The 70,453-nt window shown below is 52.2% G+C and overlaps 1 protein-coding gene across 1 annotated transcript; it reads left to right on the top strand.

Moving 5' to 3' along the window:
- Positions 1-6,067: 6,067 nt before the first annotated feature.
- On the top strand, positions 6,068-58,143 carry ZNF516 (zinc finger protein 516). Its single transcript, XM_068994005.1, has 5 exons — positions 6,068-7,796; positions 37,005-38,369; positions 45,180-45,284; positions 46,000-46,067; positions 58,033-58,143. The coding sequence occupies exons 1-5, from the start codon at positions 6,068-6,070 to the stop codon at positions 58,090-58,092; spliced, it is 3,327 nt and encodes a 1,108-aa protein (XP_068850106.1). The 3' UTR covers positions 58,093-58,143.
- The last annotated feature ends 12,310 nt before the right edge of the window (positions 58,144-70,453 follow it).

Raw genomic sequence — 70,453 nt, forward strand, 5'->3', positions numbered from 1 at the left:
GTCTGGCTGCCGGGTGCAGGGGAGCGTCCCCCAGGCGCTGGGACGTCAGTGTCCTCCTCCGCTGGGGGAGGCCAGCGGGCTCCCCGGTGAATGCCCCGATTCTCGGGGTCGCCGCCTCCGCTTCGCCTTGTGCGAGTGGAGCTCGCTCATAATGGATCATTGATCGGCCTGAGCCAGGCGGCCCGAGGCCCTCGCGCCGGGCGGTGAATGCGCCGCTTCACGGGCTGCCCGGACCCGGGCTGGGGGCGATAAGCCCGGATTGTTCATCGGGCGCAGACGGGCGCGTGGGGAGAGGACCCCTCGTCGTGACGGAGCCCTCCGCGGTCGCTCAGAGAAGGGCCTTCTGTCTCCGCGGTAGAGGAGCCCGTGCGGGCGGTCAATGGTGCATGCTCACTCCCGGCTCTAACGCCCCAGGCTCGCGGGGAAGGCCCCCGCACTGTGCTGGAGGGCAGGTGGGCGTCTCTGAGACCCACGGGCCCAGCCGCTCTGAGACGCCCCGGAGGCCGCTCTGGGAGTTGGGTGACTGCCTTCCGGAGCCAGAATACCGTCAGTATCCTGAGCGGCCTGCCTGTCTGCCCCGAGCTGTCTCCTTCGTGAGGGCATCTTACCCTCAGCACCGACTCCTGTTTCCACTTTCTCCACCAGCGCCTCCCCCCCCCCGCCGTGAGCCCAGCCCTGTCCTTCCGCCTCCCGGAAGCCCCCCACCCCCAAGGTGACCCCCGGAGAGGAAGGGAAGGGAGACCACAGGGCGCCCGCAGCCGAGCTGGTTCTTAGCGTCACCACGTGGTTAACCCGGACTGAAGGGACCTAGTTCGCAGCAGCTGGAGTGGCAGCTTTGCCTCTGTCCAGAGAGCAGCCCAGACCCAGGACAGGAAGCGCCGTTCTTCCTGCAGCCCCAGGTCTGGAGTCTGGTTTGAGTCCCTTTAAAGAAACGCGCATCTTTTCCCCACCCCCACCCCCAAACTTGAAACTTTTTATTTTGCATGGGGTTAAAGCCTATTAGAAGCTTCCAAGATGGCGCTAGTGGTAAATAACCTGCTTGCCAGTGTAGGGGAATTAAGATTTGAGTTCGATCCCCGGGTCGGGAAGATCCCCTGGAGGAGGGCATGGCAGCCCACTCCAGTATTCTTGCCCGGAGAATCCACATGGTCTTGGGAACCTGGTGGGCTACAGTCCATAAGACTGCAGAGAGTCAAACACAACTGAAGCGATTTAGCATGCACGCGTGCGTAGCCAGTTAACAACGTTGTGGTAGTTTCAAGTGAACAGTGAAGGGACTCAGCCACACATATACATGTACCCATTCTCCCCCAAACCCCCCTCCCACCCAGGCTGGCACATAACATTGAACAGAGTTTTGTGTTGCATGGGTCTCTGATTCCTTTCTCAGGATGCGACTTTGATAGAACAGATTTTGATGGTTTTGGGAGAAATGAATATAAAGCTTTGTGTTGGTTAACTTCACAGAGCAGAACATGGCGAGATTTCCTGTTGAGTCAGGGCTGAGCTTACTGTGTGAGAATACAGGACAGTGCGTAGGACCCACACGCCTGAGGGCCCAGAGGTGGGAGTTAGCAGGTGTGCAGCGGGGTGTGGGGCAGGCACAGTCACCGGCTGAGAGCCCAGGGACCCCAGCAGTTGGGGTTCAGGCCCTTAGGAGCCCACTGGGGGGAGTCTGGGCCTCATCTTCCTGGTGTGAAAAGCCTGTGATGAGCTGAAGTCTGAGAGAGGCCCCCAGCTGGGAGGCCCACGTGGGTGTGAGAGGAAGGTAGGCGTGTGGGTTCAGGTGTGAAACAGAGGCCCAGTTTGCAGGATGTTGGGGTCACTCCTGGCTGGGGGCCAGGGGCTCGTTCTGAAGGCCCGTTGAGCCCACAGCCCCCTGCTCCCAGGCTGCCCAGACTTCCTGGGCAGGTCCTCGCTGCCTACCCTGCCCCGTGGCTGCCGTGTGGCTCCGTGTTCTTCCCGACATCTGGGACCTGCAGAGGCAAGCCTGTTGCTTGGTTACTTGTGCACATAGGTCCCCAACGTGGCCTGGCGCCCAGTCAGCCATCAGGGACTGTGATGAAACCCTCGCTAAGTCGCCCGCCAACCGCGCAGTGGGGCTTCCACTGGGGGACAGGTCCTTGGATGAGGGTGGGACGCGGACAGACCGTGGTCACGTGTTGGTTCCTACAGGTCTGACAGCTCGGTGGTCACAGGGCGTTTCCTCCTGGTGTGTGTCCCGGGTCCCTGCCCGCAGGGCTTGTTCAGAAAGGCCTTGCTGTTGGCAGGGGAGTGGGCGGGGTTCGCTGGGTCCCAGAGCCTATTCTCAGGGTCGCCGGGGGCCCTGCAGGAAGTGACTTCGCCGCATGGTGTCTGGTCCAAGACTCAGTTCCCAGAGTCCTCACTTACAGGAGTGATTTATTCGCTGAAACATCTACCCCCAGATTAAACGTATCCCAGCTCCAGTGTCCGCAGTCTTTAGAAAGTGGACGTATTTCGCTTGTGCCGAGCAGGTGTGAGAAGGCATGGCAGTGCCCCACATACATTCATTCCGACCAGCTGGCTTGTTTGTGCCTCCACAGGAACGTTTCTTAAAGTTTAGGGACGTATTTTATTTCCAAGATGTTGATATTTTGCCCTCTCTTAAAACCCTCCCCCATCCCCATGATATGCATTTTTATGTTATGAATACAGATTTATATTTTCTTTAATATTTTACTTTTTACTATTGTAGTTATCAAATAATATTGTTATTGTTGTTTTGTCCCTAAGTCGTGTCCAACTCTTTTACGACCCCGTGAACTGTAGCCCGCCAGCTCCTCTATCCATGGGATTTCCCCCGTAGAATACTGGATTGGGTTGCCAGTTCCTCCTCTAGGGGATCTTCCTGACCCAGAGATTGAACCCGAGTCTCCTGGCAGTTGGATTCTTTACCACTGAGCCACTTGGGAAGCCCATAAAATAATATAGGAGTATATAAATATAAATACTTACATGAATATAAAATTGCCTAACCTTTTCAAAAAGAAACTTACATAAAGTATTTTTAAAAAGTAGCTTCAAACTGTTTGTTACATTCCTTTGAGAAACACACACACACACCCACGTACACGGAATGATGCACTGGAAATCTATTTTAAAACCCTAATCAGCTAGCCATTTTCATGCCTAAACAATTAAATTACAGGCTTGTCTGGCAAGTTCCCAATTACAGCCTTGGAAAAACTTTGTAATACAACAACAAAAGTGGTTCTTTATGGGTAAAATGTGACTCCGATGGGGCTGTGCTTCATGTGTGTATGTACACAGGTCGTGTGTCAGCTAAAACACACGTAACATGCATTTTCTCTGCCGTCTTGCTTCCTAACGTTTGTGTTATTAGAAGTACGGAAGGTCTGAGTAAAAAGCTCACATTTATTGACACGCTTTGTAAGGCTAGTTATCTTAGGTTAATGTGTTTTAGGAAAAGTTGAAGCACCAAGTTGCATGTGGCGTGCGTTTGCCTGAGAGAGTGCAATTGCGGCTGTTTAGTACTTGGATGTATTTACTGAAACCTTTTCTCACAGGGTGGTGTTTGGAGGAGGACTGCTCACTACCAGAGACCCCAACCAGGGCTGAGAAACCATCTGAAACCCTCAGGCTCACGGAGGCTGGGGATGGTTCAGTCGCTCAGTGGTGTCTGACCCTTTGTGATCCCATAGACTACAGCCTGCCAGGCTGCTCTGTCCATGAGATTCTCCAGGCAAGAATACTGGAGTGGGCTGCCATTTCCTTCTCCAGGGGAACTTCCCGACTCAGGGATCAAACCTGAGTCTCTTACATCCCCTGCATTGGCAGGCAGGTTCCTTACCATTAGTGCCACCTGGGAAGCCCAGTGCTATGGTATATGGGGCCAATAAGGTCCTCCTAAATCTTCTAACTGGGGCTGCCGCCCATGTGCATTTTTACATTGAAAGTTCTGTCGACACCATTTTTTTGGGGGGAGGGGAAAGAAGTGATGACCCGTCTTAAGCATCGATTTTTGCTTGCAGCTAAAAAGAACGATCGTGAAGATTGTTGATTGGGCCACTGACAAAGGAAAGCCAGTTGTGGGAAATTCCATTTTGACTCTTTCTTTAAACGTTTGCAAGAAACTTTGTGAGTCAACGGTGGGCTTCAGGAAGGGGGTCACTTAGTGGTGGAGCCAGTTTTGTTAACATTATGATTTCCTTAACGATAATGGTATTCTGAGCTTAAGTGGTCATTACCCTTATGGTGTTTTTTTTCATTTTTCCATTTTCCCCCTCCAAATATTTTTAAGTTCTTTAAAAAGATATCCCGGCTCATTCTCAGAGGGATCGACAGCAGAGCTTAGTGTTGAATGATGGGGATGGGCAGAGAAGTGGAAAACAAAAGAGAAAGAAGAGCTTATTGTGCTGGTTGATGGGCGCCATGAACGCTCTGCTTAAGACTTTTCCTGTAAATTGCAGGACCCTGCTACCTTTCGCATGAAGCTTTTAAGCTAGTTTTTCAGGAAGCCCAGATAAGAAATGAAAAGTATATTCTCTAGCATTGGGTTTCTAGAGTGGAAGCATCTAGTCTTTGGCTGGGGGTCGGGGGTGCTGGGGAATCAGAAACTAAACATCAAAGCTGTAGTTAGGAAACAAAATGTGGATTTCTCTGGCAGCAAAGGTGGCAGCATTGCCTCCCTGCCCCCCTATGGAAAGGAGGACAGTCCAGCCGCATCCTTTGGACCCAGGTGAGCCTGGGTACTGGCTGGCTCTCCTGCCTGTGCTGGAGTGGATGGGGCTGCGCTTACAGTTGGTCCTCTTTGCTCTGTGGCCAGCTTGGAGGCTCCTGGTAGTAGAAGCGAGGCCCCAGTGGGCAGGTGTCTCACTGTCTGTGACCGTTCGCTCGGCCTGTGCCGGGGGGTCTGAGTGCTTTGCAGGGGGCTTCCTCATGTCCTTTCCCGATTCTCAGCACCTGACAGGTGAGGGCATGCCTAGATGGGAAGGCCATCTCCTGAAAAATTCACGCCCTGGAAACTGGAGTCAGCTCTGGGGTCAGCTCTGCCCACACCTGAACGGCAGGGTTGGGGTCTCTGTGCAGAATCCCCAGAGCAGCCTCTTGACTCTGAGAGCATTTCACTTTCTGTGGCCCCAAACTGCAGGGAGGAGCAGAGAAGGAAGGAACACTGGCTACAGAAGGACTGTTTGGAGATTGGAGCAATTCTTACTCCTCGAAATTTTCATTTAATTTCCAGATGCATTCACAGGTTGCTTTTTATGATCCCTAATCAGCTGAGTTTTTCTTGTTCCATGAGTCTTGTTTTCGTGGCTGGGTTTCAGATGTTTAATTCTCATGAATTGGAGGTTCTGATATTTAACATCCTTTATGGACCACCTTGGGGCTTCCCAGGTGGTGCTAGTGGTAAAGAACTTGCCTGCCAGTGTAGGAGATATGAGAGATGTGGGCTCCATCCTTGGATGGGGAAGATCCCCTGGAGGAGGGCATAGCAACCCACTGCAGTATTCTTGTCTGGAGAGTCCCATGGACAGAGGAGCCTGGCGGGGTACAGTCCGAGAGTAGCAAAGAGTCCGCCACTACTGAAGCGACTTAGCACCCACGCACGCACGCACGCATGGACGGATATCTATGACGATAAATGACTTTAGCACGCAGTCAACTACAATGATTTATTTTAATGATTTAGCACTCGGTTATTACCAGACATTAATTGTTTAGTGACTGATCTTTTAAAGGAAAGCAGCTGCTTGTTGGTCAGTTTAAACTTTGACGGATGCTTTTCTGTAAATAGGCCGGGAATGGGATTCTGAACGAGCAACGTGTGGACGTTATATATCCGCGGATGTTATGGGGCCGCTGTTCGCGCGGGAAGCCTGGTTCCTAAGGCCTTTGTCTTTTCTGTTCCAGGTGCTCGCCGCCAGCGCCATGCTCTCCAGGTAGGACACGCCCGCCCGCGGGGCAGGCGCACCTCTGCAGTGGGGCAGCGGGAAGCATCTTCTCGCCTGAACATGGAGAGATAAGGCGCCTTCCGGCAGGCAGGCCCGCGTGACCAGGAGCTGTGCCCGCCGCGGCCGTCGAAATGGAGCGCTCCCGGGAGGCCGAGGCGGAGCTGAGAGGGGGCCGCAGCCCGCCCAGGGCCAGCCGGAGCCCCGAGGCGGACGGGGACAGGGGGCTGAGCTACAGCTGCTGTATCTGCGGCAAGACCTTCCCCTTCCAGAGCTCACTGTCCCAGCACATGCGCAAGCACACGGGCGAGAAGCCCTACAAGTGCCCCTATTGCGACCACCGCGCCGCGCAGAAGGGAAACCTCAAGATCCACATCCGCGGGCACCGCGCAGGCACGCTCACCCAGGGCCGCGAGCCTGAGGCGGCCGAGACGCGCGTGTCCGAGGGGCTTGGCGGCTGCACCAGCCCCACCAAGAGCACGTCGGCCTGCAACCGCATCCTGAACGGCGCCACGCAGGCGGACACCGGCAAGATCCTGCTGCGCAGCACGCGGAAGGAGGCGGAGGGTGCGGCGGCGGGGCAGTGCGCCTTCTGCAAGAGCAGGTTCGAGCGCAAGAAGGACCTGGCGCAGCACGTGCAGCAGGCGCACAAGCCCTTCACGTGCCGCCTGTGCAGCTACGCCACCCTGCGTGAGGAGGCCCTGCTCAGTCACGTCGAGAAGGATCACATCGCGGCGCAGGGGCCTCGCGGAGACGCCTTCGCCGAAAACGGCAAGCCAGAGCTGCCGCCCGGCGAGTTCCCCTGCGAGGTGTGCGGCCAGGCCTTCAGCCAGACCTGGTTCCTGAAGGCGCACATGAAGAAGCACAGGGGCTCCTTCGACCACGGCTGCCACATCTGCGGCCGGAGATTCAAGGAGCCGTGGTTCCTGAAAAACCACATGAAGGCGCATGGCCCGAAGGCGGGGAGCAAAAACAGGCCCCGGAGCGAGCTGGAGCCCGTGGCCACCATCAACGACGTGGTGCAGGAAGAGGTGATCGTGGCTGGCCTGAGCCTCTACGAAGTCTGCACTAAGTGTGGAAACCTGTTTACGAACCTGGACAGCTTGAACGCACACAACGCCATCCACCGCCGGGTGGAGGCCGGCCAACCACGGGCCGCCGTTGGGGAGGGCTCAGCGACTGGCCCTGCCGATTCCCAGCAGCTCTTCCTTCAGTGCCTGAACCTGCGCCCGGCGGCCGGCACGCCCGCCCGCGGGCAGACTGGGCGGCGCGTGGCCGAGCTGGACCCGGTCAACAGCTACCAGGCCTGGCAGCTGGCCACCCGGGGCAAGGTGGCCGAGCCGGCCGAGTACCTCAAGTACGCGGCGTGGGACGAGGCGCTGGCCGGGGACGTGGCCTTCGATAAGGAGCGACGCGAGTTCATCCTGGTGAGCCAGGAGAAGCGCAAGCGCGAGCCTGAGCCGGGTGCACAGGGCCCTCCGCGCAAGAGGGTGGGCGCACCCGGGGACCCCGCGCCCGGGCCCCCAGATCCCCGGCCTGCCGCGCGCCCCAGCCGCCGCGCCGCCGTCCCCGCCGGTCACGGCAAGTCGTCCGAGTGCTTCGAGTGCGGCAAGATCTTCCGCACGTACCACCAGATGGTGCTGCACTCGCGGGTGCACCGCCGCGCGCGCCGCGACCGAGAGCGTGACGGCCCAGGGGACCGTGCGCCGCGCACCCGCTGCGGATCCCTCAGCGAGGGCGACTCGGCCTCGCAGCCCAGCAGCCCCGGGTCGGGCTGCGCCGCCGCCGACTCCCCGGGCTCGGGCCTCGCTGATGAGGCTGCTGATGAGAGCGGAGAGGAGGCCCCGGCCCATCCCGCAGCAGGTGAGCCCATGCGCCCGGGTGGTCCAGGAGCGGGTAGGGTGGACTCGGGTGGCCCAGGTCCCAGTAGCCCTGCGTCCGGGTTGCCCTTGCCCGGGTATCTCACGTCCAGGTGGTTTGGGCTCAGGTAGCCCTGTAGCTGGGTCGCCCCATATCCAAGTGGCCCGCGTGCAGGAAACCTTTGCCCGGGTTCTCACGCTCAGGGGATGCAGGCTCACTCAGGTTATCTTGGATGTGGATGGCCCTGTGCTTAGGTACTGTTGAGCTGGGGAAGTCCAGATCCAGTAGACTGCTGCTGTACGGCACAGGCATCATTAATGCCCAGGCGGTTAAGGCTCAGGTAGCCCTGCCCCCACGTGGCCCAGCATCCTTGGTGCTCAGGTAGCCTCATCCTTTGGTGGCCCTGCCCCCAGGTAACCCTGCACTTGCTGCCTTTTCCCAGGTGTTCCAGGCTCGGGTAGTCCTGACTCAGGTGCCTCTGCACTCAGAGAGTCTGTACCCAATGTGTACTTGGAGCATGGGCTGGTGGGTGCAGACCCAGGCCCCTGTCAGCTCCACTTGAGGCTCCTGTTTGCTGACTACCTATAGTGTTTGCATAAATCAACCCTAGCTGTTGAGGTCGTGGTCTCTTTGGAGCATCAGATATTTCTAAGCAAAGACCGGGTGATGGAGCTCCTCCGAGGTGTGCCCTTCTCTTCTCACCATCAGCTGGGGCACACACCCTTTCCTCTGCTTCTCTCCTTGCACCAGACAGCTGAGTGAAAGAGGACCTTCATATTGTGTGCAGTTATAATTAATCTCCTCGGATTCCAGTAACCCTTTGGGTTTAGAGATGGCTAATTGGAACCAGATTACTTTCCCAGTTGCAGCTATGTAAATATTTAAAGATGCTTGGCCAACTTTCTTCCCATCATGTTCTATTTTTTAATAAATTTTATACATTTTGGTATTTTCTTCATTAATTTTTGTCTTGGGTAATTCCTTTAAATGGAGGTGATGTTTCAGTTCCAAGCTTGTAACTTTCTCCCCGTAGCCAGGAATGTTTTCCTTTCTCCCTGAAAATTGGTTTGACTGGATGTTACTTTTAGGGAAAGATTGGCGATGATGGAAATCCCAGTGCTTCAGCTCAGCTTTTTGTATTCCGTAGTGAGGAAAACTGCCCCTGTGCAACTCTTTAAAACAACACGAGTGTATGTCGTTCTTCCCGTACTGAAAATGAAGCTAGTTCTCTTGAACAGAGTTTAACTATTACAGGCCTAGACAATGTATTGTATGAGCGTCTGGTACACTCAGGTATATGCAAAGTCAGTAGAAGTGCAGTAAAAAGTTTCTCTGATCCTGCAGAGCAGTCTCTACTGAATCTGCACACATGTACATGTCCGTTAGTGAAAAATAGCACATTATGCATCAGCTCATATTTTGCATTTCATTTCTTAGTCATTCACCCGTGGGAAGAAGCAAGATAATATTCCTTTCTCTGAAACTGTACTTTGCATTCTGGGAGATCGTCTGGATTTTAACAGCAGTTGGCCATGTATGACCTGGGGAACCCAACTGTGACCCTGGGTGGCATGTTTGAGGACTAGTTTTTGTTTTTCCTTTTTAAATATGTTGACAACTATAGATTTTACTGGTCACATACCAGTAACACCTTGTCTACTTTTTGGAGCACATTTGGATAAAATGCTAAGCTGGTAATAATTTTTTATAACTTTGAAGATGGATATTTTTAATATTTGGAAAAGCTGTCCTTCACCTCATCTATTATGATAGATGTGAGATGCCCAGTAATAAGCAAATTCAGCAGTGCCTTTAAAGTCAAGATGTGGGAAAGATCAAATTACATTCACTGTAAATTGAAATTTACTCTGTTTTTTCCCCTCAGGTTCATTAAATTTTAGAGATTATCATTTACTTCTTAATGAGATTATATGTATTTTCTCTATATGTAATCTACTTTTTGAGAAATTTGGTGCCTCTGATGATTCCATAGAAAGATTGTATACAGTAGTGAATTTTGCAAGTTGACAACAGAATATTATAGCTTGTTGAGAGACTAGGAAATTTTATGTTATGACAATGGTGAAAATGTTGAACATCGTAGGTCTGCACAGGTCATTTTTTGTAGCCCCGAAGGACAGTATCTTTACTCCTAAAGATACCAATTTTATATCATAGCAGGCCTTTAATATTCTTGTTGTTCAGTTGCTCAGTCATGTCTGACTCTTTGCAACCGCATGGACTGCAGCACACCAGGCTTCCCTGCCCTTCACTATTTCCTAGGTTGGTGATGCCATCCCACCATCTCATCCTCTGTTACCTCCTTCTACTCCTGCCCTCAATCTTTCCCAGCATCAGATAGCTTTTGCCAGTGAGTCAGTTCTTTGCATCAGGTGGCCAAAGTATTGGAGTTTGAGCTTCAGCATCATTCCTTCCAGTGAATATTCAGGGTTGATTTCCTTTAGGATTGACTGGTTTGATCTCCTTGTTGTCCAAGGGACTCTAAAGTGTCTTCTCCAGCGCCATAGTTGGAAAGCATCCGTTCTTAGGCGCTCAGCCTTCTTTATGGTTGAACTCTCATAGCTGTACATGACTACTGGAAAAACCATAGCTTTGGCTATATGGACCTTTGTTGAGAAAGTTATGTTTCTGCTTTTTAATACACTGCCTAGGTTTGTGATAGCTTTTCTTCCAAGGAGCAAGTGTGTTTAGCTGGCATTAGATCTCTGATGCCGCTTATGGAGAGAGGAGTTTTATATGGATTTAAGACACAAAACAGTTTTATTGGCAGGGATTGGCGAGAACTTGGAGACAACCATTAATACTTTGGAAAAGCAAATGGGTGCTTTGAATCCTCTATTTTGATCTGCAGTGAACCTTTTTTTTTTGTTTAAAAAAACGCATTCAACTTTGGAAAATACTTGCCTTTCTTATCACCGAAAGATGACTTAGATCTTCAAACATTGAAATGACTTTAAATTCTCATAGAACCTGGGTGGGATGACTGGTTAAAATTATGAGAGGAAACACATAGGAATTGAGTCATAGAAAGATCAGACTGGTTCTTATGAACCTGAGTTCACCTGTGGTGGCAGTTGACATCAGAATTCAGATTTTTGTGACCTTTCCAGTAATTCCCATCATGCCATAATTTCCTCCAAAGAGTTTTGACATCCAGGAGTAGGTTTGAACGCTGCTTCTGAATCTGGAGACAATTTGCTTGATCAGATTAATTGAAAGAAACTCTTCTTTTTCATGAAACATTCTTTGTTGAGTGTTGCCGCCTCCTGCTTTGGAAAGCTCTGATTGTCATTACCTCTATTTCCACGTAAGACTGAGTCACTGCAGCCCTCATTAAGGACTTAAAATAGTCTAAGAGCAAAGTTGTGAATAAAACTCAATAATTTAAAATGCGTTAGTGAGCTGGATTTAAGTTTCCATTGAGAAAGTGACTTGGCACCGGTGGAAAGTACACTTCTGGAGTTCACAAAAATTAGTCCTTTTAATTAGGGAAGAGGAGCCTTGAAAGGGCATAAAATTGAAATTAGAAAAATTAATATTTTCAACCACAGAGTAGAGTTAGGGTGCTCACAGGTCATCACTGTGGACAGGTGAACAGGCCAAAGAGGAATTCTTCTCAGAAAGCATTGGAGTAGGTGACTTCCTTGACAGTCCAGTGGTTAAAACCCGGCACTTTCACTGGTGGAGGTGCCGGTTCCATCCCTGGTTGGGGAACTAAGATCCCACATGCCTCGTGGTGCAGCTAGGAAAAAGAATTGAAATCACGAGAGTGCTGGGGTGACTTAGGAGTGATGGAAGCCCTCTGAGTGTGTCTTGAAGGACTCTCTTCGTGAGCTCACTGTCCTCTAAGACATGGTGCCCTTGGGGGAAGCCTGGCCTCATGCTGGGGGCCCTGACTTGATGCAAAACCCATTCCCACTGGGTATCTCCATACCGTTTCTGCTAACACTTAGGTGATTGATTACCCCAGGTATTTTTGTTGTTGTTGCTGTTGTTGAAGTATAATGGCTTTACAATATTATGTTAGTTTCAAGTGTATGACATAGTGATTCAGTATTTTTATAGGTATATTGCATTTAAAGTTATTACAAAGTAATGACTGTCCCTGTGTTAGACAATATATCCTTGGTTTTGACTATCTTCTGTTATTCTGACTTCTTCTATCACATCAAATCCATAATCCACTGAGCCCAGCCTCTTTCTGTATCTGTGGATGATGGCCGTAACGTAATTGATAGTAAAACCCCAAGTTTTGAAATTGCGGATAACGAAATTGCAAATATTTGACTGTTTCTAACTGACTCAACTTTCATAGAATGGAACAAGTGCCACAGTATTATATGTAGTTGGAAGAATTAAGGAGAGAGTTTTCAGGATTAAAAAGTACAGTCAAGGGAAGAAAAGACCTTTAGAAAGAAGAAGTTACTTATTTCAGAAAGCCTCCATTTTCTGATTTTTCTTCGTTGGCTTCCTCCAGTCTAACACTTTCAGATGTTACAGCTCATCTCTTCCCTGTTGTAACTACAAGAAGGACCACAGTGTCTTGGTTGTAAGATGTTGGTGGAGCACGTGCTCTGAGCCCGACTGCTCGTCCACATCAGTGTGTGGGTGGGTGAGGCCAGCCAGGCCGTGCTCACCCAGCTTCCAGAAGGGTTAAGCAGCTAGTCCCCTCTTTTTTTTCCCATAGAGCGTGGGTAGTCATTAGAGCAGTTTAGAGAGGAAACATTGCTACGTGTCCTCCCATTGTGCCGGGATTTGGGGGGACTCTAGAGGACAGCAGTCCCAGGGTGGAGTGTGGGGTGGGCCAGGGAGAGGTGTTTACCGGCAGCTGGGCCTGCTGGCGAGAATCCCAGGGACGGAGGAGCCTGGTGGGCTGCCGTCTGTGGGGTCACACAGAGTTGGACGCAACTGAAGTGATTTAGCAGCGGTGTTTACTTTGACAGAGCGGGAGGGGCTGTGGGCATGGATGCTTCCCAGGGTCCTGTCCGGATCCATGTCGAGGTGTGTTCTGAGCCAGGGAGCTGGGCCCCGCTTGCAGACCTGCCTGGTTCCCGTCTCCGATGCTCAGTGGCTGGGAAGGACTTCTGTCCTGATGCAAGGCTTCATCAGTGCCTCCCCGACTCAAGAAGCCAAAAATGACACCCCAGGAAAGGGGCTGGGGGCAAGGAGGAGAGACCATAGATAGAGTGGAGGATGGGAAGCAGGGTGTGTGAAACTGGCTTGCGTCGCTCAGCGGGTAAAGAATCTGCCTGCAGTGGAGAGACCCGGGTTCTATCCCTGGGTCGGGAAGATCCCCTGGAGAAGGAAATGGCAACCCATTCCAGTGTTCTTGCCTGGAGAATCCCATGGACGGAGGAGCCTGGCAGGTTATCGTCCCCAGGGTCATGAGAGTCGGACACGACCGAGTGACTAAACCACCACCACCAACTGTGGGGTGGCAGGCGCATCCAAGAACAGTCGTGTGCCTGAGACGAACCCCCACTCCCTGGGGCCCTGGCTGGGGCGGGAGTGAACCTGGGACCCCGGGCGGTGTCAGTCCCTCATGGTCCTGGGACCCCGTTAAACGGGAGCCCGTGGGATGGGTCCGAGTGAGACCAAGAGGCCAGCTCCCCTCGGCCACGACTCCCGCCGGTGCGCCGGGCCGTTTCCCATCCCTGGCAGCCTGGGCACCTTGGATGATGGGAACTTGATAACTGCACGTGCGGGTTGGTCGGCTGCTGCAGAAGTGCCCGGCCACGATGCTGGCCCTGGGCCGGGCCCCGGGCAGGGGTGCTCCCTGCCCCATGCCCGCAAGCGCTGGGCGCAGCCTTGAGGTGGGGGCCCGACGGGAGAGACTCGGGACAGCTGAGGGAGGAAGGGAGAGCAGGCTGATCCCAGACCACAAGGAGGGGCTGCGAACGCAGGCGGATGCCTCTGAGCTAGATGCGAGGGCGACCACCCCCCTTAGTCTCTCCTACTGGACGAAACACCAAGGAATTTACTTAGGTGGGAGTAAAGCGAGAGTTGTAAACCCTCCTATCAAATCCTTATTCAGTAGAAAGACGCACTGAAGTTCTTTAAGAAAAATACCCAGATGCACTTGACAACCGACCACAGAATACCCTGTGGTTTAGTCAGCATCTTAGCAACCAGGAGCAACGCACGGAGACACCGGCAATTATTCACCGGCCCTGCAGCCCCCTGGTAGGCCTCGGAATTATCACAGCAAGTGTGAGTTGCGATGGGAATAGAGCCTCAGAAGTGTGTTTTATTCTATTCTGATTCTTCAAACACTGATCATCTGTGCATGGCGTGCGTGCTCATATTTGCTTGATCACCATGCTGTGTCCTCTGACCTTCCAGAACGAACGAATTACGCTGTGGCTGTGAAACATCAGACTCTGGAGATGATGCTCTGAGCTTTTCTCTTGACGCTGAGACACACACGTGGGATGCATGGTCCTTGGGCTGTGAAGCGGACGCCGTGCAAACACTGTGGCTTCTTAGCAGGATCCAAATGCTTCTTTGTTGTCTGTCTCTGTCTCCATTTCTCTCTTTCACACAAGATGTGCTGTGCTCTGCCAGATCGTTTAGTCGTGTCCAGCTCTGTGCAACCCTGGGGACTGTAGCCCTCCAGGCTCTTCTGTGTATGGGATTTTCCAGGCAAGAATACTGGTGTGGGTTGCCATTTCCCTCTCCAGGGGATCTTCCTGACCCAAGGGTCAAATCCCTGTTTCATATGTCTCCTGCATTGAAAGGTGGATTCTTTATCACTAGCACCACCTGGGAAGCCCTTCACACAAGACAGAAGCATAGAATTTAGAGCTGGAGGGAACTGGGGGATAGTGGTCTGTCCCGTTTTAACAGAGAAGAAACCAAGGCACGGGGGGGTCCTCGTGGCTTGCCCAGCGTCTTCAGGACTCCAGGCTGCAGTTCTTCTGCGTGCAGTAGCGGTGTGTCTTCACCCCTCAGCCACTGAGGGTCCGGCTTTTTGGGCTGCACATGGGGGGCCAGGACCGCGCCTGCGGGGTTGTTCCTGCCATGATCCCTGCGGTGCCTGGCTCCGCCCGGCTCTGCTTGGCGTCCTGTTCACACGACTCTTGCTGGTGCCAGAGTTAGATCCAGAACCGACGTCCACAGGGTCCGACTCCTAGCCTGGGAGAGGGTGTCTCTTTTGGCTTGTCGCTTGAGGGGCAGAAGCCTGTGGTCCTAAACACACAGTCCTAGAAACACGCACTGAAGTTCAGGCCCCGCCTGGGGCTCCAGATCCACAGTCTCCACGGCCACCGGCCCCGAAGGCAGCCAAGATGGAGCGGAGGCAGCTCTGCTGAGCTCTGCAGTCCTCTCCGGCCCTCGTTGGGGTGGGCACCAGCTCCATCCTCTCCAGGAGGCTGCTCGTGGGCAACATGGAGTGGGTGTTCTCTGGAGGAGAAATTAATGATGTTCCTGGATGCCAATAAAAAATGCACGCCCTGTGTCCATAGAGGCTTACTTGATGCGGCCCCTGTTCAGTCCCTCCTGTCTCTGCGTTTCCGAGTCCGTCATCTCCCGCCGTCCTGCTGGCTGTCGGCTTCCCCTGTGCGCTGTGGTGCTGCTGGCGTTGATTTTCGGCTCCTCCCCTGTGGTCCACACATCACGAAGAGGAGCCTGGTCTCCGGTTCAGACAGGAGCTTGTGACTTGACGTGACATGTGAGCCCCCTCTTTGTAGATGTTGCCCCTTTGTGTGCGTGCGTACATGCTCGATCACTTTGAGCGTGTCCGACTCTGTGACCCTGTGGACTGGAGCCCGCCAGGCTCCTCCGTCCGCGGGATTTCCCAGGCAAGAATGCTGGAGTGTGTTGCCATGCCCTCCTCTAGGGGATCTTCCTGACCCAGCAATTGAACGGATGTCTCCTGCGTCTGCTGCACTGCAGGCGGATTCTTTACTCCTGAGCCGCTGGGGAAGCCCGTTACCCCCTCTGTAGGAGAAACAGCTGAGTTTGGGTCTGTCACCCCAGACCCCTGAGATGTGGCCTTCTGTGGGAAGAGTTGGATTGAACTGATTTTGCTTCTGAACCAACTGATTTTGCTGGTTGGCAGGGCGTGTCCCGGGCAGTTCTGCAGGAGGATGACCCTGGGCTGCGGAAGCGGGGTCACGCCTGGTGAGCTGGGGTGTCCCAGCTTCCTAGGCACATGTCACTCCACTGACACCTGTCTTTCTGGGGAGGATCGTCAGGGTGCAGATGGTGAGAGGCTGCAAGGACCCGGTGCCTTTGCCCCTGGCCCTGGGGTCTTTGCTGCTGAGAAGAGCGGTCCTTTTCTGCTTCCACCGTGGCCAAGCCCACTGGGAGTCCGAGGTTCACGGTCCTCACCTGTGACCTCAGAAGCAGACCCACCTGGAGCCCAGGCGACCCCTTCTTTCAGGATGTACTGTCCTTCCAAGGCACGCTCTCGCCCAGCCAGCTCCGTACCGAGGGTGCTATTTGATTCGTATCATACTTGGTCTGTGTGTTCATTGTGGGCAGTGAATCATTTATATCTGAGATTCTCTTTAGTCAAGTATTTAGGTTTTGTTTGATAAGTATGTTGTGTACATGTCTCTGGCACAGGTTTTTAAAATTTCATCCATAACTTTGGTTCAGTTTTTTTTTTTTTTTAAATTTCTTAATTTTCTGTGCTCAGGTCCTAATCCAAGACTGGTTTTTGTGAAACCTTTGCAGGCTCCTGATATGACCCAGTATTTGCATGCACGGTTTGCATACTTTGCATATTAAAACAGACTGTAGTTTCAGATCTGTATTCTACTAGATTTGGAAAAGCTAGGGGTAGTCTTCTCTGGATTGAAGGTTAGAAGGTCAGACTTTCTTTACTGGAATTTTACCTGGACCTGTGTGTGTGGTCAGCGTACTCATGTCCACTCAAAGCATGCCTCCTCTTCGGCTTTGTTTACGAAGGCAGCCGTTAATCCGAGAGCAGTGTCTTCACATGTGAGAAAGACATTGAGGCTAACTGCTAGCTGCCAAGTATGTTCTCCTAACAATGTACCAGACTTGAGTGTTACGCTCTTTTTGCGAACTCCGGACTTTCAGCCCTGTGGATAAACTGAGTTCCAGTTTTACTCTCACTGCACTTTTCATTTTTCAGTCTAATTGGTTACTGAAATATACCATCTAAAAGGGTAGCCCAGTGGGACCCTCTGATGACGGGTTGACCATGCTGGAGAAGATGGTGTGTGTGCCTGGCCCTAACGTCCAAAGCCTGCTGGGAGCCGTGGCTTCCTCCCCAGAATCCTGCAGTTAGGTTGTCCTGCAGATGAATGGGCAGTTCACTGAAGGGCTGGACCGCTGGAGAATGCCATTTTGGACATGGGAATGGTGGTCAGGTTTCCAGTCTGACTTCTGGATGCTATAATTGCTTTCCTTCAAAGCTTGTCTGTGATGTTCTTGGCCTTTAAAAAACAGATTTCTGCAGCATTCGTGAGATATGATTTACACAGGTTATTCTGGCATTGGACTTGAAACGCACAGTAGCGGATCAAACAAAATTTTTTGTCTTTAAGAAGTAGAATTTGGGGCTGTTTTTTTAAAAAAATGGTGAAATTCGGTAGGGTAGGGCCATGAGGTTAAAAACAGGCATTAAACCTTTAAAAGCTCTTTTTCTTGTAAAGCTCCTTGGCTGATAGAGAAGCGTTGTTAATGGCCGCACAGTGCAGTTCGGGGTGTCACCGGAGGTGGCTGACAGAGTTCCTGAATTCCAGCTGCAGAGAAAGGGGTTGCACAGTCCTGACTTGGGGATTTTGTGAACTCTGAACACAAAGTTCTGGACAGGTGGTGTGCAACAGGAATGGGAGAAAGAGTCTCTGCAGTTTCCATGGTGACAGACTGCTCACCACTTAGAAACAGGTTCTTGCTACTGATCACAAAAGGGCCCCGGGCTTGCACGTTAGTGGGGAAGAGAGAAAGCTGCCCCCAGAGCTGCCTCCCGAGCTGGAAAGCACCGGGTGGATGCCAGGTTCTTGGATCCATTTTAAATATCCAGATTTCTTTCCCATTCTGGATCAAAGTTTTGGGTTTTTTCTCTGAGTTTGAAGGTCTGGTGTGTTGAGGGGAGCTGTTTTAGAAGCTTGTAGGTTTTGGAACCTCAGCACGCGAGGATGTTTCCCAGAGCAGGTGCAGGGAAGGTGGGGGAGGGGCTGGTCTTCCCTCCAGCCCAGGGGTCCAGCATCAGGCTCGCCCACCCTGCTGCCCACTGGTCACCGTCTCCCCCCATCCTGCTCAGCCCCTTTGCCCTCCCTTTGGCCCCTTTTCTATCCGAGGGCAAAGGGAGGGGACAGGACACCAGGTCACACCCAGCGCCCAGCGTGCACTGCGAGGCACCGTGTTGGGGCACGGGGGTCTTGGGTGACGGTCCGTCCAGCCGCAGAGCCTCCTGTGCCTGTTGTCTCTCTGTGACCCGAGGCCAGGGACAGGCTGCAGCCAGTGTGCCCGGAACAGATCACTGCAGCCCTGCCCTTGTCATTCCCGAAATCCTGGGCAGCCCCCCTGCCGGCTCCCGGCCCTCCGCCCTGGTTGCAGGGGAATGTGCCACTTCTCCGCTCCCTCTGATGCCCTCGGTGTGGGGCAGGGCCGTCCAGGGAAAGGTTTTCTGTTCAGAGGCTCAGTTGTGTCTGACTCTTTGCAGCCCCATGGACTGCAGCACGCCAGGCTTCCGCGTCCTTCATTATCTCCTCGAGTCTCTCAAATTCATGTCCATCGAGTCAGTGATGCCATCCAACCATCTCATCCTCTGCTGTCCCCTTCTCCTTTTGCCTTCACTCTTTCCCACATCAGGGGCTTTTCCAGTGAGTCAGCTCTTCACATCAGGTGGCCAAAGTGCTGGAGCTTCAGTTTCAGCATCAGTCCGTCCAGTGAATATTCAGGGGTGATTTCCTTTAAGGGCGAGGTTAGGGTTCCTTTCACTTCTCACTTTCATGCATTGGAGAAGGAAATGGCAACCCACTCTAGTGTTCTTGCCTGGAAAATCCCAGGGATGGGGGAGCCTGGTGGGCTGCCTTCTATGGGGTTGCACAGAGTTGGACATGACTGAAGCGACTTAGCAGCAGCAGCAGGGTCCCCCAAAGCGGGTCTTTTTGCCGTAGAACTGCTCACCCCCAGCTCCTCTGCCCCCAGATGAGGCGGGGAGGGGCCAAGGCCCCGAGTCCAGCTCCACAGCCTCACCTGCACAGGAGGGCCCTTGGAGCCACCGAGGCTCTGAGAGGCCCGTCTGGTAGAGACTGGTCATTGGTTAAATGCCGCCCTGTGGTTTGGGTCCCCTGAAGGTAATACCGGCTTCTGCTCTGTCTCCCATGAGTACGTTCCCTCTTCTCAGTGAAAGAATGATACCGCATATAGATGAAAAGTAATTTCATTCATGACGTGATGCTGGCGTTTATATCACTATAGACACTTTTTTTTTTTTTGGACTGAGCGTCTGACTCATACAGTGCTTCCTTTCAAGTCATTCATGTAAATAATATATTTGTTTAGCTGAAAACATGTTAGAGGTTCAGTACATAAAAAATACAGGATGCCTGGTAAATTTCACATAAACAGCCTTTTTTAGTGTAAGTATGTCCCATATAGCATCTGAGACATAGGCTAAAAGTGACTTGTCTTTGGTTTGCAGTTCAGATTACCTGGCTCCCCCGTGCGTTCCCTGGTGTGTGTCTCTGGGTGAATCTCCTGGCAGGTGGTTCTTTCAGGACACCCAGGAAATGCCTGGTCTTGTTTCCTGACCTGCTTGTTGGCTGACTGAGACCTGTTCAGTAGCTCTGTTCACTACTGTATGGAGATGCTGGTGACCTCATGCTATGAATGTTGGGATGATAATTAGCTGAGGAATAAAAGGGGATGGCTCTCTAGTGGAGACTCCTTGCTCTCTGGTTTACAGGTATCGATACTTTGAACACGTGCATTACCTGCATTGAGGGTCAGAACAGTGCTGGTGGAGAAAGAGATTTAGGAGAAAATGAAAATTGCATTTATTCTGTTTGATGGATGAAAAAAATCCTAGCGTTTTCTAACACAGAAAATGTTCCACGCACTTCCTGGAGTCAGGGCCACGTGACACATTTGAGTGTCCTGTATAGCGTGCAGCCGCTGTGACTGGCTCTTTCTGAAATCCATCCTAGAGAATAATGCTGCCCCAGGGGTGGCTGCTGTAGCGTGCGTGTCAGTCATCAGAGGAAAGTTCTGCTTCGTTTGGAATTTGGTAGGTGGGGTTTGCTGCTGTCTCACAGGTTCGTGCTGTCCCACAGTGGGGTGTCAGTTATCCACGATGTATGTAGTACTGGGGTCACAGCTTTGCCCTAACTCTGTGGGACCCTGGTAGACACCCCCAAGAATCTGGTAGCTTGATTACTAAAAGGCTCCATCTAGCCTGAACTGCTGAAACTTACCCTACATGCAAGGGCCCCTCTCCTTAATTCAAAATAAAAAGAGCTCAGGAATCCTGCAGACCATACTTTAAGAAAGCTGTGGGACATGTACACAGTAGAACAGTACTCGGCCATTAAGAAGAGCGCATCTGAATCAGTTCTAATCAGGTGAATGAAACTGGAGTCTGTTTTGCAGAGTGAAGTGAGTCAGAAAGAAAAACACCAGTACAGTATATTAACACGTGTATATGGGATTTAGAAAGATGGTAACGATGACCTTGTATGCAAGACAGCAAAAGAGACACAGATATAAAAAACAGACTTTTGGACTGTGCGGGAGAAGGCAGGGGTGGGATGACTTGAGAGAATAGCATTGAAACGTGTATATGATCGAATGACAGCTGGGATGACCCTGAGGGATGGGATGGGGAGGGGGGTTCGGGATGGGGGAACACGTGTACACCCATGGCGGATTCATATCAATGTATGGCACAACCACTACAATATTGTAAAGTAATTAGCTTCCAATTAAAAAAAAAAAAAGAGCCCCAGGAATCCTTCGGACCATACTCTAGACCTGGGCTGCCCAGATGTAGAGACAGGGTCCTGTAATCTCAGTCTGTGATCTGCAGCCTGTTATTTGCACAAAAATAGTCAATAATGACCCAGGACTCAAGACCATCCCCCAAAGCAGCATATGAAATTTGGTTTATTTACTGGGTGTATTTATTCTGATTCTGAATTCATTTTGCCTATGCGTGATCTATCCTCGTTCAGTTTTGGTTAAAAAAAATATTCTCTAAATATGGGTGGAGAAAATCTGGCTGATCACTGTTGGCTTGGGACTCCCGCGTCCCTGGTTTGAACCCTTGGAGAATTTCTGATGCCCCTGCCGTAGCATCCACAGTGCAGATGGACAACCTCTAGAAGCGGTGGGCGCCTCCCTTCCCTCTGACCTCTTCCCTCTGATTTCTGACTGTGCAGAGAGCTCCTGAGTTCATTTTGCAAGACTGATCTGTAATTGAAATAGAAGGTTCTGGAATCTGGTGTCGCTTTGAAGTGAGGCCGTTGTGAGTCAGTGAAGGTCCTGACTCCACCTGAATGGGATTTGGAGGTGAGCGTCATCTCCTGCCATCGAGGTCCCGTCCCGTCTTGTTGCTCACTTGGCATTGGAGGCGAGATCCTGCCAGGCACGTCAGGAAGCGCCCGTGGGAATGCACAGCGAGGCCTGGTCTGCGTGGGCCTCTCCCCAAGAGCTGCAGAGCCACAGGCTGGACCTCTGCGACCTCTCTTTCCCACCTGTAAAGGCGGGGGCGTTGTCTTCCTCCTGAGGACCCTTCCCTTGGAAAGACGCAGCGAAGCCCTGCGTGGACTCCGGTGATTGCCGACCTTTCGGGAGGGGCTGCCTGCTGCCCGACAGACTCCCGGCACCTCTGAGCTCACAAGTGGAAGCCTCCAGACGCGCTCAGCACAGGGTGTCCATGCCGACGCCAGGCGGCAAGGTGATGCAACTCTTCGTTGTAGGATTACAAGTGGTTCTGAGAGGACCTGTTGGCTTCTTTCATTAGCGAAAACCAGCCAATCACAAACATAGATTTTCTTTGTGTATCTTAAAGATTTGTGCAGAGGAGAATTAATGCTGGACAGTTTCATTTTTCCATTTTGTCCTGTTTTATAATCTGAAATTCCTTCCCTCCTTCACTGCCTGTCGTTTAAACTGTTGCTCTTGTCCTTTCCTTGGCGGGACTGGGAAGACCCCCCTCCTTTCCCGTCTCTCCGGGATCGCCTTGCTCGTCCTCCTTGACCTCCGTGCTGGGGTTCACGTGCACAAGCCTGTACGGGCCACGACTCCTTTCCATCTAGTGCGTGGTGTCTCCTGTCCTCTCTCCCCGTAAACACGGCGGCGCGTCTCCTATAGCCTTAGGACCGCCTCTCACTTATTCTTTCAGGTGGAGACCGTCCGCGATTGCCATTGCAGTGACTGCATTTATCATCCCTTGGTTTCCAGAATGTGCGTCCCCAGCCTCATGGTCTCAGGGACAGCCTGCTTGTGTCTGATCCCCACCGTCCACCTGTATCCACTCTGGGGCCCTGGGAGCTGAGCGGGGGAGAAAAGTGAGTGTCAGCCACTCAGTCGTGTGCAACTCTTGGCCACCCCACGGACTGTAGCCCGCCAGGCTGCTCTGTCCATGGGATTCTCCAGGCAAGAGTACTGGAGAGAGTGGCCGTTTTTTCCTCCAGGGGATCTTCCCGACCCGGGGACCTGGGTCTCCTGCATTGCAGGCGGGTTCTTCACCGCCTGAGCCGTGGGGCAGGGCGGCGGGGAGACGTGTGCTTCACCCTCGGCTCTTGCTGGGGGAGTCCTGAGCCCTGTGCCTGGACCTGCAGCCCTGTGGGGGGCACACACGTGGGTACAGGGACAGCGCTGCCTGCACTTGCCTCCGCAACCTGTCACCTCAGCCTCGGCTTAGGGCAGATCCGCCACGTCCGCAGCCAGCAGCTCTGACTTCCTGAGTTCCGGTCAGCCACCAAAGACCACGTCGGCCTTATTTGCATGTACAGCGACTCGGCTGAATTTAGCTGGTTTTTACGTTAAGTTGCTTGAGTGGCCATAATTTTATTTAAAATGGAAATAATGATCATTGGTTGTCTGGTGCCTTAATCTATATTAATATGAAATAAAAGAAGCTCTGCCTCCAAATGGCCAGTTACACAGCTTGACGCACGTGCGAAGCAGCAAGACCCATGGTGGCTTGAGTGCCAGTCCCACCTGCTGACCCAGCTCTGCAGAAACGTCTTCAGAAGCTCCTTTCACCTTTGAAATACAGAGTCTGTGGCAGTGTCTCTCCTTTTTTTTTTTTTAACCTGTAAGCAAAATCAGAGAACTGTGAAGTGTCTGACTCTGTGACCCCATGCGCTGCAGCATGCCAAGCTTCCCTGTCCTTCACTGACGCCCGGAGCTTGCTCAAACTCATGTCCATTGAGTCGGTGATGCCATCCAACCATCTCATCCTCTGTTGCCCCTTCTCCTGCCTTCAACCTTTCCCAGCATCAGAGTCTTTTGCAGTGAGTTGGCTCTTTGCATCAGGTGGCTGAAGTATTGGGACTTCAGCTTCAGGGTTGGTTTCCTTTAGGATTGGCTGGGTTGATCTCCTTGCCGTCCAGGGGACTCTCCAAGGAGCTATGCATTTTTTTTTTTTTAAAGAAATCATAAAACTTTCAGTGCAGTATTTTCTCTAATTGAAAGCTACCAAGTTAATATCATTAATTACATCCAAAAAGGGATTAAAAAATCCCTCTAAGTTTTATTACTTTTTGACTTTAAATTGCAGGAAAGTGTCAGTTGTAAATTCTGAGATAACAGGTTTTTAACCAAGGATTCCTTAATAGGATAGGGTGTGTGTGTGTGGTCAGTTGTGCCTGACACTTTGCGACCCCATGAACTGTAACCTGCCAGGCTCCTCTGTCCGTGGAATCCTCCAAGCATGAATACTAGAGTGGGTTGTGATTTCCTTCCCTAAGGGATCTTCCTGAACCAGGGATCGAACCCACGACTCTTGCATTTCCTGCCTTGGCAGGCGAATTCTTTACCACTGCGCTACCAAAGCTGTCTGTGGATTATGCATTTATTTAAATACTTTAACAAAGTGTGTGTTAGGTAAATGGATGCATTGCTCACACATCTCCTTGGTAAAACGACAGAAAGCCCTGAATGTTTCCACGCTAGGTGAAGGCAGAAAAGTGTTCAGATTTTGAAGGTTCACAATTCTTGGAGTTGTCCCTGATAGCTCTGATATCCACGTTTTCACGGGTTAATACAATTTTGAAAGAGCAGAGAGGATGGTGGAGTTAAACATTTAAGGCTGAAGCTGTGCATGCAGGTCTCTGCCCTTGCTGGGGACAGGGTGAGCCTGTCCTTTGAAGTTGGGAGGCAGGGACCAGATGAACCACTGGGTACGTTGCAGAGTGGAAGCACTCGGAGTTCAAAGGCATCGCACGGAGACCCTTTGCCAAGTTTCATTTCAGAACTTTACAGCAGTCCTCAAATGGTCACAAGCTGGGAAGCACTGTGAAAATCTGTTTATTTCTCAGTACCCCAGGCTGCCCTGGCCCTTTGTTCTCCAGGTTATTTATGGAGGTCTTTGGGGCCACGCTGGCCGAAGATGAGAGCGGCCAGACTTCCCTGCCTCTCCTTCTCTCCTCTGTGCTTGCTGATTAGCAGCGGCTGAAACTGGAGGTTGATCTGGAGGAGGGAGAACGGAGAAGCGGAGCTCTTGTTCCTTTCTCTAGCATCAGGTTGAGATGGAGGCAGTGTTTAAGGTGGGGGGAATTGTGTATCTTCAAACATATTTTCTTGCCAATGATGAAGACTCTGCCAAGTTTTCCTCCCTACGGATCTGGCAGCAATGGTCTCCACGGTGGAGGTTCCGTGTCTAGCGCGTGCTGAGTCACATCCAACCCTCTGCCACCCCATGGACCATCGCCTGCCAGGCTCCTCTGTCCACGGGATTCTCCAGGCAAGAATACTGGGTTCCAGGCCCTGCTCCAGGGGATCTTCGTGACCCAGGAATGGAACCCGCGTCTCTTGTGTCTCCTGCACTGGCAGGCAGGCTCCTCACCACTAACGCCTCCTGGAGAGGCCTGCTGTTGGGCTCAGGGAGCTCCCCGGCTCCGCTGGAAGAGGGAGGGCCGTTCGGCTTGTGTGGCGTGTGACGCCCAGGGGACCCTTCTCGCTGCGGAGCTGGCCTCCTGCAGCGGGGCTGATGCAGCGATCGTGGCTTTCTTCAAATGGCTCAGCGCTGCGTGGTTTTCGTCCCTGGGTTTTGCTTGTCTTTCCTGGGAGCCTGGCCTTCCCTCTCAGACGCAGTGGTTCAGCGGGTGGTGTGGGAAGTCGGTCTTTCCATCTGTACGTCTAGTGTGGGAGGATCGTGGCAGGCGCAGCTCGCTCTGCTCGGGTCAGTTAGTGACGGGCCTCCAGGTATCGGGAAGGCTGCTAACAGTGTTTACTCCTTTGCTAACATGTATATGAACCCAATAAAGGGTTCAAAGCCAGACTCCCTCTGTTTAGTGGGAACAGGAATGGCAGGTGCCTGTTGGTATCATCCTTCTTGTGGCCCGTCATTAACAAAATTATGACCGTCATTCAGGAACAAAGCTAGAATTTTCTGGCTTGTTTTGCCTTTCCCATGGTTAAATGATTCTAAGCCAGTTTGGCAAGATGAAGAATGCTTTAACAAGCTTCAGTGCTAATGGAGTGGCCTTTTGTGGGTTGGTGATAGTCTTAAGAAAACCTAAAATAAAAAGGAAGCTTGGACTGACAATTCTGAATAGGTTGGAATATGTAATACATTGTGGCTCAGATGTCAAGCTTTGAGAGTCACCAGCCCCAGGAAGGCTGTTGGGCGTCTGCCTGGCCCCCCCTCCCCCCCATCCCGCTGGCTGCAGTGGGTACCCTGCCCGAAGTCGGGCCTCTCATCAGCTGACTCCTAAAGCCTCACATTAAACTCAAGGGATGCGGGCTTTTAAAAGAAACTCCTTGAATGACGAAGGTCATAGCTGGTGTGCCAGCTTTACATAAGATTATTTTTTTCAATGAAATCTTACTTAAGTGCGTGCTCATGGGCTATTCATGAAGAAAAGGAAAATGCCCTGTTTCAGAAGAAATAAGGTTTTTTCCCAGAGTGGGATTTTGAGCCGTCAGTGAGTAATGCTGAAAGCCAAACAGTAATAAATGACAGAGTTTACTCAAGTACTTAGCAGTGTACACGTGTACATGTATATATAAGTCTTTCGGGCTCTGGCAGAAGTACTGTTGTAAACTGAATTTGTTCAGAGTGAGGGCAAAGGATCGGGTGGCTTTGGTGTCATCAGTTTCTCCACAGCATCTTTTTGTTTCAAATGTTTAATTTTTTTAAAAAAAGGTTACATAAAATTCCTTGAGCTACTTGGTAGTTATACAAGCTGTTTAACTAGTGTATCAATTTCAGAAAATATTTACGGAACCTTTTAAATAGACAGATGTTCACTCAGATACCAAAAAACTGTGTTGGAGCATTTTCATTCACGGGTTTAGTAAAGACTTCTACTTGGTCACTAGTGTCACATCATTCTTTAAAGACTTGCTTCGGTTTCAGTTTTATGCAGTGACACTTAACCGATGCCAGAAACGGGTTAGATTAAGAAAACATTGTCTGTCTTCGCATAAAATCGGTTTCTGTGGGGGGATGCCGTGGGGGGTGTAGGGGCCTGATTAGTTGAGAGAGTGAAATCAGCTTTCAGTTTTATGACGGAGCAAAGGATGGAGAAGCACCTCGCAGCCCCGCAGCGTCGCCTGCTGGGCCAGCCCTAGCCGCCTTGCTCCAGACCCGCCCAGGCGTCCGATACGGGAGAGTGAGCCTGCTAGTCGCTTAGTCCTGTCTGACTCTTTGCGCCCCCCGTGACCCCATGGACTGTAGCCCGTCAGGCTCCTCTGTCCATGGGATCCTCCAGGCAAGAATACTGGAGTGGGCCCCTTCTCCAGGGCATTGTCCTGACCCAGGGATCGAACCTGGGTCTCCTGAACTGCAGGCGGATTCCTCCCCGTCTGAGCCACCACGGGGACCTGGGCATCAGTGGGGCTGTGGCGCTGTGTGAGAGGCACCTTCCTTCAGCCTGCAGAGTCTCCATTTCAGGGAGGCTGGTGGAGGTCGGCTGATGCAGGGTCCTGGGCGCTGATGTTAAAAGGCCTCTCGGAGCCTGGCCCTACGGGGTGTTTTTGGTGTCATATTGGGTGTGATTCACTTTGGTACGTGAATGATGTTATCCCTACCAGAAAAATGATTTCTCTTCAGGAGATATTCAGATGCCTGCTTTTTTTCCCCTCAAAGTACTGTTAACTTCAAAATTATCTTCTTAGCTGATGTAGGAAGTGGCAACCCACTGCAGTATTCTTGCCTAGGAAATCCCATGGACTGAGGAGCCTGGTGGGCTGCAGTCCATGGGGTCGCAAAGAGGTGGACACAACTGAGCGACTGAGCATATATCTTTTTAGAGTTTTTTTCTTTTTAATTTCACTTGACAAATTAGTTGTGCCAGTGGTAGCATTTTCTGTAGTCTTTTGAGGGCAAGGTTAAGAAATAGAATTTTATTAATTTTGGTTATGCATTTTAATTAATTTTGATAATGAAATTTTTCATCATTAAATTTGGTCATCAGAGTTCTGCTCCAGTATCCTTGATCTACAAAAATAGAATCTTTATACAGTACACACCTGTGCGGAGGAGATGAAGTGAGCAGGCCTGTTATGGAAAGTTTTACCTGAATTGTTCTGGGCTGCCGTCTCTACTGCACACTCAGGGCTCCACGTCTTTGAGAAACCCACACTGTCTGTTTTAGGATTGTTGGTGGATTCAGGTGGGACCCAATGCTGGTGGTGAAAAAGAGGGTGTTACTAACACCTGGGAATTTGGACATCTCTTGTGTCAACAAGAAAGTTTCAGCAAAAGCTCAGAAATCCTCATCTGTGCCGATAAGTCAGCATAACCTCGAAGGGGTGGCCTGGAAAGGGGAGGCCTTGGTGAGACAGGAAAGCGCCTTTTAACTGCTGTGCTGTTGAAGAAGAATCAGATTCACTAGGGCCTCTGGAGCAGAAGCAGGCAGGAGGTACCTGGGGCTGCTGGTCAGGGGCTGCTTCCTCACAGTGACCGTGACCTTGATGGGCAGTGGCTGGGATGCCCGCCTGAAGGAGAGGCTGGTCAGAGGTCACGGGCGTTCTGTGGCAGGAGCCGGCCTGCTACTGATGCGGGCACGCCGCTCCTGTGGCCGACTCATACTGGACGACCTGTCCGAGCCGGTGCCCTGCTGGCTGGTCGGCGGGGACCAGGTCCCTGCTTGGCCATTGCTGGATGCAGGCGAGATTCCGAGCCGCGGGTGAGACAGCCTCTGTCCGCTGGAAGCCTGGTGACGAGGCAGCAGTCAGGACACGTGCTTCTCGTGCGCCACGTGGGTGACTCACAGACTGATGTGGGACCCGTCGTGGAAACACAGAGGCTTTATGGCTGAGGTTGTCTGCAGCGGGGGGATGATGCTTCACTGTGGTTTCAAATCAGCTGTGAGTAGCACCGCCACTAGGACACCATGGCCTTGACAGTGTGGAAGGCGAAGGGCGTGAGAGGCTGTCCTGGCTGCCCCCATGGATGCCCCTGGCCTGCCTGGAGTCCTCTGCCCCTGCCTGCCCTCACCTCCAGACCAGTCTGTGTCGTGCTTCTCAGCCTTTGCTGTTCAGTCACCGAGTCGTGTTAGGCTCTGTGACCCCACAGACTGCAGCATGCCAGCCCTCCCTGTCCATCACTAACTCCCGGAGTTTGCCGAAACTCAGGTCCATCGAGTCGGTGATGCCATCCAACCATCTTATCCTCTGTTGTCCCCTTCTCCTCCTGCCTTCAATCTTTCCCAGCATCAGGGTCTTCTCAAATGAGTCAGTTCTTCCCATCAGGTGGCCAAAGTATTGGAGCTTCAGCCTCAGCATCAGTCCTTCCAGTGAGAATTCAGGACTGATTTCCTTTAGGACTGACTGCTTGGACCTCCTTGCTGAGCCTACCCTGTCCTGCAGACAGGGCTCCAGGTGGAGCCGGAGTCCAGTCCGAGCCCGAGCTGGGCCCCGACGCCTTACAGCCCATGCTTGTGACGCCAGCTACATCGATTGCTCCATGGCTGCGCCGGCCTAGTTGCTGGGGACACATCGCGACCTCTGATCCCCGGATCTTCTGTGTGGGCGTCCGGGGCAGGGGTGCAGTGTGCGGGGTTTCTTTGACTGTAGTGCCTTTGCAGACCCTGTGCCGGGGGCTGGGTCCCCCGTCACCTGCTGGTGTGCCGTTGCCCTGGCCCTGGGAAGCTGTTCACCAGGCGCGTCCCGGGAAACGTCGTGTGCACGGATCCTGTTCACACCTGAGCTGTGGGCTGGAGATGTCTTCAGGGAACAGGGGACGGGTGTGCATCACAGAGTTTGCTGCGGGGCCGCGAGGGTGTGGCACCATCACCTGCGGCTGAACAGCCTATGTTCTCCGGGACCACATGGTGCAAGCATGCTCGCACGGGCACGCACACGTATGTGCACACACACACTTGTACACAGTGGTGATCCCGGGATCTTTGAGGCTGGAGGGGGTGGTAGGGCAGTGATCGGGGTCCCCTGGGCTGGCAGTGAGGCCATACAGGGAGCGTCCCCGTGTCCAGCTGGCAAGGAAGGAGATGAGGGAAGTGTCCACCACGGGCCTTACTTTGCTTCTGCCATTTGCTGAGCTGTGTCTCAGGCAAGTTCCCAGGGGTCGGTCTGTGCCCCTGGGCGCTTTGCAGAAGCTCCCGGGAGGGGCAAAAGGCCTGTGTGCTCAGCCTGGCCAGCTGCCCTTGGCAGAGCAGAGAGGGGTGATTTCAGCCTCAGGTCTGGTGCCCCGGGTGTGTTCCGGGACCTCACGGGCGAGCAGGCCGTGCGGGACTTGCGGGGGCCTTAACCTCGTGCAGGGACCCGTGTGGACGCCGGGACCCGTGTGGACGCTCAGCCGTGGAGCAGTGGTTCCAAAGACACGTGACTGTGCTGGGTGGCCGTGTGGTTTTTCCCAGATTCTATAAATAGTAGCAAAAATTCCACTTTTTGCAGCTATGTGTTTTAGGTTTGGTGTGTATGTTTCCTGGAAACCCTGAAGTCTCTTGACGTCTGTGAGTAGAATAGGAAGTCGGGACCCTGGGTTCCCACCTGTGTAGCTCGAGGTGGGGCTGGGCTCGGCCATGCTAAGGTGGTCAGGGTGTGGATCAATATGCTCAGCTTTTAAAAAAAGCCTCAACACACACACACTTTTCTCCTTTCAAAGAATGGTATATTCACTGGGCTTCGAATTCTGGACTTGGTGATTGTCTGGTTGTGGGAAAGGGAGAGAGTTCTCAGGACTTGAGGGCACATGGCAGCTACCTGCTGAGCCAGCAGCCGCCCCAGTGGTCCCCCAGCCCAGACACACAGCCGATGTCTTGTGGGAGGCTGCGCCTGCGTGAGCCTGTGTGTACACTGTGTCCACGTGTGTGGCTGCGTGTGCATCTGCGCACGCATGGCGGTGACTATGTGTGGCCGCGTGAGTGCGTGCTCACAGGTCATCTCTGTGCCTGGAGGAGGGAAGGATGGGGACAGACAGACAGACGGGGGGGAGCGGGCCAGATGGTTGCCTGGCAGATACACAGGCTTCAGGAGCGCCGTGTCTTTGAATGAGCTTTGCTCTGGCTTCAGCTCCTCCGCCAGGACCAGCGCATCCCTGCAGTGCCGTGTAAACCATAAGCTGCCGCACCTGGAGCAAAGCGGAGGCTATCAGTGACGGGTGGTGGAAGCCCAGCAGCCTGGCAGAGGGTTTTTACGTCAGAGCACAGACGTGGCATCGGGGGCTGAGGTTCTGAAAAGTGGGTCTAGGTCCCAGAATCTGGACGTCGGATAAGCAGTGACTTTTTAGGTCACTTCCTGTTTCACGTCTTACTGTTGTTCGGGCCTAACTCAGCTCTTCCGGGGAGGATCCGGGGCCCTGTCCCCCAAGGGGCCTCGGGGGCGGGGTCCTGTCCTCATGTGAGTGCCAGGGGAGAACACAAGTCAGAGGTCACAGGGCAGGTGGAGTGGAGGACGCGGGGTAGCTTCTGGGCCCCGGTGCATGGCTGGGCTGCTGGCCTTCATCACGGAGCTCCGTGAGGGCCACGTGTGTGCGCCGCTCACCACATGAACCCAGCCGGAGCACCGCAGTCACCCCTAGGTTTTGTTAGAGAGAGAATGCATTGGTTAGGATTGACCTGTCTGGGGCTGAATGAAAGTGGTGACCAGCTGTGCGTGTTGCTCCCTGCCCTCCGGTGGGTGAGTTATTTCAGGCCGGGCGGCTTGCTCCCAAAGCTGCAGGTCCTGTTGGACAGCCCTGGAGGGGACGCCAGGCCAGTGGAGGTGGAGTTGGCCCGGGGGCCCTTTCTTTTGAGTTCAGCTAATAGAATGTTGGAAAACCCTTACTTAGCTTTAAACGTCTTTAATTCATAGACTCACGGCTCCTGCTTAGCCAGCGAGCTCCTGGAAAACAATCACAGAAATATGATATTGCAACTCCTTCTTAAAATAGAAATATGACTAAAGCGTCGAGAAAATCAACATTAGTAAGTGGGGCTTTCCCGAGATTGTTCTGTGCGGCATGGGTCCATTGGGGCTGTCATTCTCCGTCTAGATTTTTAAGTAACTGGATAAATTGAAGGGGAGCTTATACAAGTCACGGGGAAACCCAAAGATATGTATGCAAGAAAGGGGAATACAGTTATTTCCTCTACTTAAAAAGGGGAGAAAATGAAAGCTAAGGTGTGGTACATGAAGAATAAATGTATATATACCTTGATTTTGCATTTTAATTACATTATAATTACCCATTATACTGCAGCCTGCTTGAGAGTCCAGAAACAGTTTAGTGATGTGACTTGGAAAGATTTGGTGCAAATACTAAGTAAAATATAAACTAATTCTTTTCACTGTCTCTGGTGGGCTGAAACATTTGAAATTTATTATTTATAAAGTAGCTTGAACCCCTCATGTGAGCAATACAGAAAGTCTCTATTTTGTATTCACACGTGTGTAACCATCAAAGGCTTCAGGACTCCCGGTACCCAGCTTCTGGTGGGGATGAGACGACTCGGCAGACAAGCCGGCGCTGCTTAGTTAGCATCCCTGTGGCTCCTTCTGTGGGGTCAGGCTCTGAATTCACAGGTAACCCCGTGCGAGACCAGGACCACCCTTGTACACGTTGGCTGGAGCCCTAAGACAAAAGATGAGGAATGAGCCAGGAAGGGGTGTTTTCCTGCATACAGTCAGGTTCATGAAATAATAAAATTTTCACTTTGCGGGTGTGTAGGTGACAAGTCCTGCCAAGTGCTGCTCGGAAACTGTCCCCGGACCATGCAGCCCCCGCCCCCCACTCTGAGTGCACATTCAACAGCACTCCAGGAGTGAAAGGAATTTTGATGTTGATGTAGACAGCGGTTCTGTGGGTGGAAAGGCGTGAAAAAGTCAGGCCCCGTCATGTCTGTGTTGGGCCAGATCCGCTGTGAGGTGCCGCTTTTCTGTGCATTTCTGTCCAGAAACTGGACGTTTGCCAGTGCTGCCTTACAGTCTGAGCCCCACAGTCCAATGCGGTAGGTCCGTCCTTTTAGGTAAGTTCATTTTAGCCAGATCATTCAAGTGCATCACTGGTTTAAAGCCTTGCACATTTTCTCTGAAAATACTGGTGAACTTACTTTAAGACCTTTGGATGAACCCCTTTTATCCATTTCAGGTACGTTCTGTACTTTGAGGAGAAAACTGCGTGACTGTACTGATGCACACTCTTAAGTTCTCTGCGTCCCTGCTTCGCTTGCTGGACCTGAATATTCTGTTTAAAGGTCGATGCCGCCTTGGCGCCTTCTGAAAGCCAGGCCGCGCGCGGAGCGCGGGGAGCGCGCGCCCTCTGCTGGCCAGGCCCCCGCACGGCGCCGGAAGCCGCGCCCCTCCCCCGCGGCCGGCGCCGGGCCCCTCGGGCTTTGTTCTGCGGGTCGGCGTGTGTCCGGCTTTGCATCGGAAGGCGGGGCTGAGAAATAGCCCTGGTTTCCTGAAGAGGGTCATTATAGTTCGTTCGTAAATGCATAGAATGCGGGTCTTGTATTCTGGGATAGTTAAGTAGCAGAAAAACTTTCCAACCACGCAACTGCTAGTGTGTATCCGCAGTCCCTGTTAAATGTTGGAGGTTTGCAGGCCCCTTCTCTGCAGTCTTGATCCGACCTGGCTCTCTTAAAACGCAAGGGGTGTCAGGACACAGGTGGTTTGAGTGGGGTGGGTTCCTTGTAGAGGTGGAAGGGCAGTTCCGGACGCCCTGTCCTTAAGGAAGCTTCGGGGGACAAGCTTCACATGCGAGGCTCCCCTGGGCTCCTTCCTCTCCCTCAGGGACAGTTTAAAATCTGAAGTGATGGAAACACCTTCTTTCGCCAGTTCCTTCAACTTTAACATGCTTCCTTATGGTAATCGACTTACTTTCTATTTGCCTTTGTAAAGTGGAAATACTCAGTATTCTTAAGAGCGTGGGTTGTAAAGTTTTGTTTTGTGGTTTCTTTTTACTTTTACGTTTGATTGCTGCTGCTGCTGCTGCTAAGTCGCTTCAGTCCTGTCGGACTCTGTGTGACCCCCATAGACCTTTGTCAAATGGACAACTTATAGTTTCCGGTTAGGATTTGGGGTTGAAGGAGGGTGTATAAAAGGTACATTAGCCGTGAAAATATTAATGGACTTGAATTCTGTTCGCTTCAGCATAGATTTGATCTTTTCAAAAATACATATTCTTGAAAATATGGCCCGAGTGCCGTATGTATATGGTTGTGTCAGTGAGGAAGCAGTAAGTTGATTTCTAGAATGTGACTGTTTTATGGCGGGACACACTGCTGTCCATTAACTGGAAGCTTGGGTGGACACGCGAGATAGTTGATCAACCTCTAAAACGTTGACTCTCTAATCTCTGAACAGGAATGTTCTTAAGAAAGTTATTTCCCAGATTGCAAGTGTTAACGTTTTCTTTTGGCACCTGGTTACTTGGTTTAGTCAGAAGTCCTGTATTTAATCTGCAACTTTTTTTCTTCAGAAATCAAAATCTGGCTTCCAGAGTGCTAAGATATTTACTGAATACATGTTTTTCCATAAACGCAAATAAGTTACAGTTTTGCGAGTTATTTATGTGAATAGATTAATTACTGAAAATGAAACCTTGCCCACTGCATTCAGTCAGCAGAAAAAGGAGCAGGAACAATGTAAGGAATAAAATATTTGTTTGCGTATAAAATATTTAAGCCTGATTATTCAGTTGTCATTGTTCTAGTCCTGTCTGATTTCCTTATCCCTGAGACCTTATTATTAATATTATTATTGTTGTTCACATTGCATGTGTAATGAGTGAGAACCCTTTGAGAAAGAATGCTTGTCTTAAAGAGACGCTTTTCTGACTGTAGGACCAGATCGTCCTGGAGAAATACTGGGCCATCAGAAGTGGTTTCTGCGCTGTTCGCTGTGGAAACAAAGCCTGTGCTTTTACAAAGGGCAGTGAGGCTGAGCTGGGACCTTGGCTTTATTGCTGGTGTCCTCTCCGGGCCTGGAAGCCTGGCGAGTCCTTGTTTGCTGTGGCCCCTCCTCCCAGTGGCCTCGCAAGTGGGCCAGTTGGTCACGTGCTCTCCTGGGTGCCCTCTGTGACGGCAGACACGCCGCGTGCCTTCCCTCCTCGCTGATTTCCCCTTTATTCTCCCAGAAGGAGAACTTCCCCATCGAACCAGCCCGGGCCAGGGTTTTCAGCATTTTCTTTGCTTCACTTGCACAGAAAGCTTATTAAATCGTGTTTGATAATTGAAAAGCCCCATGGATGTTGTAGCTGAAACTTTTTCTTAAATCATTTTTACGTTGTATCCAAGATATGCTGTGATAATGATAATTCTCCCCATTGCGTTTCATTGAGAATCAGGGTTTCTGAGACAGTTTTAGCTGAAATATCTTTTCAGGGACGCTTCCCCGCCCCCTACCCCCAGACATTTGTGTGGTTTTCTCTTTGTTAATTTCTTGCATTTCAGATGGGCAACTCTCAAGTGTCAGTTAAACCGGGATGTGATGCGAAGCGGCTCTCATTTCTCTTACATCATCTTACCTTTTATTCTGCCCTGTGTTTATATTTGTCCCTTTTAAGGCAGGGTAAACCGTTATTAAAGAAGGCTCTTTGGAGAAATATTTAAAAACGGATGTTCTTGCTGTCACAACAAGTGTCTGGTAACTGGTAATAGTTGAAAAAGTTACTGGGAACTCACAAATATTAAAAAATTAAAATAACTGGGGAAATCTCACAATTAGTTTTTACAAAGATGTGTGTATGTGTTTTTTATCTCTCTTGGTGAGGAGCTCGGGCCCCGTAGCTGTGGCCCCAGGGCGCAGGCTCGGTAGTTGTGATGTCCCGGCTTAGCTGCTCTGAGGCATGTGGGATCTTGCCGGACCAGGGATCAAACCAGTGTCCCTTGCATTGCAAGGTGGATTCCTAACCTCCAGACCACCAGGGAAGCCCTCAAAATTACTTTAAACACAAGAGTTCTTCACTGTGGGAATTCTCAGGCTCACAGTAGTTGGGATCTTTTATCTTTGTGGGGAGGGTTACCGTGTGTTCCAGACACAGCTCAAATTACTAGAATAATTTGTATTTAGGGTCTTTTCTGTCTCAAGAACCTCCTCACTGTCCCCACCCCCATACACTAGTTTGGTGGGTCTTTTTTTTTTTTTTCCCCATGAAGAGGAACAGCTTGGAAGGGGCATCCTTACAGCCTCTGGGGTGGGGAGACCCTGTTACCTGAGCATGCGGCTTGCTGTCCTCCCTGAGTGCCAGCTGCCATTTAGGGGCGTCTCTGCAAGTGCTGGGCTTCCCAGGTGGCTCAGTGGTAAAGAACCCGCCGGCAATGCAGGAAACACAAGAGACTCAGGCGCAATCCTTGGGTCGGGAAGATCCCCTGGGGTAGGAAATGGCAACCCACTGCAGTATTTATTCTTGCCTGGAGGATCCCACGGACAGAGGAGCCTGATGGGCTGCAGTTCATGGGGTCGCAGAGAGTTGAACATGACTGAGCAATTGAGTGCACGTGTGCTCACACACACACACACACACACACACACACACACACACACACTGCAGATATTACATCTGGGTTTTAAGGACGGGAGCGGGGCTGCTAGCCGGATCTCCCACTCAGGCTGTTCCAGGGTAAAGGAAGAGAACATAGGGGCTGCAGGGAAGTCTCTTCCTGAGCCCTCTGCTGCTCTGCCGTGTTTTACTGCATCACCATTTGCGTGCATCCCCTCTTTTGGAGAGAAAGTCTGTCTTCTGGACTTGCAGACATGAAGTCTTTCGGGGACCGATATGAAAAGTTCTAGAAACTTGCTGCACACGCAAGGCTCAGCTCTTCCCCTTATGAGCCCCTGACCCCAAGGATGGTTCAGCATTTGGAACAGTCAAGCTGAGTTTACCCCAGAGCACCTGCTTCTCCTCCAGCAGCCACTGGACAGGGTCACTCCCATCCTCTGGGCCCCTCCCTGGCCGAGGGTGCAGCGGGTGGGCGAGGGCTCCACCACCCACCGCGAGGCCTTCCGAAGCCACGCCGCCTGCGTGAGCCTCCAGGCAGGCCCCGGGGGGTGGGAGCAGGGTCCCCACTCAGGGAGGGGCACTGTTTATCCGGGGCATTCCCCCCCCACCCCCACCCCGGGAAGCAGGTTGGGGGAGGTGAGCGGAGGGATGGCGAGACCTGGGCTTACAGAACAGTCACGGGGCCCGTCCTGGGCCAGACCAGTGGTCCATAGTTTCTGAAGCAGTCGTAGGCTCCCTGGGGGTGCACTGGGGGGAGAACGCTCTTTCCTGGCCCTGCCTCTGTGTGACCATGGGCTGAAAGTTGCGGAAAGCCCTATATGTCATAAAGAATTAAGTGCTTATTTCTGTTTTGATACAGCTGGTCCCTGTCTGTTAACTAGTAGTGATGTAGCTACATGTCACTAGATAGGCAGCTGTGTTATCTTCCTTTGCATTCTACTGAGTCACTTAATTGAGAAATAAATAATGCTGGTTTGCCCTCGAGTTTGGTCTGCCCTTAAGAGAAAGCTGCTGATCCATCCAGGCACTGGATTGCACTGTTCCTGAGCTCCAGCGGCTCCCCTCTGCGGGGCACAGGGCAGTTTGGGTGAGCTCAGCGACCTCCGGTCCTGATGAGGAACACTAACATCATACTTTGCGTTTTGATCCTCCAGGGGCAGAGCCACACCGCTGCTGCTTCCCAGAAGACGTCTCCTTGGCTGCGCTCTCCAACGGAGACCAAAGTCACACACTTGGAAACAGCCCATCAGGAAGAGTGGCCGGGGAGCTTGGCACGGGGATCGTGGCCCGCGTGTCCGTGCTTGAAAGCAGCAGCAGGGACGCTCCCAGGAGACCTGAGCCGCCTCGGTGTTCTGTGGACTTGAAGACACCAGCGTGTGGCCCCCAGCAGGAGGGCCCGGGCCCCAGGGACGCTGCTGACCTCTCTTCATGCCCGGCCCAGGCGGCGGGTCTGCAGCCGCCCTCTGAGAGCCAGGCCACCTACCCCCGGGAGAGGCCACCCGATTTGCACACCAAGGAGCACTCCACGGCGGGGAAGCGGGCGCCAGCCCCAGACCTGGTCCCACTGGACCTGAGTGAGCGGTCCTCGCGGGACGATCCCGGCCGCCGGGAGCCGGCCTCCTCGCTGCAGGCGGCGCTGGCCGTACACCCGTGTCCTTACTGCAGCCATAAGACCTACTACCCCGAGGTACTCTGGATGCACAAGCGTGTCTGGCACCGGGTCAGCGGCCAGGCCATGGCCCCGCAGTGGACTCAGCCCAACGGCTACAAGAGCATCAGGAGCAACCTGGTGTTCCTGGCCCGGAGCGGACGCACAGGCCCCCCGCCTGCCCTCGGGGGCAAGGAGTGCCAGCCTCTGCCCATCGCCAGGTTCACCCGCACCCAGGTGCCGGGTGGGGTGCCGGGCCCCAAAGGCAGCCCCTCGCCCCTGGGGGTGCCCACGAAAGCTGCCGGCCTGCCCCGGAGCAAGGAGGGCCACCCTGGGGCACCCTGTGCGCTCTGGACGGCCGGCACCGACGGGACTCGGCAGACCCGGCCTGGCCCTGGCCCGGAGCAGCCTCCGCCCAGGCCCAAACAGGAGACCAGCCCCAGACCCGGGCCCGCGGGAGGCAGCGGGGGCTTCAGCAGGAGCGCTACCCCGACGCCCACTGTTATCACCCGGGCGGGCCCCCAGGCCCCTGCCAGCAGCAGGCAGGGGGCGGGTCTCGGGCCCCCAAATAAGCACAGTGCCCCAGACCCCCCCAAAGCCAAATTCAGCCCTCAGCCTCAGGGTCAGCTGCACGGGAAAGGCGACGGGGGCGCCCCTCTACCTCCCCGGGAGCCCCCCTCCAAGGCCGGCTCCAGAGGGCCCGCAGCCCCTCAGGGCCCACCCGCCCCGCACCCCGTCAAGCAGGAGCCGGCGTCCGAGGGCCCCGAGAAGCGCCTGGACCTCCTCAGCATCTTCAAGACATACATCCCGAAGGACCTGGCTTCCCTTTACCAGAGCTGGGGCGCCAGCAGCCCTGTGCTCGAGCGCAGAGGTGAGAGCTGCGGTCCCGCCTGCCCGCCCCCGGGACCTCAGGGAGCCCCCCGCACCCCTGGGACCTCAGGGAGCCCCCGCCTGCCCGCCCCCAGGACCTCAGGGAGCCCCCACCCCCCTGGACCTCAGGGAGCCCCCACCCCCTGGACCTCAGGGAGCCCCCACCCCACTGGACCTCAGGGAGCCCCCACCCCCCTGGACCTCAGGGAGCCCCCACCCCCTGGACCTCAGGGAGCCCCCACCCCCCTGGACCTCAGGGAGCCCCCACCCCCCTGGACCTCAGGGAGCCCCCACCCCCTGGACCTCAGGGAGCCCCCACCCCCCTGGACCTCAGGGAGCCCCCTGCCTGCCCGCCCCCCGGGACCTCAGGGGGAGCCCCCACCCCCCTGGACCTCAGGGAGCCCCCACCCCCTGGACCTCAGGGAGCCCCCACCCCCCTGGACCTCAGGGAGCCCCCTGCCTGCCCGCCCCCGGGACCTTAGGGAGCCCCTCACACCCTGAGACTTCAGAGCGACCCCCCGCCTGCCCTCCCGCCTAGGGACCTCAGGGAGCCCCCCGCCTGCCTGACGACCTCAGGGGAGCCCCCCACCTGCCCTCCTGCCTGGGGACCTCAGGAAGCCCCCCACCCCCTCAGGGAGCCCCTGCCTGCCCACCCCCCGGGACTCCAGGGAGCCCCCACCCCCCTGGGACCTCAGGGTAGCCCCACTCCTCCAGGACCTCAGGGAGCCCCCCCGCCTGCCCGCCCCCGGGACCTCAAGGAGCCCCTCACACCCTGGGACTTCAGGGTGAGCCTCCCGTCTGCCCGTCCCTGGGACCTCAGGGAGTCCCTACGACCCCAGGACCTCAGGGAGCCCCTGCCTGCCCGCCCCCCCTGACAACCTGAGGGGGAGCCCCCTTCCCCCCCAAGGCCCTCAGGGGGAGCCCACCCGCCCGGGGCACTCAGGGAGCCCCCTCTGTAGAAGGCGATGGGCTGCCTGCCTGCTGGGTCTGGGTCCTTAGGCAGCTGGCCTGGCTGCTGTGCCCTCCGGCCCTGCGCATGGGTGTGGGTGCTTGCTTTCCCTTGCCCCTGCCTGCCCTCTGGGGGCCGGGGCACTTGGCTTTGGGCCCCCTGCTCCTGCGACACCCTTGCACCCCAGTCATGTCTCCTCAATGCTGAGCAGGCGGCCTCCAGGGCGCGTCCCCACTCGGCCATTTTCAACAAGCGTCAGTAGACATTCACTGCCTCCCGTCTCTGCAAAGACGGGGTGTCCACTTGAAGAGACTGTTCACGCTTTGCCTTTATACGTTTGTAATTCTAACAGGGCACGTCAGTGCGCAGGGTGTTAAGTGGAGCCTCTGGAGAGCAGGAATGTGCCTTACATGGTTTGGGGAGTTGACGTGCGCTAAAATTCTAGAAAAAATTATGCCTCATATCATTGTCTTCGTATCTCCCCAGTGTCTCAGAACTGATGCTTGTTGTTGTTCAGTTGCCCAGTCATGTACGACTCTTTGAGACCCCACACCAGGCTTCCCTGTCCTTCACCATCTCCCAGAGCTTGCTCAGACTCACGTCCATTGAGTCGGTGATGCCATCCGTCACCTATTACTGATAATAATCAGCAATTGCAGCGAGTTTGCCAGCTCCATGGAACACCCGCATGGGACCCGACGCCCTTGTTCTCGATTATGAATTGAAAGGACTTTGCTGGCAGTCCAGTGGTTAATCCTCTGCACCTCCACTGGGGCAGGCAAGAGTTCAATCCCTGGCTGGGGAATGAAGGTCCTGCATGCCCCATGGTGTGGCCAGAAAAGAAGGAAAGTTTAAAAATAAAACTCTGGGGCTTCCCAGGTGGCGCGAGTGGTAAAGAATCCACCCGCCCATGCAGGAGACGCGAGAGACGTGGGTTCCATCCCTGGGTTGGGAAGATCCCCTGGAGGAGGAAAAAGCAACCCACTCCAGTATCCTTGCCTAGAAAATCCCGTGGACAGAAGAGCCTGGTGGGCTACTGTCCCTGGGGTTGCAGAGTCAGACACGCACGCACCAGCTTCACGTTCTCAGCAGTGTGTCCGAGAAGTGCAGGTCATTTGCTCTGAGATGGAGTAAAGGTGTGTAGGTTGGCCCTTTGCGTCTCACGCGACCTCAGTTCTTAGATCGGGTTCTCGTGGCCCCTGAAGCAGAGAGGACTCAGACGCAGATGACAGTGAGTTCTGTGGGCACTGTGTCCCTGGTCGCCTTCTCCCCTCCGTCCAGGGCTTCCTGGAGTCTGTCCCCCGACCCTGCATTTGCACCGGTGTTGAAGTGACTCCCACTTAGTAAACCACACTTGAGCTTCACGTGTTGCGTCCCACGGCCCGCAGGACTCTGCTCCAAACCTGCCAGTCGGCGCCTGGTGAGCGGCAAACACACCCGCTTCCTGAGGCTCTTATGCTGCTTCCGGCCTGCTGTGTTGCCTCTTCCCCCGAAAAGGAGACGCGAATTCTGAGTTAAGGTTTAGAGAACTTCAGATAACAGAATTTGAAGTACCAGTAACCTGAAATGTTTTCCTTAAGATTTTTAAAATGAACCATTCTAAGGCTTTTCCCCCTTAAACAGAGGTTCCATGTTTATCTTTTAAAGTGAAAAATGCTAAGTCGTCGTGAAGCCTCTTTGCTCTTTCTTGGATGTTCCACTCTTCTCATGGATGCACTGAAATATGTCAGGTGTGAGTGTGCAGACTCACGGTGTTTTTGTTCACCGTGGTTTGGGTTTCTTTAGGTGTGTGCATGCTAAGCCGCTTCACTCGTGTCTGACTCTCTGTGACCCTTTGGACTGTAGCCCACCAGGCTGCTCTGTCTGTGGGATTCTCCAGGCAAGGATACTGGTGGGAGTTGCCATTCCTTCTCCAGGGGATCTCCCTGACCCAGGGATTGAAACCAGGTCTCCTGCATTGCGGGCAGATTGTTTACAATCTGACTGTACATTGTGTACAGTCTTTTACCTCATGAAGGCATTTATGATGCTTTTAAAGTGTTGCGGCTGCAGGGAAACCCAGCAGGCGTGGCAAAGTCTCATTTTAGAGCAGTGAACAGGACAGTGGTGTTTCCTGTGACGGAGACGATATCTACTGTTGCAGCTTGGGAACCGCCTCCCAACAATTATGTCATCAACACGTTGCTGAATTGGCAATAATTAAACTGTTGCAGTTCTGGTGTCCACTCCTTGTTGAGCACCCAGTTTTCTTTTTCCTTGAGTACATATGTGTTTGACCTTGGCATCAGGAATCTAGAATCTTGGCTAATTCGTCTCCATTCCAGATAATCTTGCAGTTCAGTTCAGTCTCGTCCAGCTCTTTGTGACCGCATGGACTACAGCATGCCAGGCTTCCCTGTCCATCACCAACTCTAGGAGCTTGCTCAAACTCATGTCCATCGAGTCAGCGATGCTATCCAACCATCTCATCCTTTGTCATCCCTTTCTCTTCCCACCTTCAATCTTTCCCAGCATCAAGGTCTTTTCCAATGAGTCAGTTCTTTGCATCCGGTGGCCAGAGTATTGGAGTTTCAGCTTCAGCATCAGTCCTTCCAGTGAATATTCAGGGCTGATCTCCTTTAGGGTTCCTTCGAAGATAATCTTCGTAACTGTCCTACTCCAGGAGTCCCGGGACTTTGGGGGTATTATCCTGTCCTCTGACTCAGTTTTTGTGTGTTTCCCTATGGGATTTGATCTGTGGGGTGAAGATCGCAGCCTCCCACCCCGGGATTGCTGCCAGCATCAGCTGGTAGTGGGGGAGATGGAAACGTGCAGAAGGGAATTTTATGAAAGGAGAGGAACTCACCTGTTGTGGACATGAGATTGGTCCTTGCGGAGCTAGAGGTGTGATTGTGTGATTCTTCAGGGACGAATCGCCTTGATATAGAATGTTGCACTCAGGCGATGCCTCGACAGCATCGAGGTTTTCTGAGGTTGAGAGACGATTCTCAGAGAGCTTCTCCCCACCTGTGTTTTGACCAAATGATGTTTGTGTAGAAATGAATGGTCTGGAAGTTCTGCCAAAAGACAAAAGATATCACACGGGAACAGTCACCGTCACTTCCCTTAGGGCTTGAAGCCTAATTGTTTAAGGATGAAAAGAGCCACATTTTCTGTGATCATTCTGCAGTGTAGATCCCCGGTTTGGAAGTAGGTATGAGGGTAGCATGAATGGTTTGTGGACAGAATAAGTCGTAAAATAATACATCATCTGCATGTCCGGACTTTGTATCCAGCCTGCAGTAGATGATGACATGGATTTTAGAATAAAAACACTGAAAATAAAAGAATAGGGTAATTCCAGATAGGATAATATATAAAGTTTTTCTTGTTGGGACTTTAAGAATCTCTTTTACGCCCGAGACTCGTTGCTCGGGTGACGATGGAAGAGGTGGGCTTCCTTTGTGTGCATCGTGGTAGAGTCTCTGCGGGGCCCTTCTCCTTGCAGGGGCCAGGGCACCTCACAGCGTCATGAACTTGAATGAGAGTTGGCAGGGCTTTGGGGGCGAGTCTGCAGGTGCCCCCCGAAGACCCGCCAGGCCTCTCCCTTTCCTTCCTGAGCCCACTTTATACACAACTTTACTTCTGAGGTCAGAGTGTCAGAGCCACTTGCTCACCAGGTAGCCTTCAATTCAAATGAAGTGTGTAACCTTTCTTACTAGCTCAGAATTTTGGAGTAGCTTGGGCATAATATTATTGAACATAAAGGGCAAGGGTCTTTTTTTTAAAAAGTAGGGAGAAAATGATGTGATAGAATGCATGGGAGAATCTGTGTGTGCGTGCGTGCGTGTGTGTGTGCGTGTGAGTGTGTGCTCAGGTATGTGTGTGCATACTTAACACAAGGAAACCAGAATGGGTCAGTGGGTACACGAGCTCAGGGGTGGGTACAAAACCTTATTATCCTGCTTTTTCTGATGCTGGTTTGGATGGGAATTACTTAGAAGAAAAGCATCACAGTGGTTTACTTTCTCATGTTGTCAGGATTAGCTGTAGAGCCCACTTGAGGAGGGTTCATCACCAGTGGGTGACCCAGAGGTGTACTGAAGATTTGGGAAACTCTGGGCACCGACGGCCGTTGTCCCTGAGGGTCTTCACAGCCCCCAGGGGACGGTGCTCATAGTGAACGCCAGGAGGGAGAAGAAGCACTGGCGAAGCTGATTTCTTGGGCCAGAATCGGAGGAGGGAGCGACTGTCCTAAACGGCCGAGCTGCTGGCAGAAGGGGTCTTAACGCTGCCATGCTTGGAAGGACCGGGGAGTCCAGCACCCTTAGGAGCCCCCTCTTGAGCCCATCAGTCGGTCATCCAGGGATGTCCTCCTCAGCTTTCTGTCCCGCCCTAGCTTGATCAGAGAGCCAGGGACGAGGCGAGTGGGCCCAGCAGAGGAGCCCGTGGCTCCCGGGGCTGGCTGCCCTGTGGCGGCCACATCTGCCTGGGAACTGGGGACCCCGTCTCGTCAGTAAGGGATCTTTCATTGGTGATGGGACAGGTGGGTTAAAACATGAGCCGTCATTTTCCTAATGTCCCTGAAGGAATCTGTGGGAAGCTGAGAACTTTGTGGGCAGATTCTTCTGTTTCTTGGAAACTCACATTCATGACTTGTCCCACAAGAAATCTGCCAGGATCTGCTCTGCAGTTCACAAATTTCCTTGACTGTTATCTCATAAACGGTATCTGGGCTTCCCCGGTGGCGCTAGTGGTAAAGAACCCACTTGCCAATGCAGGGGATGGAAGACATAGGGGTTTGAGCCCTGGGTTGGGAAGATCCTCTGGAGAAGGAAATGGCAACCGCCTGCAGTATTCTTGCCTGGAGAATCCTGTGGACAGAGGGCAAGTAGCATTAATTCTATATTATCTTTGTATGCTGTCTCTTCTGACTTAGGATAAGAAGCGTGATTTGGTTTCAAATAATTTGGCAAAGACCCTCGGTCGTCCTTGCACTGGGTGCAGAAATGCTCAGCTCAGGGAACATCATTTTAAAAAATTTTGTTGTCATAGGCATAACTTTTTCTAGGTAGTATTTTTGATTTTTGTCTTGCTATTGAATTGAGATACCATTGACCCATTGGTGGGGAAGGTCAGGCTCCCGGAAATGGTTTGGGAGCTAATATTACATGAAAAATTAGCCCTTTCTTCAGTGTGTGCGCTAAGTCGCTCAGTCATGTCCAACTCTTTGCGACCCCATGGACTGTAGCCCGACAGGCTCCTCTGTGCAAGGGATTCTCCAGGCAAGAATACTGGAGTGGGTGGCCATTTCCTCCTCCAGGGGACCTTCCCAACCCAGGGATTGAACCCACGCCTCCTGCATTGCAGGCGGATCCTTTATCCACTGAGCCACCAGGGAAGCCCCTACTCTCAAACAGAAAAGGCAGGCAAACAAAAAAGCATCTTCTGCCTCCTTTCCTAACAAAAGCCAGGTGTCTTTGAGGGATAGGAGGAACGGAGGTCAGTGCTCAAACCTAGCCTCCTTGCAGGTGTCCCGTCTGCGCTCTGCCCGCTGCACAGGGCGTGGAGAAACGGGGTGGGGGGCGGATGGGCCACAGCTCTCAGGTGTGTGGCGTTGCTGCGGGGTCCGGGCTGGCCTTGTGTCTGGCCCCTCAGCTGTCTTGCTGCGTCACCCCGTTGGCAGATGTGGGGCACCCGTGGCCCAGGCCCCGCCCGCCCGAGGTCGCATCATGGGGGTGGCATTTACCTCACTGTATCCTGTGCGCCCTTTCGGTCCTGGCGGAGGGCCTGGGGGTGCCTCCCGTCAGGGCTCAGAGGAACTAATGATGCTTGCCTCTCGCCCCCTCTCTCCCCTCTCCCTGCACCTGCACCACCCCCCAGGGACGCTCCGGACGCAGGCCCACCAGGGAGACTTCATCTGTGTGGAGTGTGGGAAGAGCTTCCACCAGCCCAGCCACCTGCGGGCGCACATGCGGGCTCACACAGGTACGCCCGCGGACCCCAGGGCCTGGGACGCAGCCTCTAGTTCCCGGGGTCCAGCCCCGGTCGTGGGGGGGCCGGGGTCATGCTCTAGACTCTGCATTCAGCCCCTCTGCCTGAAACAGCTTTGCCCCTGCATCCAAGTGCCCTGTGGTTTGATCAGCCTGTTTTGCAAAAGCTGCATTTTAATTGCATGCTCCCACCATGCATTTTAATTGCATGCTGCGTCCGTTGGCATGACGCACGCTGGCTCTTTGCTGGCCGGCACCGGCTGGCCTGGGCACTGGGCGGTGCTGAGTGGCACGTTCTCTCGGCCTGTGAGCAGAGAGCTGGCCTGTGACGGCGGCGTATGTGTAGCAGGGACACTGCATGGTGGGGGCGGGCCCCGGTGCCCCCTCTGATATGCAGGGTGTATCCATATCTGGAGGGTCTGATGCGCAGTGACAGGCCCCCGCGGGGGGTGGGGGGGCCTCTGCACGCCCCCGCTAATTAATGCTGTCCCTGGTGGGGTGCTGCGTGGTGAAGCCTGAATTAAAAAGGGCACTGGCCCCAGGCAGCATTTTCCGTCTCTCAGCATAAGTGTTATGGTAAATTGCTATTTCCCGGCCACAGGCTGGGCTGGCGTCTTTTTTGCCTGTGAGTGTTCAGTCTGTGCGGGGTGCGCGTCCCAGGCGACGGGAAGCTCGGGTCAGCCTGCTGACGTGCGTCCTTGTCCCCACAGTGCTGTTCGAGTCTAACGGCCTCCGAGGTGCTGACGCCCACACCACCTCCACAGACGCCCCCAAACAAGTAGGTCTCCCCTCTCCCCGGGGCTGTGGGTTTTCACGTGGTAGCTGGGAAAGGGTGTCACCGTGGTCCTCAGGGTACCATGCGGTGTTTTACCAGGTGTGCAAGTAGCTCTTCGCTGCTCTGAATCAGAACCCAGCCCTGCCAAGCAGTCCGGGGGTGGCTGATAGTCCCAGAAGCTCCCGGGACCGTGAATGACACAGCTGGGGGTCCATGCAGCTGCGTGGGGTCCTGTTGGGGGTGATGAAAAGCTCTAAAAGTCAGACTTTTCCACTTGGGATGTTTTGCCTGGAAGTTACGACTTGAGACCAAGTTACGCTTCCCCTCCCGTTTTGAGAATCGTTTTTTTTTTTTAATTTGTATCAGAGTGTAATTGGTTTACACTGTGGTGTTGGTTTCTGCTGCGCTGCAAAGTGAATCACTATAGGTATATCCCTTCTCTTTGGATTCCTTCACATAGGGCACCACAGAGCACTGAGTTATATGGTGGTTTCTGGGCTGTGTAGCTATTTCTCATTAGCTCCCTGTCTTATACAGTGTCAATAGTGTGTACGTGTCCGTCCCAGTCTCCCGACTCATCCCACCTGCCTGGGTATCATATGTCCGGTTTCTACATCTGTGACTCTGTTTCTGCTTTGCACAGAAGTTCATCTGTGCAGTTTCTCTAGATTCCAGACACAAGCGCTGCTCGCCGCCGTCTGTCTCTCTCTGGCTTCCTTCCCTCTGTGTGACCGGCTCTGGGTCCATCCTCTCAGTCCTTGCAGATGTCTTTACTTCAGAATCACATTTCTGAATCGGTCCGTAAGAAGCCTGCTGCTGAGTCTGGTCTCCCGTGGTCTCGCCCTTGTCCTGATTTGATTCTTTGTTAAGCACGCCACCGACTCAGCCAGAATGCATAATGCACGCGTGTGCGTGTGTATAGGCCTTGAGTTACCATGGATGTGTGGCCTTCGTGTGTAAACCGTTCAGTCTGCAGAGTGTGGCGGCCTCCTGGGCGCGGTGACAGTGGAGTCCAGCGTGCAGCTCTGAGGTCGGGAGGCCCGTGCTCTCCTCGCGGTCTCTCCTGTGACTGTGGACCAAGACCCCGTGGTTCCAGGCTCCTCTTCCTTGTGTCCTTTTACAGGATGTCAGCCCACCCTCTTCTCCCACAAGCATTCTCTGCGTAACCGTCTTGCCTACTCATTGGTTGCCCAAGGAGATTCTGTAGCCACAACCTCCCCTTTGTAAGTGAAGAAGGGTTTCCTTGCCGCCAAGGTACACATCCAGGATCACGTCCAGGCGGGCAGGTCCACTTAGCACGCCCTCCTGTTCCTGTATGGGATTCCTGGTCTTTGACGGTGGTGAGGGAAGCAGAGGAGCCCAGTCTGTTTCTCAGGAAGAGAACAGTGTGTGAGAGCCCTCCCCAGAGCCTGCAGCCATTCATGCCTGAACCGCCTTAGGATGGACCGGACCTCATCAGAGCCTTTGGTTTCGTTTTTTATCCAGTTTTCAGAATCCCTGTATGCTGTTTAAAGGTTTTTCTTCATATATCACAGACAGAATGCCTTACCCTTTGTTGTAGTTTTTAGTAAGTGCCTTCTCTCTTAATAAAACCCATAGTTTCAGAATGAAAAGCTGTTATTTCAGGATGCTGTCACAATTTATGGAAAAAGAAAACATCTCGCTGAATGCTGAATTGAAAGGTCTGTGGACATAGGTGACCTCAGCTCAAACTGGACCGCACTCTCCTTTTTAACAGAAGTGAAACCCCCTTTCCACAGGAGTCACTGTGATGTTTGCAGGTTGTATCAGCAGCAAGGCCATGCCATAATTGGAGAATTGCACACTGACAGAGTGAGTGGAGTCAGTTCAGAGCGGTCCTGCAGACACAGACGACCCGTTCCGTCCCCCTTAGGTGTGGCTTTTCCACGCGCGCTTGGCGGGGCTGGCGGGGAATCACTGGCTGGCACTCTGAACAGCACCGTGAGGCTCTTCGGGGACACACATCAGCTTATGAGCTGCACATGAATTCCAACTAAGTCTCTGCAAGAGGCTTCTGTCACAGGAGAAAGAGATCAACAAAGCAAATCACTGAGACTGTATTTCAAATTCATTCTGTGTTAATTATGGATTTCCCAGGTGGCTCAGTGGTCAAGAACCGGCCTGCCAATACCGGAGACCTGGGTTCGATCCCTGGGTCAGGAAGATCCCCTAGAGTTGAGGAAATGGCACCCCACTCCAGTATTCTTGCCTGGGAAATCCCATGGACAGAGGAGCCTGGCGGGCTACAGTCGGTGGGGTCACAGAGTCGGACATGACTATACACACACACGCGATGGCATATTCAAGATTATGGCCTCTGAAACTTGTTTTAGTCCTTCATTACATTCAAAGTAGCTTTTGTTGGTTAATCGCTGGACTTTCTGGTTCTTGAAGGGAATTCTGTTTTCTTTAGCGTACTTTGGGATTTTCGAATTCTCATAGAGATGTGTCTGCCAGGGTAACTGCAAAACGTAGCAATAGTAGATATCAGTTTATATCTTGGTGTTCTTTCTTATGGTGAAGTTCTCATTGTTTACAAAAATCACAATTGCTGTCTTAGATTTAAAATACAATATAGATTCATAGAGTGATTCTGTAGTTATTTATGTCTAGAAGGGGACTCATTAAACTGATCAGTCATGTTCTTTTTCATGTTGAGCTTGCTTTGCCAACGTTCACTAATTAATATTTAAATCATATTCTTTTCCTGTGGGCTTTAGAAGATGTGGATCAAGGGATTTTTAAAAAAAAAAATCATACAACACTGTGTATTCATGTAGAAGTTATTTGATGTAGCAGTTACAGTGGATGGACTTTTATAGATGTACATAACAGATGCTAAATTATACAACTGAAACAGAATTTGGGAATGCAGTTTTATAATCATCATTTGTCTACTCATTAACAGTATTAATTGAGCACCTCCTGTGTGCCAGGCTCTATCTTATTGGTGGAGAATAATCAGGATTTAGAGGTGAAGGGAAACATCTTTCCTGCTTTTATGGTTTTTGAGGTCCAGTGGGTGGTTTAGATAAGAAGATGAAGAGGTGCCACTTTGACAGGGTGAGGGTCCCAGAACCCAGGCTTGGGGTGTTGAGAAGAGCGTGCCGGGTAGGCAGGGAACACAGCAGGGTGGGTGCCCCCTGCAGAGACATCCCCCCCCCAAGAGGTGGAAGAGACGTCTCACTGGAGGACTGTTTGAGGGGAGAGCTGGGCAGGTGGGCAGGAGCTCAGGACAGGAGTCTGGGGTGACACACAGGCGTGGGTGCCAGGGCTGAGATGCAGGAAGTCTGACCTGTGCCCTGGGGACCCTGGGAGGGGATGATGTCATCAGTGCTTCGTCCACGGTGAGTCGGGTTGGCCTGGGTCAGGGATGGACTGCAGAGATTCTGGACAGTGGGCTGAGCCCAGCTCTGGAGGGGCTTCGAGCAATCCCAGCGAGACCCAGGGCTGGGGGGAACTGATGGGTGTGGGGATGTTCGAGGGGTGGAGGAACTTGGGGACTGGATGTGGGGGGAAGCAGGGAAGGGATGGACCAGACCTGGGTTCTGGCTTCAGGCTCCAGCTCCGGAGAGGAGCCTGTCCTGGCGCCTGGAATGTGGCCAGAGGAGCTGGACAAAATCTGTTCCCATTGACCTTCGAGTCAAGTTGGTGATGCCTCGTGGCAGGTGAATATGTGGGTTTGAAGCAGAGAACGATGTGGGTGGGGCACATATGAATATTTCATAGCTCGCAATGTCGAAGAGCAACCAAGATCAGCCAGTTCGACTCCAAGCGACTCAGTGATACGAGTTATTAAGACACTGGCTTACCAAGTAGGAGGCTGTAACCCAGGTCTCACCTCAGGCAAGCGAACTTCACCTGGGTGTCCTCATCTGTAACATGAGGGCAGCAACAACACGTCTGTGCCTGCGGAGACAATTCTCGATGGCGCGCTGAGCCTGACAGAGGCGGCACGCCCAGCACGTTGGCGGCTGTCAGTTTCCTAGGAGTGAACCGTTGTCCTGAAGAGCTGGGCAGACGGGACTGTGTATGAGTGGCGCATGCGTGTGTGAGCATCTGCACACTTGTACCAACGCTGTGTGGACGCGCCCCTCGGGGACAGCTGTGCTCAGGGACCCAGCGTCTCGGCTGCTTCCTCTCCTGCGGTCTTCCTGCCTCGTCAGGACCTGGCGGTGTGCTCGGAAGCGCTCTGGTTTTCTCTTGTTCTAGTTGCTCCTTAACAGAGAAGGCGATGGCACCCCACTCCAGTACTCTTGCCTGGAAAATCCCATGGATGGAGGAGCCTGGTAGGCTGCAGTCCACGGGGTCGCAAAGAGTGGGACGCGACTGAGCGACTTCACTTTCACTTTTCGCTTTCATGCACTGGAGAGGAAATGGCAACCCACTCCAGTGTTCTTGCCTGGAGAATCCCAGGGACGGGGGAGCCTGGTGGGCTGCCGTCTATGGGGTCCCACAGAGTCGGACTCGACTAAAGCGACGCAGCAGCAGCAGCAGCAGTAGTTGCACGTTAAAGGGAGAATAGGAAAACTCTCAGTTTGAGGGAAGTGTCATCGGCATAATGTGGTTCCTGGTGGACCCCACGCTGCTGGGCAGCTGCCGTGTCTGTACCACAGTCATACAGCAGCTGCACTTACTTTGCTGAGATAATATTTGAATTTTCTGTGTGGGGTGATCCTAATGTTATAATATCTAGATGCAGGAATGGATTTATTCAGTTAATTTAGCTACTTGAGGAATGAAAGCGTTTCCTCTTTTTGTTTTTCTGAAGCAGGTCATGCTTGCAGTTTAGTTTTTCTTCTGTTCCATTACGGTTTGTTACAGGATGTCGAATACAGTTAGCGCCACATGCTATAGGACCTTGTTTATGTACCCCACATGTAATACATGATAGTTTGCACCTCACTTCAGTTCAGTTCAGTCGCTCTGTCCTGTCCGACTCTTTGCCACCCCATGAATCGCAGCACGCCAGGCCTCCCTGTCCATCACCATCTCCCGGAGTTCACTCAGACTCACGTCCATCGAGTCCGTGATGCCATCCAGCCATCTCATCCTGGGTCGTCCCCTTCTCCTCCTGCCCCCAATCCCTCCCAGCATCAGAGTCTTTTCCAATGAGTCAGCTCTTTGCATGAGGTGGCCAAAGTACTGGAGTTTCAGCTTTAGCATCATTCCTTCCAAAGAACACCCAGGGTTGATCTCCTTCAGAATGGACTGGTTGGATCTCCTCGCAGTCCACGGGACTCTCAAGAGTCTTCTCCAACAGCACCGTTCAAAAGCATCAATTCTTCGGTGCTCAGCTTTCTTTACAGTCCAACTCTCACATCCATACATGACCACTGGAAAAACCATAGCCTTGACTAGACGGACCTTTGTTGGTGAAGTAATGTCTCTGTTTTTTAATATGCTATCTACGTTGGTCATAACTTTCCTTCCAAGGAGTAAGCGTCTTTTAATTTCATAGTGGCAGTCACCATCTGCAGTGATTTTGGAGCCCCAAAAAATAAAGTCTGACACTGTTTCCACTGTTTCCCCATTTATTTCCCATGAAATGATGGGACCGGATGCCATGATCTTCGTTTTCTGAATGTTGAGCTTTAAGCCAGCTTTTTCACTCTCCTCTTTCACTTTCATCAAGAGGCTTTTTAGTTCCTCTTCACTCTCTGCCATAAGGGTGGTGTCATCTGCATATTTGAGGTGATTGATATTTCTCCCGGCAATCTTGATTCCAGCTTGTGCTTCTTCCAGCCCAGCATTTCTCATGATGTACTCTGCATATAAGTTAGATAAGCAGGGTGACAATATACAGCCTTGATGTACTCCTTTTCCTATTTGGAACCAGTCAGTTGTTCCATGTCCAGTTCTATCTGTTTCTTCCTGACCTGCATATAGGTTTCTCAAGAAACAGATCAGGTGGTCTGGTATTCCCATCTCTATCAGAATTTTCCACAGTTTATTGTGATCCACACAGTCAAAGGCTTTGGCATAGTCAATAAGGAAGAAATCGATGTTTTTCTGGAACTCTCTTGCTTTTTCCATGATCCAGCAGATGTTGGCAATTTGATCTCTGGTTTCTCTGCCTCTTCTAAAACCAGCTTGAACATCTGGAAGTTCACGGTTCACGTATTGCTGAAGCCTGCCTTGGATAATTTTGAGCGTTACTTTACTAGCATGTGAGATGAGTGCAATTGTGTGGTAGTTTGAACATTCTTTGGCATTGCCTTTCTTTGGGATTGGAATGAAAACGGACCTTTTCCAGTCCTGTGGCCACTGCTGAGTTTTCCCAATTTGCTGGCATGTTGAGTGCAGCACTTTCACAGCATCATCTTTCAGGATTTGAAATAGCTCAACTGGAATTCCATCACCTCCACTAGCTTTGTTCATAGTGATGCTTTCTAAGGCCCACTTGACTTCACATTCCAGGATGTCTGGCTCTAGGTGAATGATCACACCATTGTGTTTATCTGGGTTGTGAAGGCCTTTTTTGTACAGTTCTTCTGTGTATTCTTGCCACCTCTTCTTAATATCTTCTGCTTCTGTTTGGTCCATACCATTTCTGCTAACCCCAAATTCCCAATCCCTCCCTCCGCCATCCCCCTCCCTGAAAGAGCTTCCTTCTGGTGTGTCTTTGGCCGTGGTCTCTTTCTGCATGCATGCTGAGCAAGCCCCGTCTGTGTCACACACAGGCTTGCACTTGAAGCTCTGCGATCCCAGATGGCTGTCTTTCTCAGCACGTTCCCTTCATGGGTGGGGTGGGGAGGAATACTGACTCATTAGGAGTTACAAGTCTGGGTTAGGACAGGGCAGGGTGTCGAATAGTTGGTTCCTGGGCACAGTATTGATTCTGTAGGCATCCAGTTCCTTTGCATTTCTTGTAAAAGGGCTTGAGCCCTGGCACTGAGGAGCCCATTTCATGAGTGAGCTTCTCTAGCCATGGGGATGGGTTCTTCAGCCCTGGGCGACTGGAGGCACCCGTTGCTTGTGCTTATATTAGGAAGATGATTCTGATCATAAGAGAAGCTAATATTCCAAGCAAAACTCTATAATAAAGAGGAGGGATTCATGCATGTCATCATTTTCAAAATGCTCTGCCATAGCTTTAACAAAATTGAGTGTTTAATTTCTACTCATCATCAAAATTAATCATTAGAAAGAATACTTTTGAACATAATATGCTAAAATATTGGAATCATTGTGCTATGCATGTTAGAGAAAAAATAGGGGTTTTTTTTGTAATGTTGTGGAGAAATTGTGTTTTTCCACTATATTTTTTGTGAAATGTTAGAAACTAAGTAATGTCTAAAACCAAGAAAAATTAACCCACTCTCCTTCCATTCCCCTGGTTTCAGGATTTCAGAGACCAGACTGTCTTTTGCTGAATTATGAAATCTGGTGTTTTGATTTGTTTGGATTGCTTGCCAGAATTTATAGTCTATGATTAATAGTTTATTTCTTACTGTTCTAAATGGTATTTTGAAATAGTTAAGCTGGAGAAATAATTCCATTAATCAAAATAAAGAGAAATGAGAAAATAAATGGCAACATAGTTTGCCACATTTTTAGCTGCAGAGGTTCTAATGCAAATGATGGATAAATAGTGTGGCACAGAGGTAAAGAACCGGCCTGCCAGTGCAGGGGACACAAAGGGACGTGGGGAAGCCTCCCGGGAGCAGAAAATGGCAACCCCTCCAGCATCCTGCCTGGGAAAACCCAGGACAGAGGGGCCTGACGGGTTACTGTCCGTGGGGTTGCACAGAGTCGCACATGACTGAGCACGCACCCTGTGTGTGTCCAGTGGGCTTCCCAGGTGGGCCAGTGGGCGGAGAACCTGCTTGCAGTGCAGGGGATGCAGGAGTCTTGGATTCGGTCAGGGATATCCTGGGAGAAGGGCGTGGCAACCCCCTCCAGTATTCTTGCCTGGAGAATCCCATGGACAGAGGAGCCTGGCGGTGATGGTCCGTAGGGTCACACGGAGTCAGACACGACTGAAGTGACCGAGCAGGCTCACGTGTCTGTTTTCAGTATCCCTTTTAGATTCGCTGTATCACGGATCACATCTCCAAATTCAGAGGATTTGTCTCAGCAATTTCTTACTCATGTAAATCCAACTCATGTAAGCTCTTGAAACACAGCATGCATTTTTCCATTAACTATAATACAACGCCCAAAGTCGTGACTGCAACTAGTGATTTACCTGAAATGACCCGTGACACTGTGAGCCAGAGTGTACTGATGGCTTCTCGGGAAAGGTCCTTCTCACCAAGATGTTCCGTGCACATTGTGGAGCGTGTAGCATCAGTGCGCGTGTCTAAGGCAGGCATCGTGTGCAAACTGACCTCCGGAAGACTCACGCGTGTCCTGGGGATTCCAGCACTTGTGTGTGTCTGTCACTGACCCTCATACGTGAGCACATATGCATTCCTCTACCTTGTAAGACAAAAGGGGCGAAAAAGCAGGTCTCATCAAATTCCAGAAGTCAGTATTCATCCCTAGAACATTGAAATGCCTGAAGGAAAGATGTTTCTTTCAGTCTTACTGAAGAACCTGCAAGTCACACAGCCGCTGTAGAGAAAAGCCAAATTTTCTAAGAGCAGGCTTCTCATTTTCTGATGACTCTTCGTTTGTGGGAGAATAAGAACAATCTGTGTGTACTCAGATATCACGAGTCCACTTAGTTGAAGTGTTTCTGTGACTCTTTCTCCCATGGCTGCCTTTTCCCCTGCGTCTGATTGCTCAGATGCAGTGCGCTCATTTCTTAACAAGCCCTGTAGGACTGCTGCAGCGAGCAGTAAGGTGATGGCCCCAGTGAGTGAGGGAGTGAAAACGCCTTTCTCAAGCATGAGGTGCTGTTTGAGCACATCCCTTCCTTCGTGAACAGCAGGCATGTCTGCCTCGCGGTTGGTGGACTGAATTGAACACCCTGGTGGTTTGGGTTGGATTCTGCAGTTCCCCCAAAATAAGTAGTGTAAAAACTTTCCGTGCCTGCAGTGTGCAGCTTCAGACCTTTAAGGACACACGGCCACCCTCCTGTCTCCTCTTTAACGGCCGGTACAAGTTTGTGAATTCTGGCCCGCAGGATGGGAAATCCAGGGGCTGCCTGGGTGAAGTCTGAGTTGTGTTTACAAAGTGTAGACGCACACACACAGAATACACATGCATGTTCACACACATTCTTCACCCATTTATGGAATCCTTGGCAAGTGTGTTTGCTACATACAGTAGAAATTCTAGAAATTCTCAAGGCCAGTCACCTAACAGCCAACAAGAAATCCCATGTTCCTGTTGTGAACACAAAGGCCATTTCCCTTCCTCTAATGAATTTCCCTTCCTCTAATGAATTCCATCGGAGATGGATCTCTACCCACGTGATGTCGCTGTGCAAAAATACAAAATATCCTTCTCAGCTTACTGCAGGCTTCCCTTATAGCTCAGCTGGTAAAGAATGTGCCTGCAATGCAGGAGACCCTGGTTCAATCCCTGGGTTGGGAAGATCCCCTGGAGAAGGGAAAGGCTACCCACTCCAGTATTCTGGCCTAGAGAATTCCATGGACTATACCCCTGGGGTCACAAAGAGTTGAACACGACTGAGTGACTTCCACTTTAAACTTGCTGCAGGAAATTCACCGTCTACTTAAGGAAGTTTAATCAACATTCTGTCACTGTCCCTACATTTCAAATAACCCCCTGTTCGTACCACTGTGCCCAGCCCCCAGCCCCACACGAAATGTTGTTGGTATCTTTCTGACTTCCCCTAGATGTCGACGGGAAATCTGGATGCAGAGCTTTCCACAGGGGTTTTCTGAAACTGTTAACTAAAGAGAAGCATTTAATTCATTATGTCAACCGGACCTTCCTCCTGAACTTATTTCTAGGCTTGCTGCCGGCGTAGCTGGAGAGCAGTTAGAATTTCACATGAGCGCCGCATTTTATCTGTGCATGCTAATTTCAAGCTGTTGGTTTTACTTCATGGAGAATTCAGTTGAAGGTTAATGCAGTTAAGTGAGATTAATCTTGCCCTGTTGTGTTGTCCTCAGATTGTAAGCGCCATCGTTCAGACAGTAATGCTTCAGACGTTGCCTGAGAGCCTGTCTGAACGCTGGGGCTCACCTTCCCTCTCCCTTCCATCTCCCTTCCATCTTGTAGCTCCCATGACTTCAGAACACCCCTTCCGTTTTTCCAACACCGTTGTTACTTTTGGCAATGAGTGGAATTCTCTCAGGTCCTGACAGACCTGTGGGAGTGCTGTAGTGTTTGTTTATACGGCCCCCACATTTAACCCTGTTCTGGAATTGTTGTTCACATGTAAACCTACGTTGTACTACAGAGCACTGCTTTTAAAAAAATTGTTGCTGTTCACTTGCTAAGTCATATCTGCCTCTTTGCGACCCCATGGACTGCAGCACTCCTGGCTTCCCTGTCCTTCACCATCTCCCAGAGTTTGCTCAGTAAAAAATCATTATTTACGAAAATCCATACTTAATTCAGATTTCCTCCGTTTTCCCTTAATGTCCTTGATCCTTTTCCAGGGTCCCCTCCAGGATATGACATTACATCTAATTGTCCTGACTCCCTAGGTCCCCTTGACCATGATTTTCTCAGATTTTCCTTGTTTTTTCTTTCTTTTAATTTTTGGCTGCACCATATGACTTGTGGGATCTTAGTTCCCTAACCAGGGATTAAACCCATGCCCCTGCACTGGCAGCGCCGAGTCTTAACCACTGGACTGCCAGGGAAAGCCCACCAGTCCCACCTTGCCAATCCTCCTCCAGTCCCACCTTGCCATCTTTTCAACCTTTCCTCCAGAGCTGGTTCAGACCCTGGGATTTGCTGTTCTGGTGTGCGGACTGGAGATGCCCAGGGCCTCTCTGTAGATCCCTGACGGTTGCCCAGGCTGCCTCGGAGGCTTGCAAGCTCCTCCTGCTCATCTGTCATGCTCAGTTCAGCCGCTCAGTCGTGTCCGACTCTTTGTGACCCCATGAAGCGCAGCACACCAGGCCTCCCTGTCCATCACCAGCTCCCGGGGTCCGCCCAAACCCATGCCATCCAGCCATCTCATCCTCTGTCGTCCCCTTCTCCTCCTGCCCTCAAGCCCTCCCAGCATCAGGGTTGTTTCAGATGAGTCAGCTCTCTGCATCAGCTGGCCAAAGTACTGGAGTTTCAGCTTCAACATCAGTCCTTCAGTGAACACCCAGGACTGATCTCCTTTAGGATGGACTGGTCGGATCTCCTTGCTGTTCAAGGGACTCTCAAGAGTCTTCTCCAACACCACAGTTCAAAAGTATCCGTTCTTCGGTGCTCAGCTTTCCTTATAGTCCAACTCTCATATCCATACATGACTACTCGAAAAACCATAGCCTTGACTAGACAGGCCTTTGTTAGCAAAGTAATGTCTCTGCTTTTTAATATGCTATCCAGGTTGGTCATAACTTTCCTTCCAAGGAGTAAGCGTCTTTTAATTTCATGGAGGCTGTAGTCACCATCTGCAGTGGTTTTGGAGCCCAGAAAAATAAAGTCAGCCACTGTTTCCCCATCTATTTGCCACGAAGTGATGGGACCAGATGCCATGATCTTAGTTTTTTGAATGTTGAGCTTTAAGCCAACTTTTTCACTCTTCTCTTTCACTTTCATCAAGAGACTCTTTAGTTCTTCACTTTCTGCCATAAGAGTGGTGTTCTCTGCATATCTGAGGTTACTGATATTTCTCCCGGCAATCTTGATTCCAGCTTGTGCTTCTTCCAGCCCAGCATTTCTCGTGATGTACTCTACATATAAGTTAAGTAAGCGTGCGTCATGAGTTACAGCTAAAGCCAGGTGTGTTTGCCGGCTGACTCGGCGGCTCTGTGAAGGTTACTGTTTGCGCTTTGGGTGACGCTAAGAAAGTAGTAAGACAACTGCCCTTAGTAACCGGAAGGCAGAAATGAGCTTTTCTCTTGTCTCTTTTTTCCTCCAGGGGAGAGACCATTCTAACGCAGATGCTGTCCAAACAGTGCCTCTCAGAAAGGGAACCTAGAGATACACTTGGTCCGTTCCGGTGCCGTGACCTTGTCCGCAGCCCCCTCCTGAACGTCCCAAGACAGCCACCCTGGCCGCCCCGTGGAAGACCCCCCCAGCCGGACACCGCCTCGCATCCTGCAGCTGCCCGCCAGAGCGGAAGCTAAAGGGGGCTTCTTGTCACGTGTTTAAACATCGGCGAAGATGCTCTTCTTAGAAGTACCTGTAGATGTTCTATACGCATCCACGTGCTCACCAATCATAGTCCGTGCTTTTTACAGTAAGCGAGGTGTTGGCAGGCACGGTAGGGACACAGAGCATCTGTATCGTTCAAGACAGGTTCGAGACACTGGAAAGATGCTCGTGTGTGTCGACAGACTGGAGCAGCCACGTGGGATTTTGGAGGACCGCGGGGGTGACATTGGGACTGACGGCGGGGAGCCAGGGGGGCGGGGTGCTGACGATGCCCCGGCCTCTCCGCATCTTAGTACGTATTTAAAATAGTAAGAGGCAGGACGGGCATTCAGGTGCTGTGGAAGCAGGCTTGAAGGGGCGGCGGGGGTGCCGGGTGACGAGGCCCTCCGTCTTCAGGGGTCCCACCGCCTGTCCCAGCTGAGTTCCCCTCCCGTCTGTGCCCAGTGAACCCGGAAGAGGTGACGCGGCCGTGGGAAGTCTTTGATTGTGTTTCGGGAAAGAGCGCTAGTTGAACACTAAGAAAAGCAGGCTTCTTTGTTTATTCTCAGGACCTTCTGGTAACAGGGCTACATTCTGCAAACTGCTTACAACAGAAGACTGCCCGTCTTAACAAATGATCTAGCCACTGAACCCCTCCACCCCCGACCCGGACCCTTTGACTCAAGTGGGAGAACCCCTGGAGCAGGTGGGGGGCCAGGTCACCCCTGGGTCCTGGCGCTCTGGGGTCCTCCTGCCCCCCCCCACCTTCCCATCCATATGTCCCAGCAAGTAGGCGTCTTTTCTTCTCGGGCCTGGGGGCCTCCACTCGCGAGTCCCCTCGTTCCCAGACCGGGGAAGCCCCCAGGCCCGTGGGTGGGGGCGGCTTTATATACCTCTTCCTCACTCACACAGAGGCAAGTTTCAGCGGGGGGTTAAGGCCCATAAGAAAGGATCTTAAGCCTTGCAGTGTATGCAGTTAAAATTGTATTCCGCAGAGAGACATGTTTTCTTTTCCCATCGCCATGACACTGTGTGTGATGGCGGGGTTTCTGAGACGTTCAGGTTTTTGCACATAGTGATCTTAAGCATTATCACAAGTTACTGCTGCCTTGAATGAAAATGTTCTGTGAAATTTTTTGCAAAAGCTTTACTAGGTTTTTTTTTTTTTAATTGTGAAATTTTGTAAAGGCAGGAAACGGATTAAAACGAGCATGCTAAATATATTTTTCAAAAAAGCAATAATTTTACATGTACAGAAATTATCCTAACCTTTAAAACTGGTGAGAGCGACAGTTTACTTAATACAGTAATGGATTAGTGCAGTTTTTGTAGAAATGGGCTTCTGATACAAAGAGTTGTTTAAATACACACACACACAAACCCTGAAGTGTGGTTTTCCTGTTCTAATGATTTGTTGAATTATATTATTATTGTTGTTGTTGTTATTGTTGTTGTTCTTAGTTAATGTTTGGTTCTGGATTCTACTTGTTACTGAATTTAAATTACTTGACGGTTCAGGTTACTTTGCAGCGTTTGCAAACGATGCAATGTAACTGGCTAGCTTATATCTATAAATATATATACATGTATGTACACACACATATATAGGCATATATGTGTATGTATATATATATAACTTTTTTACTTATTTTTTCCTGATATTCTTACACCAGATATGTTCCAGAATGACCTGTCGTGTTGGTGTCATTAGGGATGTCCGTGCAGATATGATCAGCGGCTGTAATTGACTGTCCTGTCAAGTTATTTGAACAAAGCCACAGAGACACATTCCTTTCTTCACACTGGGAATCAGAATGCCTTTCTGTCGACTTATGTTTGATCATGTCCGTAGTCTCCCCCCAGTGATCATTTCTGTATTTTCTGGCTTTTATTTTCTTGGCTGACACTGAAGGGTGACAGTTCAGGGCCTGCTGTTTCTCTGTGTTTCTGTTATTAAAGGAGCTCTGTACACAATACGGCGCAGAGGAGTTGCCTATGTGCGCACCTTCAGAGCCACAGACGGCATCCTGGGAGCCCCTCTGTGGGCAGCCTGCTGGAAGGGTGCTTCCTGGGGCCCTGCTGGCTGGACACACAGCCCAGGCCAGTTGGAATACTTGTTTCTGCCCAGAGCACAGAAATAAGGTTTTCACTTCATTCAGCAGAAGAGGGGGTGGGGAGGCCCTCCGAGGACGCTGCCTCTGAGACAAGCCACCTGGGGCCTGACTGTGGTTCCTTTCTCCCACTGATCATCAGTATTGTATGGGTTTGCTCATGCGTTGATGTCAGTTTGACCATAGTATTTAATATGATTTGTGTTTTACTTATTTATTTAGCCAATGTGGTTTGACTCGCCTTTTTTCGAATGAGGATTTCCGCGTGGTCTCTCCTGTACGTCACCTTCTGACTGTTAGAGACTTTCTGCTACCTCTCCTCCTCTGCTGTCTCCTTGTTTCTCGGCAGGATCTTGCAGTGTTGCGTCAGATGTAACGTAGACAATAAAGGGTTTGGTTCTGCACCGCAGCTTCTCCGTGTGTCTCCCCCCAACCCCCACCTGCGCTCCCGGCCTGCTGGTCTCACTCCTGCTCCTTGCTCACGCCTCTTCCTCCTCGTCCAACTCAAGTGACACAAATGATGAGCTTATCGAGGTCTTTCAGGTTATTCACTCTTATTCCTTAACTTGAAGAATGAGCATTTCGATCCTCTGGACACTCGGTTGTTCAGCACCTTCTCCGGGCGTCCGTCCGCTGTCCTGTCTCTCCTTTCCCTTGGCTCCTGGGAGGCCTGGGGCCGTCTCAGACGGATGCGTTTCCCCTGGGCTGTGACACAGCCCAGATCCTCAGGCCAAAGGGGGTGGTGCCTACTAGGCTTTGAGAAGTACCCAGTGCTTTAAGAGCTGCCTCCCCATGGCTACTTATCTTTTAAACCAAGAAAGACACTCCCTTTCATGAAGATGCTCCGGGAAACGGCCTCAGGAATGACAGAGGCCACTTTGGTGACATGAGGGAGGTTTGTGCCCAGATGTCAAGAGTGCTCCGTCCCAGGTTGTACACAGACGCCCCCAGGATGTGAGCTATCACCCAGCTGCATCCTCTGTGCTGCCTCCTTGGGCCGCTGGTGCAGGCTGAGGCACCTTCTGTCCACCAGGAGTCAGAGTGTAGCCCGCAGGGTGGCAGGTCTAGTTAGAGGGAGGTCACAGCTGCACGGAGACCTCCTGGTGTCTCACGGGGAGACTCTCTTCATGCAGATTCCATCTTTAAAGCAGGCAAACACCCCCCTCCTCGCCCTGCCCCGGGAGGTCTGAGCAACGCACAGACAACAGCTGGGTCTCCCCAGGTTTGCTTTGCCACTTTCCAGATGTCTCCAGACCTGAAGTAGCATGCATTGTTCCATTGCTTCTCACCTGGGTGAGCTCGAATCACAGGACATTTTATACACGGAGCAGAAAGGAAGAGAAAGGAAGACGACAGGCCAGGACTTCAGGTGATGGTTCAGGTGCCCCTGTAAGCGTGTCTTTGTGGAATGACCGAGAGAAAATGTTCATTCTTCAACTTTGCTAATTATGCTTTGAGGCAGTGAAATGCAAAAGACCACAGAATTTGTATTTCTTTTTTTTAAAATACAATTTATAACATTATATTTTGTACTCTTTATATTAGAATTTGTAACTAGATTGATGTATTTAACTCTATTTCTGAAAGAAATAATTCAATGTTTCAGTTGTGTGATAAAAATATTTAGATAAGACATTCATTTTATTGGAAATTGAAATCAATAAAAACATCTTGGAGTTCTTGAGTTCTTAAAAAGACCTTTTTCCCCTATTTCAGGAGGTGGCTTGAATCGTTTGACAGCCCATCAGGGTCTAGCATTTGAAGATTTTTGTTGGCAAACCCCAGGTGTTAGTGCTCTTTATTTATATAAGCAGAAGAGTTTGAGGGATGGTCCCACAAGATGGTTCATCTAAAAATGTGCGAAGGTGACCAGAGGATTTTTTTTTTCAGGTTTTTTTTTTTTTCAAGTGTGTGGACTCCAGGGCGCACACACTGTTTTTCTTCTTTAAAGGTGACTGTGTTTCTCATTCACCCCCAGCACCTCTCATTCTCCGACACCAAATACAGCATTCTTCGACTTGCAGTACATTTTCTGCTCAGATGGCAGAAACAGGACTTGGGCCCTCGGATGCAGTAACAGAATTTCAGTGTGGAAAGATAAACCTGAGTTTTGAAGTGAAACAGATTTCTGTCTGAGCGGGCAGGGAAAGGCAGGAAGGGTGGGAACCTGACGTGCCCTTCACATTGTGTCTGTCAGGGCAGAAGGTCGAGGCTGGACAGTGAAGGGGGCATCCGGGGGGGTCACGGACGGCCCCCTTGTGCCCCTGCGTTCTCGGGTGAAAATGAGTTGGAGGAGCTTTCAGAGAGTCTTTAGGTTTTTGCAGACATCAGACCTGGACCTTGCGTGGGATCTCAGTTTATCGTGGCTCTGTTGAGAGCTCCGTTCCCCCCAGGTGGCTGGGTCTGGTGAGAAGGGTGCTGATGCTAAAGACAGAGGCAGCTCGGCTCCCTCCCGGTATATGAAACAGGCAGAAATAAGCCCAGGTATCTGTGTGTCATCAGGTATGCAGAGTTCCCTCCAGGGAACGGGGGTGTGTGATTTCCGCGGGTTCAAACCACAGACGCACATCTGGAGTGTCCTGCGGTGACTGCACTCTTTCCTCCAGGAGGACAGCTGTCTTTTCTCTCTGTCCATCCACTGGTCACCAAAGAGCCATGTGGGTGTCCTGCCACAAGCCCATGGATGTCCTCGGCGGTGGGAATGAGGTGGCTGATGGTGTCTGAACGTTGACTGCATCTGTGATTTGCCTCGCACACTGCTCAAGGCAAATGTGGCTGAGCTGCACACACACAAGACAAATCCCTGAGCCAACCCCCCGCCCCCCGCCACCCCCTGCGACGGGACCTTTCCTCCCCCTCACTGATTTGCCATTTGAAAACAAGAGTGGTGCGTTCCCGGTCTGCTACACATGTTTTCAATCTTGTGTTTTCAAAATGCAAGGTATTCTTCCTAGAGGCTCAAACAATAAAGACTCTGCCTGCAATGCAGGAGACGTGGGTTCGATCCCTGGGTCGGGAAGATCCCCTGGAGGAGGGCATGGCAACCCGCAGTAGTATTCTTGCCTGGAGAATTCCATGGACAGAGGAGCCTGGTGGACTGTACAGTCCATGGGGTCGCAAACAGTTGGGACACGACTGAGCGGTAACACTTCCACTTTTCATTCTTCAAGAGATCAGCAAAAATACTGAAAAGGGAGTGTGAAATGCCCTGGTATCTGCCTGTGTGCCAAGTCCTTGGACTGTCTGACTTCCTCTCTGCCGGCTGGTGCTCCCGACCTGGCAGGCTCCAAGGGCGGGGAGTCCTGCCGGAATCCGGAGTCTGGGAGCACATGGCTGTCACACAGCCCTCCGGCCGGTTTCCTTTACGGGAAGACAACAGAGACGGTGAAACGAAAATTGCACTGAGAATGCTCTTCCTCTCCCTCCCTCTTCTCTGTCTCTGTCTCTCATTTCAACTAAAGAGGACGTGATGGAGAGCCCCCCAGCCCAAGCCCCCTCCCCCAAAGGGATGTCAGATCTGCCGTGAGCAGGGCATCCCAGGGAGCCCCTGGCTTGGCTGCTGACAGCTCCAGCCGCGGCAGGGCAAGAGGGCGCTCTCCTTTCCTCGTCCTGGGGTTCATCAGCAGAAGCGCCGTGGTCAGGTTGCAAGAAGCCCCATTCCCACTTGACTCTGCCTCTCCAGTCTCCTCACTTTCTGTTCAGTTCTGGGAATGACATTTAGAGAGTCGTGAAGGCAAACTAGATGCATTTCTAGGACGGGGTCACGGAGACCCAAAGAGGGGGTTTCTTTCAGGGAAGAAAGGTATATGTCACATGAGACAGGAGAGCAGTTGTGAGGTCATCGGAGGTCTGCCCTGAGAAACAGCGAGTTCTGGATGTCTTGCACTGCAGACCTGGGACAGGCAGGCGGAAGGTACAGGCTGACTCGGGCTCAGTAGACAGGATGACCTGAGGGTCCGGCCATTTAACAGTAGGGCGACCTGCCCCTTGAACCGACAGATTGACCCTGGAGCAGTCAAGCAGAAGCTTGGAGTGAGGGCAGCAGGACCAGGGTCCCTGCATGGAGAGGGCAGGTGGAACCAGACCTCACTGGACTTCAGGCTCCTCTGAAACTGTAGAAGTTGTGCAGAAAGTTTTTGACATTATAAATTCATTCAACAAATTCTGAGAGCCAGCCAGTCTAAGTGCAGCCCTCACCACCGGCATAGAAAGAGGAGCAAAATGGCACCTGCTCTTGGCGATCTCACAGTCGAGGAGGAAGGCAGATGTCAACACGAATTCTGAGCCAGAAGGGTACAGGCTCTGGGGGTGTGGATGGAAGCAGGATGGGCTCCATGGGGAGAGAGGTCGAGGAGCTCTTGGAAGCAACTAAATGCCATGTATCCCTGGGACCGGGAGGCCCGCGCCTGAAATTTTGGAAACAAACTTATAAAATGACTGGGGTAATGACTTGGAATTAAAGTTGAAATTTGCATCTGATATCAGACCTTGGTTGACCGGGATCATCTGTGAGAAAATCTTGACATGAGGGAGAGAAGTGACGTGAGGTTCAGTGAGGCAGAGCCTAAGGAGATGCATTCTGAGAAATGCCCCTCGGAACGTTCAGAACGTATTTTGACTTGTCAGATCTGACAGAGGAAAGGGACGGGGATCATTGTCAATTATCCCTTGATGACATTAACTCAAAGTGAGGCTTCAGGCAGAGATCCATGACACATACCGGGGGGAAGACACTGACACAACCCCGCATCAGCAGAACGGCCTGCGTCTGTGTAGACTCCGGGCATCTCTCCTCAGCTCCCGTGTGTGTGTCTGTCGTCCTTCAAGTTCAAGGACCGGAGACAAGCCAGAGGTAGACAATCCAGGTGTCAAGGGGAAGCTTGAACATGAGACGGAAAAGGTGGGACCTTGTAGGCTGAGAAAGACAAAGGCCAGGAAGGACACGGGCCAGGCAGTCCTGCGCAGGCGAATCGTCCTAGCCTAGGTCCAGGTGATGCCCCTGTCAGCCTTGCGGTAAATCCAGACCAATGGCAACACCATCCTGTGTAAAAGGACTGTCCGTGTGCCTGGAACTGAGGTAGAAGTTTGCATCTATCTTTTAGCTCATTCAAGCCTCAGTGCTCTTCAAAGCAGGCATTATTAGCCCCAGTTAACAAGTTTTAAAAAAAGTAGGTCAGACGGGACGCAGTCAGTCAAAGCGACGCGGCCAGTGCCTTGCAGCTGCACTGCTGTTTCGCCTTGACTCCCTGCATGCAGCCTGTAGGGATATGATCTTCCTATGATACGTTTCATCTTTCTGAAGCACAGAAACCACCCCAGTCCGTGGGTCAGGGCAGCCGTCCGCCAGGTCAGGAGTATAGATGCATGGCCCGCCTTCAAGAGACAGACGGGGGAATGTCACCAATCAGAACAGGTTGTGGATTTCTGGGATCGTATTTCAGAGGGATCATAGGTTCTCTTGGTTGACTTTCTGTATGTGAAGAACAGACACACAGGGGTAGGGACGCTGATTTCTGAGTGTGAGTTCACGTGTGTCCTGTCAGAACCATCAGCTGAGCTCCTGCAGACCCAGCCTTCCCTTCTCTCCTTGCTCCTTTCACACTTTAGACGTCCGCTTCCTCAAAACCACCCCCAAGTATGGATGAAACCCATCCTTGGTCCTCTGCTTCCTCTCCATCTATCATGTCTTGTCTTTTAATGTCAATCTTCCTAAAAAAATAGTCCACGGTCACTTCTTCCCATGGCAGCTTTGAATACCACCATCACCTTTGCTGCAATTGTTTCATGTTGTCAAGGGGACTTCTCAGATGGCGCTGATGGTAAAGCATCCACCTGCAATGCAGGAGACCCAGGTTCGATCCCTGGGTCGGGAAGATCCCCTGGAGGAGGACATGGCAACCCTCTCCAGTATTCTTGCCTGGAGAATCTCAAGGACAAAAGAACCTGGCAGGCTACAGTCCATAGGGTCGAAAAGAGTCAGATAGGATTGAATTGATTTAGTATGCATGCACGCAAGTTATCCAGGACCTTATAGCTGTAATTGTTTTTTCCTCCTATTCTACATGTATTCTGACTTTTAAAATAGAAAAATGAGACACACACGCATACTCATTCATATTCATCTTCCAGATCCAACAATGACAACATTTTGCCAGCTTGTGTTGGCATCTTTTACTTTGTTGTCATAGTTGTTTTGACTTGGAATCACTTAAGTAATTCCCAGACGTCATGACATTTCAACTGTAAATACTCCAGTGTGTATCTCCAAGGGATGTGTTTTTAAAAACCACGATAGCAGGAATGTTGCATTCCTTATATTCCTTGATCCTTCGGTGGAATTTCTTCCAAAACCTCGCTCCTCGTTGGTTTTCCATCACCCAGAGTCTGGTCTTGGTACCTAGTCTCATTCTCAGGAGTGAGGTGGTGGATGTCTGGTTGTGCTCTGTGGGGGGCGGGTGGTGTGGGGGGGGGGATGGTGGGCGGGGTGGATGTGGAGTGGGCCGGTGGGGAGCAGGAGTGGGGACTTCCAGGGTCTGTGCTCATGCCCTGGGATGGTCTGAGTGCCTGCCCCATATGGCAGGTAGGTCAGGATGCCCCAGAGGTACCCCTACAGCTGGGAGCGATTAGGCCGTGAATTCAGTCGGGTGTGGGGGTGTGGAGGGAACCTTCATAAAGAAGTGAAGTGAAGTTGCTCAGTCATGTCCGACTCTCTGCGACCCCTTGGACTGTAGCCCACCAGGTTCCTCTGAGGAGTCCATGGGATTCTCCAGACAAGAGTACTGGAGTGGGTTGCCATTTCCTTCTGAACCTTCATAGCTTCCTCCTAATTTCCCCAAGAATAGGACTGGCTCCAGTCTCACAGCTGTCCGTGCAGCCTGAGGTCAAGTCATGCCCGGGATTTTCTTAGACGCTGGTGGCTCATCGCAGACAGTGATTCTTGATGCCTCCTCATGATGCTGTGTTTGGCCACCTTCAAGCCTGACTCACCTAGTACCAGGGAGATCACAGCTCTCAGCACGGCAGGCCCCCTCCCATGCCCTGGATCCTTTCTGGAGGTCCTGTTAGGGTTCCATGCAACCCAGGCGTAGGCTAACGTATTAATGAATCATGTAGCGTTTGAACCGAGTTCAGCGCCCTTGGGTTTGGAATGACTCCTATGGAAACAAAAGAACCATTCAAGGAAGTATCTGAAAAGTTCACACCTGTCATGAATGCACATTAAGGTTTTAGTTAGGCATCTGCCTGGAAAACGTGAGGGCTGTAAACCCCCCAGAGACCATGTCGGCTAAAATTCTTGTTTAACCAGAAGGAGGTTGGCGGGGGAGGGTCCAGAGGGGTCACGTGACCCCACCCCCTCACACCCACAGGTGCTTGGAGTGTGCAGTCCTTGTGCACGTTTATAATCTTTCATAGAGAGTGTGCGTCGTGCGGGCATCTCTCTGACACCTATTGCCTGCTGTCTTCACTTTCCCTCTTTTTCTTCTGAATTCACTTAAATGCTCCCCCATTGTCTGTGGGTTCCTTCAGGAAATGCAGAACGCTGTGTTCCTGCATTTTTCAGTCAAAGCTCCCCACGGATCTGATCCCTGCAAAGTTGGGAGCAAAACAGATTTTCCCACTAGAGGATCAAGCATAACCTCGAATATTGGCCCAGTCTTCCCTGCTGGACCCCTGGAAACTTCACGCGCATTTAACTGGGGCTCCTTCCCCTTTGCATCGTTCAGTTTGCTGTCTTTTCAAAGGTTTCCCCCTCCCCGCTCCACAGGTGTCAGGTTTGGCCCCAGAGCCGAATCCCCAGGGCTCCTCCCGCAGACGGGGCGGGGGTGGGGGACCTGCCCTGGAACCCACGGCCCCTCCTTCCTGGTCAGCATCCCAGCCGCGAGGCCCAAGCTTGTCCTCCCGAAGTTGCCCGCTCCCACCACTAGATGGCAGATGGGGGTCACACTTGAATGTAAAGTAACCATCACAAACATACATTTTATTCATCATTTCCGTCAGCACACAGGTATTGAGCACCTACTGCATGCCAGACTGTGGGCTTGCTGCCTGGTGAGGGGGATGCTGAGGTGAAGATGTGTGAAGGCACGGAGGGCGCATCCCGTCCTTGGCCATGAGTGAGATGGCGTTCCTCCCTCCGTCCCCAGTGCAACTCACGCCTGTCGGGCTCCAGCCGGGTCCAGGTGCCCTGGAGGCAGGGCTGCCTTGGGGGCCGAATGCCCAGCTGTCAAGTGCTGTTATCTTCTCCTGAGGGCACACTCGGTGGCCAGAATGACACGTACACAAATCTAAGAACTGACGCTTTCTAACTGCCATTGCCTTCTCCAAACTGTGAAGCTGGAGAAGACTCCTAAGAGTCCCTTGGACTGCAAGGAGATCCAACCAGTCCATCCTAAAGGAGATCAGTCCTGAGTGTTCATTAGGACTGATGTTGAAGCTTCAATACTTTGGCCACCCGATGTGAAGAGCCAATTCATCGGACAAGACCCTGATGCTGGGAAATACTGACGGCAGGAAGAGGAGGGGAGGAGAGACCAGATGGTTGGATGGCATCACTGACTCAGTGGATATGAGTCTGAGCAAGCTCCCGGAGATGGTGAAGGACAGGGAAGCCTGGTGTGCTGCGGTCCATGGGGTCACAAAGAGTCAGATATGACTGAGTGACTGAACAACAACATCAAATCTCAGAAGCAGACGAGTGCAGCAAACAGAGCAAGGCCAAGTCCTGAAGAAGAGGGCGTCGGGAGGCCGGCCGGGCTCCTGAGGACACATCCCCTCTGCCAGAAGGATGAGCATCGCATCCATGCTGAGGGCGAGAAGGACAAAGAGGTGGAGGGAATCCCTCCGTGTGCTCAGCCCAGGAGGCCGCCCCCTCCCCGCAGCCGCGGGGAAGCAGGGCCAGAGGGGCTCAGCCCTTGAAGGCGGACACAGCCGTGGGCAGACACGAGCTCACTCACATTCACGGGAGGCCATGCTGCCGGCTGTTGGCCGGATGGGTTATCAGGCCTGTGGGAAGCCTTTTGATCGTGGAAGGAAAGACGGACCTCAGGGCCTGGGAGCAGATGGGGGAGCAGGGACTGGGGTCCCAGGGCCCAGTGTGGAGGAAGGACACTCAGGCGCCGGGGCGGACGCGCCCTAGCTCTGGAGCCTTCCTGCCTCCCGGGGCCTGGCCGGGGCAGGGCCAGGCCTGGGCCTCTATGGGGCCCGGGTCTCAGGGCACGTGGATGGTGCTCTTTGCGAAAATGCTGGGGCTGAGACCTCGAGTCCTTGGAGGTTCCGGGATCCGGGCAGCACCGCTCGCTGCGTGGTCTGCGCCGGGCGCCGGGAGGAGAGTTGGGAGGGGAAGGGTGAGCTGGCCCGGTGACGCAGCATCTCCGGGCCTGTTGGCTCTGGAGGCCGCCAGCACGGCCCACGCGCGAGCCTTCTCGGGTGGGGAGGGACCGCCGGCCCCGCCGCACGGAGGAGGCCGCGGCAGGCGGCCTGTGAGCCGGGACAGGGGGCCCCGCGGGGGCGCCTCAGCGGGGCCAGGCCGGCGGGAGGCCGGGACGGCCGGGCTTCAGGGCCACCTGCCCCTGGGGCAGAGGGCGCAGGGGGAGACGACGGGGAACCCGGGCCCTCTGATGGGGGACTAGAACTGTCCTCCTTTTTGTAGACGGAGAACTGAATGTATTCATCTGCTCAGGCTGCCTCTCAGAACCCGCACCCTGGGCAGCTCGGACAGCGAGGTTCGCCGTCTACGGTCTGGAGGCTGGGCGTCCGGGGCCAGGAATTCCTCAGGAGGCCTCTCTCCTTGGCTTGGGGACTGCCGTCTCCTCGCCGTGTCCCCACGTGGCAGGGCGGGGTGCGGGGGTGTCTTTCTTGCTGTCTCCTTCTCTGTTTAGAAGAGCACCAGTCCTGTTGAGTCAGGCCCCCCCAGGAGCTCATGGTGTGTTTCCTCAGTCACGTCCCTGAAGCCCCATCTCCAGTCACACTGGGGGTTTGGTGTCTACCAGTGGACGCAGGGGGTGCAATCCAGCCCATAGCAATGAAATCTCCCCGGGCCAGGGTGGAGGGGAAGAAGGGATGTTGGAGGAGAAGGGCGTGGCCGTTCAGATAGCA

The sequence above is a fragment of the Capricornis sumatraensis genome, chromosome 21, assembly GCF_032405125.1.
Source record: "Capricornis sumatraensis isolate serow.1 chromosome 21, serow.2, whole genome shotgun sequence".
Classification (NCBI taxonomy): domain Eukaryota; kingdom Metazoa; phylum Chordata; class Mammalia; order Artiodactyla; family Bovidae; genus Capricornis; species Capricornis sumatraensis.

Excerpts from the sequence above, each read along its gene's own strand:
- ZNF516 (XM_068994005.1), top strand. The coding sequence starts at position 6,068 with ATGGAGCGCTCCCGGGAGGCCGAGGCGGAGCTGAGAGGGGGCCGCAGC. Across the intron at positions 7,797-37,004 it reads CCCGGCCCATCCCGCAGCAG|GGGCAGAGCCACACCGCTGC; the intron begins GTGAGCCCATGC and ends TTGATCCTCCAG. Across the intron at positions 45,285-45,999 it reads GCACATGCGGGCTCACACAG|TGCTGTTCGAGTCTAACGGC; the intron begins GTACGCCCGCGG and ends TTGTCCCCACAG.